Genomic DNA, 67,814 nt, shown 5'->3' on the forward strand with positions numbered 1-67,814 from the left:
AGTCAGACGACTCCGACTCCTACCAGTCGGCCCGGCAGAAGTCAAACGAGGTCTCACCTCAAGCACTCCGAGAAAGAAACTGCTGAGGCTCCTCGGTTGATCATCCGCGGCACCTCACCAGCTTCGGGGACTATTGTTGGGGTAATGGGCCACGGGTAGGCTAACCCGAGGCACAAAACCTTTCAAGACATCGGGGTTGACCGCGCCCCTCAAGACACCAGGATGGAGAGCTGCCTTCCAGAGGCCGGCTAAAGGAACAACTGACTGCCCGCTTGCGGCCGAGTCCTGGAGGCGAGGTCAACACGGGCCGACTCCCGCCTGGCGGCTCCCTGAGAAGCCGGCCACTGGGAGTTGGCCCATGACACAAACAAAGCCCATGCCCTCATAAGGGGGGATGGGACGGGAGTGACAACAGTAAAGCCCACTCCCTCCCCTTTTCATGGGATGGCTAGGCCACAGTGTGTCGTACCAATGGAGATCTCCGTCCGGCGAGGCACTGTTGCCGTGCCATTCTTGACATCAGCAACAGTGGGCGGAGTCCTACACCCACGATGGCCTGTCGGTACGGTCCACGGATGATGGGCCCTACCGGTCAGCGAGAGTCCAGAAGACGGCAAGAGCGCCACCAGTCAGACCCGAAGGGAGACGGCCCCCGAAAGTCGGCCTTCCCCTCCCACGGGTCCCACACGCCATTAACCAGACGAGACGGGGAGTAGCTACAGTAATCGCCCACCAGGTGGCGGAGCTGTAGCCACGACCCCATGACCAAGTCTGCGTCATTAGAGGCACGGCTACAGTAATCGGCAGCCGGCAAGACCCACAAGCGGCGGGTACGGCCTGTCGGCTCCGTACCAGACCAGCCGGCGGGCCCCAGCAGTCGGCAGAAAGGCCGGCAGGCGAAGAGACTGACGGCTGGGCCCTGCGCCCTGTCGGTTTACCATTGTACCCCTGGGGGTAGGCCTATATAAACCCCCAGGGCACCCATGCAAAGGGTTCCGATCCATTAGAACTAGACCAGACCTTAGAGAAGGAGGGGAGCTGGCCTAGTCTCCTCCTGTCCACAGATACAGCTCGAGGAGCATCATTGTACTCACTTTTGCCTTAGTGATCATGGAGACCCCGCAGAGCAGGACTAGGGGTGTTATCTCCTAGGAGAGCCCCGAACCTGGGTAAAGTATGCCAGCGTTCGTGTCTACAACTCATCCCGTTTCCAGGCACCAGCGACGTTCTACTCGCCCCCACCATGATAAGCCATCCATTGGCATATGTTGCACCCAACCCCCGACAGGTTATGTTATGGATGAAGAAACTGCTAGAGACTTTTTAGCTTGCAATGATAGATATGATCTTAAGAAACTGTTACCTAAGCTGAAAGAAAAATCCTTGAATGCTAGAATGAAACATGACCCTACTTTTGCTACTTCACCTATCTGTATCTCTGATAAGGATTATGATTTCTCTGTCGATCTTGAGCTAATTACTTTGGTTGAATCTGATCCTTTTTATGACTATGAATCTAAAACTGTTGTGGCACATCTTACTAAATTAAATGATATAGCTACCATGTTCACTAATGATGAGAAAACTCGCTACTACTTTATCCTTAAGTTATTTCCGTTCTCATTAAAGGGTGATACTAAAGCATGGTTTAATTCTCTTGATCCTGGTTGTGTGCGTAGTCCCCAGGATATGATTTATTACTTCTCTGCTAAATATTTCCCCGCTCATAAGAAACAAGCTGCCTTAATGGAAATATATAATTTTGTGCAAATTGAAGAAGAGAGTCTCCCACAAGCTTGGGGGAGGCTTCTCCGATTACTTAATGCTTTGCCTGATCATCCTCTCAAGAAAAATGAAATACTTGATATCTTTTATAATGGACTAACCGATGCTTCCAGAGACCACCTGGATAGTTTTGCTGATTGTGTTTTCAGGGAAAGAACTGTTGATCAAGCTGAATTGCTATTGAATAATATGTTGAGTAATGAAAATGATTGGACACTTCCTGAACCAACTCCGAAGAAAAGGGGTATTCTATTTCTCAGTCGTGAAGATATGCAAGAGGTAAAGAAATCTATGAAAGAAAAGGGTATTAAAGCTGAAGATGTTAAGAATTTACCACCTATTGAAGAAATACATGGTCTTGATAACCCGACATAGGTAGTAAAGGTAAATTCTCTCTATAGATTTGATAAGGGTGAAATCCCATCTACTAAATTTGCTAGCCAATGCTTGGATGAGTTTAATAATTTTATGGTTAAACAAGATGAATTCAATGCTTATGGTGGTAGACAATTGAAACGTAATGCTTATATGATTGAACACTTGAGTGGTTATATGTCTAGAGTTAAAGGTGAACTTAAACTTATTAGTGAACATGCTTCTATGGTTACCACTCAAGTAGAACAAGTACTTAAAGCTCAGAATGATTTGCTCAATGAATTAGATAATAAGAAAAACGATAATGTTGTTAGAGTTGTGACTAGAGGGGGTAAAATGACTCAGGAACCTTTGTATCCTGAGGGCCACCCTAGGAAAATTGAGCAAGATTCTCAGAGAACTAATGTTGATGCACCTAGTTCTTCTAAGAAGAAGAAAAAGAAAAATGATAGGACTTTTTGCATGCTTCTAGTGAACCTGTTGTTGACACACCTGAGAATCCCAATGATATTTCTATTTCTGATGCTGAAACACAATTTGGTAATGAAGATGAACCTAGTGATAATGTTAATGATGATGTTCATGTTGATGCTCAACCTAGCAATAACAATGGAGTAGAGATTGAACCTGATGTTGATCTTGATAACCCACAATCAAAGAATCAACGTTATGATAAGAGAGACTTCGTTGCTAGGAAGCACGGTAAAGAAAGAAAACCATGGGTTCATAAACCCATGCCTTTTCCTCCTAAACCATCCAAGAAAAGGGATGATGAGGATTTTGAGCGCTTTGCTGAAATGATTAGACCTGTCTTTTTGCGTATGCGTTTGACTAATATGCTTAAGATGAATCCTTATGCTAAGTACATGAAAGATATTGTTACAAATAAAAGAAAGATACCGGAAGCTTAAATTTCCACCATTCTTGCTAACTATACACTTGAGGGTGGAATACCAAAGAAACCTGGAGATCCAGGAATACCAACTATACCATGCTTCATTAAGAGAAACTATGTTAAAACTGCTTTATGTGATCTTGGAGCCGGTGTTAGTGTTATGCCTCTCTCTTTATATCGTAGACTTGATTTGAATAAGCTGACACCTACTGAAATATCTTTGCAAATGGATCATAAATCCACTGCTATACCTGTCTGTATTTGTGAGGATGTACCTGTTGTGGTTGCAAACATTACTATTTTAACGGACTTTGTTATTCTTGATATTCCTGAGGAAGATAGTATGTCTATTATTCTTGGTAGACCATTTTTGAATACTGCAGGGGCTGTTATTGATTGCAACAAAGACAATGTCACTTTTCATGTTAATGGTAATGATCATATGGTACACTTTCCGAGGAAACAACCTCAAGTCCATAGTATCAATTCTATTGGAAAAACTTCAACAATTACTATTGGAGGTTTTAAATTTCCTCTTCCTACTGTCAAGAAGAAATATGATATTATTATTGTTGGGGACATGCATATCCCCGTTGAGGTAACCTAGTGCTATTCGAAAATTCTCCGGTTTCATGCGATTCGGAAAGAGTTTGTTAACAAGACTTGATCAACCTTGTTAGTGGATTCGTTTTGATGAGCATGAGATGGATGAAGTTAGAGAGCACAACTCTCTGTACCCTATTTTTACTTTATGTTATTTAGATTAAATAAAGCAAAAAAATAGTAATTTCTGTCTGTTTTCTCAATTATCCTTGCAATTAAAAATTACCCTGAAAATAAAAGTTCTCCAAATGCCCTGAAAATTTTATATGATTTTTTCTAGAATATTTAAGAATTATTGGCACTAAGAACACACTATGGGGGGCTCACCACCTGGCCAGGAGGGTCCAGGGCGCGCCCACCCCCCTAGAGCGTGCCCACTACCTTGTGGACCCCACGTGGGCCCCTCCACTTATTCTTGCACCCACACATCTCGTCTTCCTCCAGAAAAAAAATCATCCTACATCTCAAACTCGTGCTCTAGCTCATCTTGCTGCCATTTTCGATCTCCTTGCTCGAAGCTCCATTCACAAAACTGCTTTGGGGGATTGTTCTTCGGTATGTGACTCCTCCAATGGTCCAATTAGTTTTTGTTATGGTGCTTTATTTATTGCAATTTTTTCTGCTTAGGTGACCCTGTTCTTGAGCTTGCATGTCAAATTTATGGGGTCAAAAGTAGTTCTATTGCATGATATGGCCTCTAGGAACTTGTGGGAGTAGTTGCTATCAATCTTGTTGAGTTTGGTTCACTTTTATTTTGAGTTACTAAAAATTTCAAAAAAAATCAGAGGAAGAAATATGTTTAGGAAAATGTACCAAGGCGGTTCCTCAAGGAAGCAGGCACCTAGGCTCGTGATACGTGAGCCGAACTATGAACTACCAAGAGAAGCTCAAGTGCGGCCTTGTGAATGGCCGTCAGAAGATTTTATGGTCCAAGAAGGCATTAAGGACGAATTCGACACATATGTGTGTAGCGCTGATCTTGAGGTCTTCGTGTCAGATAAGTGCCGGCAATACCTCTATCTAACTGATTCATTTGTGAGAAGGTTTAAATTTACATCCTCGCGCAATTCTCAAACTTTTTATTTGATCTTTATGATAAATCATATACCATGGACCTAGAAGATTTTAATACTGCTTGTAAACTCCTGCACTGGGGCAATGTTAGTGAACCTCGCAAATCTGAATATAAAGAATTTCTTGCTAGTATTACTGTGGGGGAATCTAGGGAAATCACACAAGCTACCATAGGGTGCATTCATTTCCCTTCCATACATTATTTTGCTCTCTTCATTCGTAGATGCATTAACGGTAAAGATGAGGCTTGTCACATGTGTGTTCTAGATCTTAGTGTCCTCAAGAGTGCGGTATTAGGTGATAAACAATATAACTTGGGGGCTATTGTTGCACGTAGGTTGCATCACAACAGTATAAGTGGAGATTGTTTGGTGGAATTTATGCAACCCGTGTAGCTAACTATCTTGATATACCCATACGTGGAAATGATATTGGGTTACCTCCTGCTTACCTAGATTATAATGCCATGGTTCGCCATCAGTTTGTTGAGAGGAATGAACAATTCCTCCAGTACCGACTAATCTTTGACAGACGACGCACCGTCCATGTTGCTCTCCCTGCTCCTGCTTTCTTTGACTTTCAGGCGAAAAGGAGATATGTTATAACCAGGGAGGAGGCAAACGAGTACGAGAGGAGGACAGAGGTAGCTCGCCTCCAAGCTGCAGCTCGTTAGGCAGTAGCTGCTGCATCTCAGTACGACCCCAGCTACAACTTTGGATTTCCACCAGGCCAGCCGTGGCCATAGACCAACTTAGGCCAAAAGCCTAAGCTTGGGGGAGTATGTATTTCTCACCGACATTACATTCATGTTCACACACTCATTCCAGTTGTCACTGCTCATACTTTTTCATTGTACTATCCATGCTAGTTTATTTCCTTTTTAAGCCTTCTTCTTGTGTGTTTGAAAAACCTTAAGAAAAAACAAAAAAATATTTGTAGCTTTTGGCTAATTTACTTTCCATGCCTGTAGTAGTAATAATTAAAAGAAAACCCAAAAAGATTTCTCATTCTTCTTTTGCTTGTTGGGAGCTTTCCCGTGTAAATAGTTTTGTTTCTTTTCTTTGGGGGTCGAGAGGAGAAGACCATGATGAAAATGTTGAGTAGCTCTCATATGCATTATTGTTGATCCAACAAAGAGACAGTATTACCTTGTCTTCTACCTTGTATTGAATGCTTGCATATTCCAGCTTAGTCCAATGCACGTGCACTATTATTATTATCCACACCATTTGGTCGTGCAAGTCAAAGGCAATAATGACGATATATGATGAAACTGATTGAGATGAGAAAAGCTGGTATGAACTCGACCTATCTTGTTTTTGTAAATATGATTAGTTCATCGTTCCTGAATCAGCCTATTATGAATGAAACATGTTTGCAATGACAATTAGAGATTATAGTTGCTCATGCCATGCTTAAGTAGCTAGGAGTTTATAATGGTTTACCTTGCGTGCCAACATGCTATTAAAATGGTTGTCATGTGGTATGATAGGGTGGTATCCTCCTTTGAACGATTCGAGTGGCTTGACTTGGCACATGTTCACGCATGTAGTTGAAACAAAATCAACATAGCCTCCATGATATTTATGTTCATGGTGAATTATATCCTACTCATGCTTGCACTCAGTGTTGATTAATTTTAATGCATGATCATGACTGCTGTCGCTCTCTAGCTGGTTGCTTCCCAGTCTCTTTCTAGCCTTCACTTGTACTAAGAAGGAATACTTCTTGTGCATCCACTTCTATAAACCCCAAAAGTTATTATATATGAGTCCACCATACCTTCCTATATGCGGTATCTAACTGCCGTTCCAAGTAAATTTGTATGTGCCAAACTCTAAATCTTCAAATGAAATTATGTTTTGTATGCTCGAATAGCTCATGTATAAACTAGGGTTGTCTATATCTTCCATGCTAAGTGGGTTATTCTCAAGAGAAGTGGAGTCCTCTCCTCACTCACGAGAAAATGGCTGGAAACTGGGATGCCCAGTCCCATGCTTAAATTAAAATAGTTGCAAACAAAAATCCCCCAGGATTGTTGTTAGTTGGAGGCACCCGTTGTTTCGGACAAGCCATGGATTGATGTTTGTTGGTGGTCGGGGGAGTATAAACTTTACCATTCTGTTTGGGAACCGCCTATAATGTGCGTATCATGGAAGATATCGAGATCTCTCTATTGTTATGTTGACAATGAAAGTATATCACTCAAAATATTATTTATCTCTATATCAAAATCGAGCTCTGGCACCTCTACAAATCCCTGCTTCCCTCTAAGAAGGACCTATCTATGTACTTTTATGTTGAGTCATCATCCTCTTATTAAAAAGCACCAGTTGGAGAGCACTGCTGTCATTTGCATGTATTACTATTAGTTTGCATTGAGTATAACTGTGACTGGATCTCTTTTACCATGAATTACAATGTTTAGTCAGTCCTTGATGTTCAGAGGTGCTCTGCATTTATGTTTTGCGGTCTCAGAAAGGGCTAGCGAGATACCATCTTGTTATATCATATTATGATTGTTTTGAGAAAGTCTTGTCATCCGAGATTTATTATTATTGCTCGCTAGTTGATTATGCCATTGATATGAGTAAACATGAGACCTAAATGTTATTGTGAATATGGTTAGTTCATAATCTTTGCTGAAAACTTGAATGTTGGCTTTACATATTTACAACAACAAGATCAAACAGACTTTGTAAAAGTTTTTATTTATCACTTTCAGTTTGTCAACTGAATTTCTTGAGGACAAGCAAGGGTTTAAGCTTGGGGGAGTTGATACGTCTCCATTGTATCTACTTTTCCAAACACTTTTGACCTTGTTTTGGACTCTAACTTGCATGATTTGAATGGAACTAATCTGGACTGATGCTGTTTTCAGCAGAATTGCCATGGTGTTATTTTTGTGCGGAAAAAAAAGTTCTTGGAATGACCTGAAACTTCACAGAAAATATTTTTGGAATATATAAAAAATACTGGCTAAAGAATCAACGTCGGGGGGGGCACACCCTGTCCACGAGGGTGGGGGCGCGCCCCCTACCTCGTGGGCCCCCTGAGGCTCCACCGACCTCAACTCCGACTCTATATATTCATGTTTGGGAAGAAAAAATCAAAAAGAAGGATTCACCGTGTTTTACGATACGGAGCCGCCGCCAAGCCCTAATCTCTCTCGGGAGGGCTGATCTGGAGTCCGTTCGGGGCTCCGGAGAGGGGAATCCGTTGCCGTTGTCATCATCAACCATCCTCCATCACCAATTTCATGATGTTCACCGCTGTGCGTGAGTAATTCCATCGTAGGCTTGCTGGACGGTGATGGGTTGGATGAGATTTATCATGTAATCGAGTTAGTTTTGTTAGGGTTTGATCCCTAGTATCCATTATATTCTAAGATTGATGTTGCTATGACTTTGCTATGCTTAATGCTTGTCACTAGGGCCCGAGTGCCATGATTTCAGATCTGAACCTGTTGGGGATATGACTATCAGGCATGACCGGCCCAGGAGGAGCCATGTCAGTCACAATGGCGGGTTACTTAAAAGAAGCCCGAAGAGAATACGAAGTGACAGTTTATAATAAGGCTTGTAGTAGGCCCAAGCCCAGAGTCAGCTTAAGGCCCGTGAGTGTAAACCGTCATGTATGAATAAGACTTGTAGAGTAAGGCATGTAAAAGACGTAACCGGGCCGGACACGTTGCATGAGCCGGCCGGGACTTTGTAGGCCGCAGGGCGTCAACCCATGTATATAAGGGGACGACCTGGCGGCGACTTAGGGCAAGGAACATCAAATCAAGAGTCAGGCTTAGCATATTCGCTCCCTGGTCATCGAAACCTAGCAATACCACATCAACTGGACTAGGCTTTACCTTCACCGTAAGGGGCCGAACCAGTATAAACCTCTCGTGTCCTTTGTCCCGATTAACCCCTTTAAGCTTCCAAGTTGCGATGGATCCACGACTAAGTCCTTTCACTAGGACATCTGTCGTGACAATTATTCCACGATAGTTGGCGCCCACCGTGGGGCCAGCGCACGGTGGATTTGAGTTCTTGAAGTGCAGCTTCGAAGGGCTCAAGGGATACGTTGTGGGTCGGATGACCAAGAGTAGTCGCGGCAAGCTCTACATCGACGACGAAGGCTGGGGCCCCGACGCCGGCTCAATTGAGTACGGATACCGGTTTCCCTTCGGCGGAATCCATGTCTTCATTGGCCGGATCGGCGAGCCGGGCCCTGAGGCGAACATCTGCACCGACCTCATCGAGACGGCTCAGCGTGCGAGACCCGCCCGGACTCAGCCCGCCGTAAAGCATGCCTTCGTGGGTTGCATCCATGGAGGGGAGTTCTCTGAAGGATTTGTGGATGGCGGTGAGACGGCCATCTATTCTGATGGTGAGTCGTCCACATGCGAGACGGATTCATTGTATCAACTACAAGATGGCGGGCTTGGGGGCTGTTCCGATGGCAGTAGTATTCCGGACCCCTTTGAGCCGCCGAACAGAGCGTGGGTCTTCATGACTGGTACACAGCCCGCTCAAAACTCTACGATTGCGGCAGCAATAACCTCCAGGACGGCCGCGACGAGGTCAGGAGACCCTGCGCGCCCGCCGGCTCAGCTGCTGATGGATCTTATGGATAGGATGACGACCCTGTTAACCACCATGGTTGAACCGGCGGATAAGGCTCAGCATGATGCGGAGGTGGCACGGCTCCGTGAGGAGGTAGCACAAGCCAAGGAAAACTTGGCAGCGGAGGACGTCGGGATGGCAGCAGAGCGGACGGCTTTGGACGCCCGGGCTCAACAACTTCAATCAGAGGCTTTTCGACTCACGATGGATCTAAACGCATCAAACGAGGTCATGAGGAGAAGGCACCAGACGGCTCAATCGCGACTGCCTCTGACTTACGATCCTAGGAACCTTTTCCACACACCTGGAGCCGGTCCCAGTAACCCGCCGGAGGCAAACCGGATTACAACACCCGGAGCTGGGGCAAAGGGTCAGCCGCGGGCTATGGAACCCCCTCGTGTGAATACTGCTCTGCCTCGTTATACACCAACGCCACCGGGTCATTTTCCTAGCCCTCTGGAGAATCTAATCGCTACGTCGGCATGTTTGGCGGCTCTCCCCATGGAAGGTGACTCGCCGATGGCGATCGAAACACGAAGGGTCAGAGAACTTCTTCAGACAGCTCTGGCAAAGCAGGAATCATACTCTTATAGTCGGGACAGGATTCATTCAACCCCTCGCCCGAGCCGGAGCCCGAGCTACAGTAGGCATATGGATTCAGCGGCCATGTCCAGCAACGCCCACCACCGTGACCAACCGCGCAGGTATGACCCAGCGCGTGATGGAGCTCTTAACTTGGTTGACCAGGATAGGATCCGCCAAGAGGCCGAGCGGGCGGTTCAACATGCAGCTGAGCAGGCGGCTCACCAAGCTTTTCTGGTTTATCCGACGACCTCTGTTAAAGCAAGCGCAGCGACAAGGACAGGAGGGGTGTTGGAAATATGCCCTAGAGGCAATAATAAATTAGTTATTATTATACTTCCTTGTTCATGATAATCGTTTATTATCCATGCTAGAATTGTATTGATAGGAAACTCAGATACATGTGTGGATACATAGACAACACCATGTCCCTAGTAAGCCTCTAGTTGACTAGCTCGTTGATCAATAGATGGTTACGGTTTCCTGACCATGGACATTGGATGTCGTTGATAACGGGATCACATCATTAGGAGAATCATGTGATGGACAAGACCCAATCCTAAGCCTAGCACAAGATCATGTAGTTCGTATGCTAAAGCTTTTCTAATGTCAAGTATCATTTCCTTAGACCATGAGATTGTGCAACTCCCGGATACCGTAGGAATACTTTGGGTGTGCCAAACGTCACAACGTAACTGGGTGACTATAAAGGTGCACTACGGGTATCTCCGAAAGTGTCTGTTGGTTTGGCACGAATCGAGACTGGGATTTGTCACTCCGTGTGACGGAGAGGTATCTCTGGGCCCACTCGGTAGGACATCATCATAATGTGCACAATGTGATCAAGGAGTTGATCACGGGATGATGTGTTACGGAACGAGTAAAGAGACTTTCCGGTAACGAGATTGAACAAGGTATCGGGATACCGACGATCGAATCTCGGGCAAGTATTGTACCGATAGACAAAGGGAATTGTATACGGGATTGATTAAGTCCTTGACATCGTGGTTCATCCGATGAGATCATCGTGGAACATGTGGGAGCCAACATGGGTATCCAGATCCCGCTGTTGGTTATTGGCCGGAGAGTCGTCTCGGTCATGTCTACGTGTCTCCCGAACCCGTAGGGTCTACACACTTAAGGTTCAGTGACGCTAGGGTTATAGAGATATAAGTATGCGGTAACCCAAAAGTTGTTCGGAGTCCCGGATGAGATCCCGGACGTCACGAGGAGTTCTGGAATGGTCCGGAGGTAAAGAATTATATATAGGAAGTGTTATTTCGGCTATCGGGACAAGTTTTGGGGTCACCGGTATTGTACCGGGACCACCGGAAGGGTCCTGGGGGTCCACCGGGTGGGGCCACCTACCCCGGGGGGCCACATGGGCTGTAGGGGTGTGCGCCTTGGCCTGTATGGGCCAAGAGGCCCATGCGCCAAGAGATGAGGGAAAGGAAGAGTCCTAAAGGGGAAGGCACCTCCTAGGTGCCTTGGGGAGGTGGGACTCCTCCCTGGCCGCACCCTTCCTTGGAGGAAGGGCCAAGGCTGCGCCCCCCCCCTCTCCATTGGCCCTATATATAGTGGGGGGAAGGGAGGGAAACCATACCTAAGCCCTGGCGCCTCCCTCTCCCTCCCATGACACATCTCCCTCCTCCCGCAGCGCTTGGCGAAGCCCTGTTGGAATCCCGCTACTTCCACCACCACGCCGTCGTGCTGCTGGATCTCCATCAACCTCTCCTCCCCCCTTGCTGGATCAAGAAGGAGGAGACGTCGCTGCTCCATACGTGTGTTGAACGCGGAGGTGCCGTCCGTTCGGCGCTAGGATCATCGGTGATTTGGATCACGACGAGTACGACTCCATCAACCCCGTTCTCTTGAACGCTTCCGCGCGCGATCTACAAGGGTATGTAGATCCACTCCTCCCTTGTTGCTAGATGACTCCATATATTGATCTTGGTGACACGTAGGAAAATTTTGAATTATTGCTACGTTCCCCAACAGTGGCATCATGAGCTAGGTCTATGCGTAGTTTCTATGCACGAGTAGAACACAAAGTAGTTGTGGGCGTTGATTTTGTTCAATATGCTTACCGTTACTAGTACAATCTTGATTCGGTGGCATTGTGGGATGAAGCGGCCCGGACCGACCTTACACGTACTCTTACGTGAGACTGGTTCCACCGACTGACATGCACTAGTTGCATAAGGTGGCTAGCGGGTGTCTGTGTCTCCCACTTTAGTCGGATCGGATTCGATGAAAAGGGTCCTTATGAAGGGTAAATAGCAATTGGCATATCACATTGTGGTTTTTGCGTAGGTAAGAAACGTTCTTGCTAGAAACCCATAGCAGCCACGTAAAACATGCAAACAACAATTAGAGAACGTCTAACTTGTTTTTGCAGGGTATGCTATGTGATGTGATATGGCCAAAGGATGTGATGAATGATATATGTGATGTATGATATGATCATGTTCTTGTAATAGGAATCACGACTTGCATGTCGATGAGTATGACAACAGGCAGGAGCCATAGGAGTTGTCTTAATTTATTTATGACCTGCGTGTCAACATAAACGTCATGTAATTACTTTACTTTATTGCTAACCGTTAGCTGTAGAAGTAGAAGTAATAGTTGGAGAGACAACTTCATGAAGACACGATGATGGAGATCATGATGATGGAGATCATGGTGTCATGCCGGTGACGATGATGATCATGGAGCCCCGAAGATGGAGATCAAAAGGAGCAATATGATATTGGCCATATCATGTCACTGTTTGATTGCATGTGATGTTTATCATGTTTATACATCTTATTTGCTTAGAACGACGGTAGTAAATAAGATGGTCCCTCACTAAAATTTCAAGAAGGTGTTCCCCCTAACTGTGCACCGTTGTGAAAGTTCGTCGTTTCGAAGCACCACGTGATGATCGGGTGTATAGATTCTTACGTTCGAATACAACGGGTGTTGACGAGTCTATCATGTACAGACATGGCCTCGGAACACATGCGAAACACTTAGGTTAACTTGACGAGCCTAGCATGTACAGACATGGCCTCGGAACACAAGAGACCGAAAGGTCGAGCATGAGTCGTATGGTAGATACGATCAACATGAAGATGTTCACTGATGTTGACTAGTCCGTCTCACGTGATGATCGGACACGGCCTAGTTGACTCGGATCATGTAATCACTTAGATGACTAGAGGGATGTTTATCTAAGTGGGAGTTCATAAGATGAACTTAATTATCCTGAACATAGTCAAAAGGTCTTTGCAAATTATGTCATAGCTCGCGCTTTAGTTCCACTGTTTAGATATGTTGATAGAGAAAATTTAGTTGAAAGTTGGTAGTAGAAATTATGCGGACTAGGTCCGTAAACTGAGGATTGTCCTCATTGCTTCATAGAAGGCTTATGTCCTTAATGCACCGCTCAGTGTGCTGAACCTCGAACGTTGTTTGTGGATGTTGCGAACATCTGACATACACATTTTGATAACTACGTGATAGTTCAGTTAAACGGTTTAGAGTTGAGGCACCGAAGACATTTTGAAACGTCGCGAAACATATGAGATGTTTCGAGGGCTGAAATCGGGATTTCAGGCTCGTACCCACGTCAAGAGGTATAAGACCTCCGACGATTTTCTTAGCCTGCAAACTAAGGGAGAAAAGCTCAATTGTTGAGCTTGTGCTCAGATTGTCTGAGTACAACAATCGCTTCAATCGAGTGGGAGTTGATCTTCCAGATGAAATAGTGATGGTTCTCCAAAGTCATTACCACCAAGCTGCTTGAGCTTCGTGATGAACTATAATATATCAGGGACATATATGATGATCCTTGAGATATTCGCGATGTTTGACACCACAAAAGTAGAGATCAAGAAGGAGCATCAATTGTTGATGGTTTGTGAAACCACTAGTTTCAAGAAGGGCAAGGGCAAAAAAAAGGGATGCTTCATGAAATGGCAAATCAGCTGCTGCTCTAGTGAAGAAACCCAAGGTTGAACCCAAACCCGAGACTAAGTGCTTCTGTAATAAGGGGAACAGCCACTGGAGCAGAATTACCCTAGATACTTGGTAGATGAGAAGGCTGTCGATAGAAGTATATTGGATATACATTATGTTAATGTGTACTTTACTAGTACTCCTAGTAGCACCAGGGTATTAGATACCGGTTCGGTTACTAAGTGTTAGTAACTCGAAACAAAAGCTACGGAATAAACGAAGACTAGCTAAAGGTGAGATGACGATATGTGTTGGAAGTATTTCCAAGGTTGATCAAATATCGTACGCTCCCTCTACCATCGAGATTGGTGTTTGCGTTGAGCATAGACATGATTGGATTATGTCTATCGCAATACGGTTATTCATTTAAGGAGAATAATGGTTACTCTGTTTATTTGAATAATACCTTCAATGGTCTTACACCTAAAACGAATGGTTTATTGAATCTCGATCGTAGTGATACACATGTTCATGCCAAAAGATAGTAATGATAGTACCACCTACTTGTGGCACTGCCATGTAAGTCATATCGGTATAAAACACATGAAGAAGCTCCATGTTGATGGATCTTTGGGCTCACTCGTTTTTGAAAAGTTTGAGACATGCGAACCATGTCTATTGGTGTATATGCATGAAGAAACTCCATGCAAATGGACCGTTTTGACTCACTTGATTTTGAATCACTTGGGACATGCATATCATACCACATGGGCAAGATGACTGAAAGCCTCATTTTCAGTAAAATGGAACTAGAAAACAACTTGTTGGAAGTAATACATTTTGATGTGTGCAGTCCAATGAGTGCTGAGGCATGTAGTGGATATCGTTATGTTCTTACTTCACAGATGATTTGAGTAGATGTTGAGTATATTTACTTGATGAATCACGAGTCTGAATTATTGAAAGGTTCAAGTAATTTCAGGGTGAAGTTGAAAGATCGTCGTGACAAGAGGATAAAATATCTATGATATGATCATAGAGATGAATATCTGAATTACGAGTTTGGCACAGAATTAAGACATTGTGGAAATTGTTTCACAACTAATACATCCTGGAACACCATAGTGTGATGGTGTGTCCAAATATCATAACTGCACCCTATTGGATATGATGCATACCATGATGTCTCTTATCGAATTACCACGATAGTTTATGGGTTAGGCATTAAAGACAACCACATTCACTTTAAATAGGGCACCACACAATTCCGTTGAGACGACACCGTATGAACTATGGTTTAGAGAAACCTAAGCTGTCGTTTCTTAAAAAGTTTGGGGCTGTGACGCTTATGTGAAAAGTTTCAGGCTGATAAGCTCAAAACCCAAAGCGGATAAATGCATCTTCATAGAATACCCAAAACAGTTGGGTATACCTCCTATTTCATATCTGGAAGCAAAAGTGATTGTTTCTGGAAACAGGTCCTTTCTCGAGGAAAAGTTTCTCTCGAAAGAATTGAGTGGGAGGATGGTGGAGACTTGATGAGGTTATTGAACCATCTCTTCAACTGGCGTGTGGTAGGGCACAGGGAGTTGTTCCTGTGGCACCTACACCAATTGAAGTGGAAGCATATGATAGTGATCATGAAACTTCAGATCAAGTCACTATCAAATCTCGTGGGATGACAAGGATGCGTACTACTTCAGAGTGGTACGTAATCCTGTCTTGGAAGTCATGTTGCTAGATAACAATGAACCTACGAACTATGGAGAAGCGATGGTGGACCTGGATTCCAAAATGGCTCAAGGCCATATAATCCGAGAGAGGATCCATATATGAAAACAAAGTGTAGACTTTGGGAGAACTACTTGACAGGTGTAAGGCTGTTAGGTACATATGGATTTTAAAAGGAAGACGGACAATGATGGTAAATGTCACCATTAAGAAAGCTCGACTTGTCGTTAAGATGTTTACCGGCAACTTCAAGGAGTTGACTGCGATGAGACTTTCTCACTCATAGCGATGCTAAGAGTCTGTTGGAATTATATTAGCGATTACTGCATTATTTATGAAATCTTGCAGATAGGATGTCAAAACATTGTTTCCTCGACGATTTTCTTGAGGAAAGGTTGTATGTGATACAACCGGAAGGTTTTGTCAATCCTGAAAGATGCTAATAAGTATGCAAAGCTCCAGCAATCCTTCTGAGGACTGGAGTAAGCATCTCGGAGTTGGAATGTACGCTTTGATGAGATGATCAAAGATTTTGGGTTTATACAAAGTTTATGAGAAACTTGTATTTCCAAAGAAGTGAGTGGGAGCACTATAGAATTTCTGATAAATATATGTTGTTGACATATTGTTGATCAGAAATAACGTAGAATTTTTGGAAAGCATATAGGGTTATTTGGAAAGTGTTTTTCAATGGAAAGCCTGGTTCAAGCTACTTGAACATTGAGCATCAAGAACTATAAGGATAGATCAAAACGCTTAATGGCACTTTCAAATGAGCACATACATTGACATGATCTTGAAGGTGTTCAAGATGGATCAGTCAAAGAAGGAGTTCTTGCCTGAGTTGTAAGGTATGAAGTTAAGACTTAAAGCTCGACCACGGCAGAATAGAGAGAAAGGACGAAGGTCGTCCCCTATGCTTAAGACATAGGCTCTACAGTATGCTATGTTGTGTACCGCACCTGAAATGTGCCTTGCCATGAGTCAGTCAAGGGGTACAAGAGTGATCCAAGAATGGATCACAGGACAGCGGTCAAAGTTATCCTTAGTAACTAGTGGACTAAGGAATTTTCTCGATTATGGAGGTGATAAAAGAGTTCGTCGTAAAGGGTAACGCCGATGCAAACTTTGACACTAATCCAGATTATTCTGAGTAGTAAACTGGATTCGTATAGTAGAACAGTTATTTGGAATAGCTCCAAATAGAACGTGGTAGCTGCATCTGGAAGATGACATAAGAAATTTGCGAAGTACATACGGATCTGAAAGATCCAGACCCGTTGACTATAACATCTCTCACAAGCATAACATGATCAAACCCAGAACTCATCGAGTGTTAATCACATGGTAATGTGAACTAGATTATTGACTCTAGTAAACTCTTTGGGTGTTAGTCACATGGGGATGTGACCTTGACTGTTAATCACATATCGATGTGAACTGGATTATTGACTCTAGTGCAAGTGGGAGACTGTTGGAAATATGCCCTAGAGGCAATAATAAATTAGTTATTATTATATTTCCTTGTACATGATAATCGTTTATTATCCATGCTAGAATTGTATTGATAGGAAACTCAGATACATGTGTGGATACATAGACAACACCATGTCCCTAGTAAGCCTCTAGTTGACTAGCTCGTTGATCAATAGATGGTTACGGTTTCCTGACCATGGACATTGGATGTCGTTGATAACGGGATCACATCATTAGGAGAATCATGTGATGGACAAGACCCAATCCTAAGCCTAGCACAAGATCATGTAGTTCGTATGCTAAAGCTTTTCTAATGTCAAGTATCATTTCCTTAGACCATGAGATTGTGCAACTCCCGGATACCGTAGGAATACTTTGGGTGTGCCAAACGTCACAACGTAACTGGGTGACTATAAAGGTGCACTACGGGTATCTCCGAAAGTGTCTGTTGGGTTGGCACGAATCGAGACTGGGATTTGTCACTCCGTGTGACGGAAAGGTATCTCTGGGCCCACTCGGTAGGACATCATCATAATGTGCACAATGTGATCAAGGAGTTGATCACGGGATGATGTGTTACGGAACGAGTAAAGAGACTTGCCGGTAACGAGATTGAACAAGGTATCGGGATACCGACGATCGAATCTCGGGCAAGTATTGTACCGATAGACAAAGGGAATTGTATACGGGATTGATTAAGTCCTTGACATCGGGGTTCATCCGATGAGATCATCGTGGAACATGTGGGAGCCAACATGGGTATCCAGATCCCGCTATTGGTTATTGGCCGGAGAGTCATCTCGGTCATGTCTACGTGTCTCCTGAACCCGTAGGGTCTACACACTTAAGGTTCAGTGACGCTAGGGTTATAGAGATATAAGTATGCGGTAACCCGAAAGTTGTTCGGAGTCCCGGATGAGATCCCGGACGTCACGAGGAGTTCCGTAATGGTCCGGAGGTAAAGAATTATATATAGGAAGTGCTATTTCGTCTATCAGGACAAGTTTCAGGGTCACCGGTATTGTACCGGGACCACCGGAAGGGTCCTGGGGGTCCACCGGGTGGGGCCACCTACCCCGGGGGGCACATGGGCTGTAGGGGTGTGCGCCTTGGCCTGTATGGGCCAAGGGCACCAGCCTCAAGAGGCCCATGCGCCAAGAGATGAGGGAAAGGAAGAGTCCTAAAGGGGAAGGCACCTCCTAGGTGCCTCCCTGGCCGCACCCTTCCTAGGAGGAAGGGCCAAGGCTGCGCCCCCCCCCCCCCCCCGCCCCTCTCCCTTGGCCCTATATATAGTGGGGGGAAGGGAGGGCAACCATACCTAAGCCCTGGCGCCTCCCTCTCCCTCCCATGACACATCTCCCTCCTCCCGCAGCGCTTGGCGAAGCCCTGTTGGAATCCCGCTACTTCCACCATCACGCCGTCGTGCTGTTGGATCTCCATCAACCTCTCCTCCCCCCTTGCTGGATCAAGAAGGAGGATATGTCGCTGCTCCGTACGTGTGTTGAACGCGGAGGTGCCGTCCATTCGGCGCTAGGATCATCGGTGATTTGGATCACGACGAGTACGACTCCATCAACCCCGTTCTCTTGAACGCTTCCGCGCGTGATCTACAAGGGTATGTAGATCCACTCCTCCCTTGTTGCTAGATGACTCCATAGATTGATCTTGGTGACACGTAGGAAAATTTTGAATTATTGCTATGTTCCCCAACAAGGGGTCCCTTGCTTGGTGCCGGCTCTACGTAATGAGCGTTTACCAAAGGATTTCAAGGGGCCTCGGAAGGTGCCTAATTACACAGCTGACTTATAACCCGGAGCGTGGATCAAAAGTTATGAGATGGCCATGGAATTGCTGGAGGCCAGTGACGCAACGATGGCCAAGTACTTTACCATGATGTTGGATGGAACAGCTCGCACTTGGTTGAAGGGGTTGCCACCCAACTCCATCGGCTCATGGGCTGAGTTAAAGGCCCGGTTTCTTTAGAACTTCAAAGATACATGCAAGCAACCCATGTCGATTGTGGACTTGACTAATTGCAAGCAAGAGGAAGGCGAGTCCACGACCCATTGGGTGTGCCGGGTGAAGGAAATAATAGATTCATTTGATAAGATGGATGCCCGCTCCGCGGTTTTTAATGTTGGAGAAAAATTGCCGTTTTGAACCTCTGAAACAGAAGCTGGGGCGGCTCAAGTGTGATTGCAATGACATGGGCCAGCTGATGGTGGCTCTGGTCAAATACGCCGACTCGGATAGTACCAAAGATCCCGCGTCTGACGAAGAGAAGACAGAGAAGGGAAAGAAGAACGGCAACGACAAAGGTCACCAGCATAACCCAGCAAGTCAAGGAGGTAATAATAAATGTAAGGCTGACGGTAGTCTGGAGTTTGTGGCTAACACCAACGCACAGGGCAACAATCAACGGCGTAAGGGGAGGCCACCTCCTCGGTCAGGCAGGTCGAGTCCCACCCTCGAGCAGTTGCTGAATGAACCCTGTCCAAGACACGGCACCCGGGAGAAGCTAGCCACCCATCTATGGAAAGACTGTACGATCATGAAGGCTTTCAAGAATTCCAACATGTTTGATGGTGATCATGGACCTGGCAGCGACTCAGGCAGTGGCAGTTTTCATGGCCCTCAAGGCAATCAAGGCAGCTATAATCAGCAATCTGGCCAAGGTAGTCAGCAGCAGCAATCCGGGTATCAGAGTAACCCAAAGCAGCTAAACAGTGGGCAGTATCACGTATTCACCACCAGTTTATGCAAAAGAGACCAGAAACTTCAAGGATAGTAGCCTGAGAATGAATTCCCCTCACACAAGCAGCAAAATCATCTTGATCAAATGGGGTCCCATCTTCCTTAAGGCTGGGATACCCCTTGGCTACATCTGCCAGGTCGAGTTCCAGCACCCAGGCTTTGGAGCGGCTTAGCGCGGTTAGGGCTCCGGCTCTTGCACAAGAACGCTTGACCTCTTGGGAATCTGGCGGGTAAGATAGACAATTTCTTCAAGACGTCACTCAAGAGGTTTGGTCCTTGGTTGGCTAGGGAAATAATGGCAAGCGCCCGTTGAGCTCCAGAGTACAGCTGCTCCACCAGGTTGTAAACCGCCTTGAGTTTTATCAAGTTGTTTTGGCTCAGATTGCTGCTCTGGGGACCTATGAGTATTTTAAGAGGTTAAGTAGGCGGTTTATATATATAGCAAAAATAAAGTTTCAGTAAGTAATGCAATGACTCACCGAAGATTGCAGAGACCATCTGAGACACACGGTTTTTTAAACCGATGAGCTCGGTGGTAACCTCCTTGAGAGCCGCCTCGGCTGTCTCGGCACGCTGTACTAGCAAGTTTTTCTCATTAGCCCAAGATTTTTTTTCTCCACATCGAAACCGGTCTTCAGTTTCTCTGCTTCAGATAGGCTCAATTGGAGTTTGGAGTTGGCATTCTTCGTTTCAACCTCTTGAGCCACCAACCGGGTCTTTGCATCAGTCAGTTGGGACCAAATTCATTGATGGCGGTCTACAAGACATGCACAGGTGTGTCAAAAATTTATTCCAATAAAGGTCATAATTATTAAAAGTCCCAAGTACTTTGCAATGCAACACCACTCGGCACTTGGGGGCTAATGTCTGCCAAAGCAATTTTTTAACTACAAAAATGACTCTTCTATGATTAAAGTCCCAAGTGTGTTACAAGTAACAACGCTTGGCACTTGGGGGCTAATGCATGATATTAAGAAAGTATTTTCCTCTTGAGCCGGATAACACCATTTGTTTGGCCTAATTCAAGTCAGTTATGAAGTCAAATACCGGCTCATTCATGATGAATTAAACCGGCCCTTGGGGACTACATGTGACATTTATGCTAATCCACTGGATTTAGGGGAAATCTAAGACAAAGCATCAACCTATATCATAAAGTCTACAGATCATTCAGGTTCATCATAATCCGAAGACTTGGGGGCTGGCAGAGTATATGTAAACTAATGGAAGCCGGGGAGCGTACCTCATATTTCAGTTGCAGCTGTTTGACCATTTCGATTTCAGAGTCACGGCTGGAATGCACATGACTGAGGTATCCAGATAGCACGTCACTAATGCTTAGGTGAGAATAGTGAGAAATGTCAAACCGTACCTTCTGCCTTTCCAAAGCTTCTTGCTTGGCAGAGTGCCTGGCCAGTACAGTTGGGTTGCCCGGCTCAATGAATCTGCTACCAGTAATTAGAACGTCATTGTGAGAAGGCGATGGCGGGTTAGCTGAGCTGGACGGCCCAACGGTGGATGGATTGAGAATGGTTTCATCAGCTGACGGCTCAGGAAGGTCTGATTGAATGTTGACAGCAGGGTCTTCTGGTGCTTCGGATTGTTCAGGAGCAGTTGGTATTGCCGGTTCAGGAGCAGGGTCTTTAGGGTCTTCTGCCGGCTAAGCCACCCTGGTTTTTTTGGGCTCTGCTTGACCGCTAAGAAGAATTTCATGAGTCAGTATAATGATACAGACCTAAAGATGCAGAAGAAAGATAATTTTCTTTACCCGGGGCAGTCTTGAAAGCCAGAAATTGAGTTTGTGAAGAATCACCGGACGAACGAGAAACCTCCTGCAATAGTAAAATCACAGTTAAGAGAGCAAGGAAATGGATTCATTGATAAAAGCAAGAGACAAAGGTGAAAGAAACCTCATTCTGGCGTTTTCCGAGGAGCTTTTTGTAAGCCGGAGGGTAGTTCATTATCATCACTGGTCCGGGCCTGATGGCGGCTCTCATGTTGCTTCTTTTTCAAAAGAAAATGAGGATCCAAATAAGCCAAAGGGTGTGAAAACCTTACTTTCCGGGTTACCAGTCGAGGTTTCTGTCTTGGCAAAGGTTCTAAGTCGGTGGAAATAGTTACCTCTTCTTCCACTGCCTGGCTGGCCTCTGTGTCGTCCTGGCAATAGTCAGTGTCAATAAGGTTATTAAAAAATAGGCCAAGAGAGTCAAGGGCTACCTCCGACTCAAAAACATCATCCAGCTTGAACATATCAAAAGCAGTTCTTTTCTTCTTGGACTTTCGGGTTGTCTTCTTGGCAGCTATGGTGGTGGCTCTAGCCTTCTTGGCCGCTTCATGATCGTATTTTGCCTTCCAAAAGTCAGATTTGGCATGTAGGAAAATAACAGGTTAAAAGTCATGCAAGTACTTAACTAATGAAGGAAAAAAGGGGACAAGGGGATTTACCTCTGGGGCCGGATTAAGTTTGCAGAAAGGATTCAATCCAAATTTACTGTAGTCCTCGTATTTACTGTTGACGAGGGTGGTTGACATTTCAACAATGGCTTCTTCAGTCAATTGCTGAGAGCTATGACGCGGAGGGTCATCTGGTCCTTTGTCATAGGTATACATCAAGGCAGAGCGGCGGCTCAGAGGGATGACCCGCCATGCGATCCAACAACGGATTAGATCAACTCCAGTTAGGCTGTTTCCCAATAAGGCTTGAATCCTTTTGATGGATGGGACAAGCTTCTTGCGTTCAGCGGCAGTAAGCTTGTCAGGGAGCACAAACTTAGAGTCAAGACGCTCCGCACGATAACCCAACATTGGTTTTTTGTCAGCTGGCGATGTGTCTCTGCAATAAAACCAAGTTTGGTTCCAATCCTTGGGATGGCTTGGTAAGACTACTAAGGGAAAGACAGCACCCTGTCAGCGCTGAATCGAGATTCCACCAAGTTCTAAGATGAGGCCGTTGGTGCATTCATTCTGGCGGTTCAAATAGAAATACTCTCTAAACAGTTCAACAGTAGGTTCTTCTTGAAGATAAACCTCGCAGAGAACTTAGAAATTGCAAAAGTTGGATATGGAGTTGCGTCCAAGATCTTGTGGATGAAGCTTGAAAAAGTGCAGAACATCTCTGAAGAACTTTGAACCGGGTGGTGAAAAACCCCGGTTCATGTGATCAGTAAAGATGATGACTTCACCGTCTTTGGGCTGAGGTCGTTCTTCGGCCGGGTCAGGAGCACGATAGGACATAATATTTTTCTCCCGCAAGTATCCGATGGTGATAAAGTCTTTCAAAGTGTCATCAGTGACTGTGGAAGGGACCCAGTTGCAGTATGTTGGCGCTTTTGACGGCATAATGAAAAAGGACAAGCTGAAAAGAAAGTAATTTGCCGGTTCAAGTTAATTGGTGGAATTATAAGTTAAAAGATTATAGTACAGATGAGTAATGGCGGCTTAAGTAAGGGCTAATGATATATGAAGGAAAAATGAGCCTGCATGATAAGCCGCCATGACTAAAGATATTCAAAGGTGGCCTAAGATAGAATTGACTAAGTACTGAGATAAACAAGTTTCATAGGCTGCTGCTACTATTTTGGATCAAGATTGTTCAAAAAAGGAAATTAAATCTAGACCTAAAAACTAGTGCAGAGGAGTTCATCAGTTCTAAGGAGGCCTTTGTACAAGAAAAAGGGATCTGCTAGCATCTGAAATGGACGCAAAAGAACTACCGCATGAGTTCTATACTTCTTTTGGATCAAAGGAGGATGCGGTGGAGAAACTACAAAGAATCCACGATGAACAGCGAAGAACACAGAAAGAACTCGCAAACCCTAATGCAGATCTAAGGTATGAGAAAGCAACGACTTACGGATGCAGATTACTGCGGAGGTTCGCCGCCGTTTTCTCTGGACAAACTCAGGTTGATGCAGCGGCCGAGGTTGAGGACGACGGTGAGCGCTGCGGCGGCGGCGGAGTTCGAGTGTTGGAAGTTGCGAGAGGAAGAAGATAATGGAAAAGGGAGAGAATGAGAAGAAGACCGGTCGCGGCTATTTATAAGGAAAGACTGATAAGTGAGCGCGGAAAACAAGGAGGCCGAAGCATGGTTATCCAGCTACCCAGGTGCCTCGATTTTTGGAAAGGCATTAAAGATAAAGATCCGTTAAGGATGACGTGGCGGTGGGTTTTCAAAAAATCCGAAGATGACGTCATGGCGGATTACAAGGCTTTCGCAGCAGTGATAGATGGATTTTTTCTAAGTGTCGGAGATTGACAAGACAAAGTTCAAATCAACCTAGGGCCTAATGTTGGGGATATGACTATTAGGCATGACCCGCCCAGGAGGGGTCGGGTCAATCACAATGGCAGGTTACTTAAAATAAGCCCGAAGAGAATACGAAGTGACGGATTATAATAAGGATTGTAGTAGGCCCAAGCCCAGAGGCGGCTTAAGGCCCGTGAGTGTAAACTGTCATGTATGAATAAGACTTGTAGAGTAAGGCATGTAAAAGACGTCACCGAGCCGGACACGTTGTATGAGCCGGCCGAGACTTTGTAGGCCGCAGGGCGTCAACCCGTGTATATAAGGGGACGACCCGGCGGCGGCTTAGGGCAAGGAACATCAAATCGAGAGCCAGGCTTAGCGTATTCGCTCCCTGGTCATCGAAACCTAGCAATACCACATCAATTGGACTAGGCTTTACCTTCACCGTAAGGGGCCGAACCAGTATAAACCTCTCGTGTCCTTTGTCCCAATTAACCCCTTTAAGCTTCCTAGTTACGATGGCTCCACGACTAAGTCCTTTCACTAGGACATCTGCCGTGACAATTCCACGACAGAACCTATTATGTTTTCATGAATATATGTGAGTTCTTGATCCTATTTTGCAAGTCAATAGTCACCTACTATGTGTTATGATCCGGTAACCCCGAAGTGACAATAATCGGGACCACTCCCGGTGATGACTATAGTTTAAGGAGTTCATGTATTCACTAAGTGTTAATGCTTTGGTCCGGTACTCTATTAAAAAGAGGCAATAATATCCCTTAATTTCCAACAGGACCCTGCTGCCACAGGAGGGTAGGACAAAAGATGTCATGCAAGTTCTTTTCCATAAGCACGTATGACTATATTCGGAATACATGTCTACATTACATTGATGAACTGGAGCTAGTTCTGTGTCACCCTATGTTATAACTATTGCATGAGGAATCGCATCCGACATAATTATCCATCACTGATCCAATGCCTACGAGCTTTTCACATACTTTGATTAGTTACTTTTCCATTGTCACTGTTACAATCACTACAAAACCAATATTGTTACTTTTGCCACCGTTACCGTCACTTTCATATTACTTTGCTACTAAATACTTTGTTGCAGATATTAAGTCTTTCAGGTGCGGTTGAATTAACAACTCAACTATTAATACTTGAGAATATTCTTTGACTCCCATTGTGTTGAATCAATAAATTTGGGTTGAATATTCTATCCTCAAAAACTATTGCGATCCCCTATACTTGTGGGTTATCACAGTGCAATTTTGACGGAGACGCGGAGCAGCGGCAGACCAGCTTTGCGAAATAGAGTAGCGGGAGTCGGTTGAAATTGCATGAAATGCCCTTCCGAAGTGAACCTTGTGTACCGTTTCGATCACTTCAAGATGGCCCTCGACACATGGAAGGAAGGAGTTGACTGAAATTACATTCCACTACCGTTCCGGAGTGAGCCTCACGTACCATTTCGGTCGCTCGAACCTGCTTCCTCCACTGAACTGGGCCAATATGACCTGGCCCAAACAACGGTCGAACTGGCCTTAGCCTGATTTCCTGGGCTACCAGTCCATGCGTATGTGAGGAACTGAGCACGTACAGCTGAACGAGTCGCTGCTCCACCGAGAAGCTAGAAGCCAGGTAGAAGCGGGGAAGCCAGCTATTTCAGGAAGCGGAGATCCGAACAGGGCCTAAGTAGAAAAATTATAAAAAATGATCATAAATTAGGTAGACAAATGTGATAATTGGAAGAAGAAAAAAATACATGAACAAAGCAATGGAAACACAAAATATTTTTCAAATACATATTGATTGTATGTTCCCCACCTAGTCACTAGAACCATTTGACTTGGAACCAGTCCCCAAAAACAAGCGGTGCCAAAGACAATGAACCGAAATAAAAACATGAATCTAGGACCATATTCACACTAGGACTATCTAGTGAGTTGCCCATATAATTAGGAAATTTCTACCAAGATACTTCTTAGAACTGTATGCTCTAGAACGTTGTACAAGGACGCTTCTTAATTGTATGATCTAGAACATTGTACCAAGATACTTAAGAATACCGCGATGAAGACATACGCGTCTAAACACACTATACATATCTAAGTGCTAAACATTAACATACAACATACAGAATAATGTGAGCTTATCTTTTATAATTTGCAATGTATTATTGTTTGACAAAGGTTATCTCAAATGTCATGCACTAAAAACTAACATAAATTCTCTTTCTTACATCATAGTTTCTTTGTCTAACTAAATGATCCCTCTGTAAACTAATATAAGACTCTAAATGGTCTTATATTAGTTTACAGAGGGAGTATTATCTAAAAGTCTCAAATTAGAATCACAACAAACAATAATGACTTTCTATCTTACTTAACCTTTTAAACCAAGTGCGGCGAACTCAATCCGCAATCTGAACTCACGTTAAATGTTAATGTGGTGAAGAGTTCTAAAAAATGAATTACCTTGCGAGGACAAGATTGGAGAAATGTGGTTTTAGTGTTTTACAACTTAAAAGCTTTAGTTTGACTGGACAATGTAGAAAAGATGTGGTTTTAGTTTTTTACAACTTAAAAGCATTAATAACCAAAAATTGCAGATCAAACCTGCATCGAATCCAGCTGATAATAGAACAATATAAAAATTGCAAAGCTTAGCAATTACATAATCTACACAATTATATAATTAATATCACCTATGTCTTTTTTTATCTAAACATGTACAAATAAGTAACCCCTACAACTATGTTGAGCGTATATATAAGCGATGCATTTATAATATATATTTTATTATCTTAGTTGTCAAGGAGGGTCTCAAGACACAATTGGTGTTACCCTAGGGAGAGAACCATTAGTTGACGCAACCCCCCAGCACACAGGGCCCATTGTAGTCCTAGTGTTCCTACTGTTAGTGTCGTCTTGGCACATTACCTTGCCTATTTTTCACCACCGATGGCCCTTCCCGGCAACGTCAATCCGCACCACCTTGATACCCTAAAGTTTTGTTCCACTCCATCCCACCCTCATAGACATACCTCAGAGTCTTGGATCAGGACGATTCCATTAAGGCCACCATGCCATGACGATCCCCTCGTGTTAGCTTCTCTTGTGCATCCTCGATGTAGCAATGAAGAATCAACTATAATTGGAGGGCATGATAGACAAACGCATAAAAAACCCGCTTGACTAACGAACTCGTCATTGTCTGGACTGGCTACAATAACAAAATGTTGTCAGAAATGATGGGGCCAAGAGCATCTTCAATAGATTACATAAACTCATTTGCTATACCGAAAAACAGAAAATATTCCCAAAAATGTGCTCCAACAGATAATCTAAACGGTTTACTATCCCAAAAAAAATTAGGTAAAGCATTAAATTTATGTCTTCTCTCCAAATAACAAATGAACTAGTGAACTGGTAAAAGTCTAGAAGGTGTAGGGGAGGAAGCGGCATGGACGGGGAAATTTCCATGCCGCCAAATCATTTGTCGTCACCACCCAGTCCAACCACCATCCAACACCCATGCCCTAACATCAGCTCCCTAGCCCCCCACCCCCCCACCCCACCCCCACACACACACTGCCTCACTCCACCTTCTTCATCCTCGTGCCACCCCTAAAACTACCCCATTCATCTCTTCCATTGCAGTCGGCCAGTGCACCCACATCCTCCAATTTTCTTCCCAGCACCTCATGTTGTGTCATCGTGTACATGTCGTGCACCTCCCATCTCACGCCATGTGCCGCTGTGCCCTGGAAGTCATTGACGAGTGGGTTCCATACAGTAGTGTGTACGGAAAGTTCATAGGTAATGAGATTTAGGTAATCTACTTGAGGAGATGCAAAAAAGGATTCTCCACTTTTTCTCTCTGCTATACCCGAACAATTTTAGAGAAGATAATTTAACAATTCTGTTGGACTTGCTTGATACCCACAAGTATGAATAAAACCTGAAAATTAAAACATTTCACCAACAAAACATGAAGCATCAACTACTAAACAACAATTAACATTGAGAGGTGATTGTAGAGATTAATCTACATCAATTGCACATGGATGCAGTCGGAGATGGAGATGAGGGTTGGTGTTGTAGATGGAATTGGTGTAGATGAAGTTGATGAAGAAGCTCCAATGATATGCCTTGGTTTTGTGAGAATTCCCGGCCCCAGACGTCCGAGAAAAATACTTGGGTTCTTTGTTTTGCCCTGATGGTGAAAGTCCATGAAAAATAAAGGTGTATTTTTAGAGTGGATGACGGTGATATGTTAAAGGAGAAGAAATGTGTCATGGAAGAGTAGAGAAAGAAGATGAACAATACATGGGGAAAGACGGTTGGAGAAAGAAGACGACAATTTGATCGTTAATTTTCGATCCAACACCTTAGACCCCTTCGTTCTAAACGGACTGATTTAATATTAAGAAAACATTTAATTGATGAATTGTTTTTTTCTCTTCTGAGGCTGGCCTGCTCAGAATATATTCTTTTCATTCAATTTTCCTAAATCTCAGTCGGTTGAGACTTGATTATGTCTCAGTCGATACTATATTTATAGGATATTACATTTAGATCTGTGTAATTTCTTTCTTTCTTTTTTATACATGTTATGTCATTTGACTGAGATTTGGTTAAGTTTCAGTCGATTGAGAATTCACACCCTTCTTTGTACTACGTAAATAGTAGTTCTGTGTTCAGTTTGGTCCTGAACTCCTGATGCGCGCTACGTTGGCTCAAGAGAGGTCCTCAAGTTATTTCGGAAAAAAAAAAAAGAGGTCCTCAAGTTTTTTGACCGAGTCCTATAATCGGCTGGTCCTATAATACTCCAGTGGACAGTGAAAACATGCATACATCCGTCTTGTTCCATGTGTGTGCAGCATTGTTCGTTTCCGATCGATGAGAGCGGCACGCAGGCAGGCGATATCATTATGAGCGTCAGGTGCTTGTCAGCACGCATGGAGCCATACATACAAAATCAAACACAGAAACCACTAAACAAAACGATCTCGTCAGAACCGAACAACGTAACGGTACTACTGTTACGTGCATCTTCTACGTGGGTCTGCTAGGACAGTACACATCCCAACGCATGCGTGCATGACCGATGGAGAAGAGAAGTGAAGGCACAACCACTCCCTCTGTCCGTCGCGAGGAGAAGTGAACGTGGACATCACGATTCAGAAACTTCACAGTGGTAAGATCCGATCGATTGCAGTACGTGCATCAGTGTATACATGCTCTGTGCCGTTTACCTCAACCCATTCTTTTATACGTATGGTTATTTACATGGGTGTGGCCTCCAAGTTCCAACGCTTGACGAGTAGTAGGAGTAGACGACTGCCATTAATGGAGTCACCGAGTCATGCACGGATGGGCATGCCGGCCGGCGCGTACGCTGACATGCATGCATGCATGACAAGGTTGACATTCTGACAAGAACCATAACGGTGCCTTGGCTCCGTTGAGTGCAAAACAAGTCAAGCCTGCCGGCCGGCGCCGCACCCGTCGTTCGACCGAGTCCACCGTCGACGCAGTGCCGGTGCCATGCATGCGAGTACGCGCGCTGATCTAGCCCACGCCGTAGCCCACATCGATCGCCATCTCGGCTCCGTGCAGCGGCGCAGGAACACGCCCATGTGCATGGACGCTGCCGGCCCTCCTGCTGTCGAGGGGAGGGTCGGTCTCGCCCTGGCCTCGCCGGAAAGCTACGGCGCGTCCGTCGCGCGCGACAGTAACGCGTGCCAGGTCCGGCCATGCATCGACCATGCATGGTGGATCCACATCCACAGTACCGGCGCGGCGCCACTGCATGCACTAAACACGCGCCCATTACGCAGCTGCGACAACGTTAACCACCAGGACGGCCCGCCTAATTCATGCACACGCAGTAGAGGACAGGTCGCACACACTGGACATTGCATGTGACGAACCTCTCCTGGCCGGCCGTGTCCCTCACCCATCGACCAGCTCTTAACTAATTTGTCAAACCAGCTAGCTCGTTAAGTGGAACATACTCCATTAAAAATCTAGTATCTCCCACCGACCATCTCGTAACGCAAACGGTCTAGCTAGGAGTAGCTCGTTAAGTGGAACATACTCCAGTAATATTAATCAATCTGTTCTATGTGTCACATGCACATAAATGTAATAGGCGTCGATCTCACATATTCTCACGGCAAAGTCACGGAGTAGTAATATATTACTAGAGGTCAAAACGGCGGTGCTATTTTACATACACCGATACACGGGCATGCATGCATGTTACTACAATCGCGGGAAACTCGAGAGGGAAACGCCAAGCTTTGGTGTGTACTGCCAGTAGGACGATCGTCTCCAGTCTTCACAAAAGGCGCAGCGATTCCGGCGACGCTGTCTCTGTCCCGTAGCATCATAGTATCGTAGTATCAGTCTACCACTTGATCAATTAGCTGTACCGCACTATTCTATTCCATCCATCAGGATCCATAAGCTAATAGCTAGGCCAAACTAGTAAATAAACCAGCAGCCGCGTACTGGTATTAGTGCTACTATAATAATCTACGTACTCAGCTCCAATATGTGGATCGATCCGTGTGCGCGCGCGCTGGATTCAGTTGTGGATGGGAGGCTTTCTGGCGGCCGGCGAGTAGTCCATCCCGGCGATGTCGATCAGGTCCGGGTACGTCCTCGCCTCCTGCTGCTCTGGCCGCCGCGGCAGCGCCCGGCGCGACCATGTCTTCTCCTCCTGGCCGCCACCGTGGCTAGTGACCTGCGCGTCGCCGTCGTTCCTCTTCGGGGCTATCTGAAAACACACGCATTAGCCATTCCGGTCAGAGCCTGAAAACCTGGGGGAAAAGAAGATGTGCGCTGCGACTGCACTGACCTGATGCTTGGCTGCTGATGCGTCGTCCGGTTCGGCGTGAGCCTGCGGCGACGGTGGCTTTTTCGCCTTTCCTGCACGCACCAAAGAGACCCCTCCCTGTTAGATTAAGGCTGCTGCCACAACTCAAGGAAGGTAAAATACTGCAAAAGCTGCACTGTTAACCTACTCGCTTTTAACTTGTATGTATACACGAAGTCTAGCTATGATTTACAGCGTCGTGTGTACTGTTGAAGGTCCGAAATGTCAGTGCGTGGCAGGCCATTAAGCGTGGTTTTAGTTATGAGTAGCATCTTCTAGTGTTTTCGTTTTTACTATCCTGACATGCATGTGACATGTGCGTGCTATAGTAGTACCGTTGCTGCTCAGAACCAGAAATGGAACTATGGGCCACGCACATATGCCAATGCATGCAAATGCATCCACAGAAAGAGAGGAACATGCTGGGAACTTGGGATCACAACAGCAGCCGGTGAAAAAAAAAGAGTAGCGGGTGAAAAGAAAACCAAACTGACGATGCAGAGAGCTAAAAACTCAGGGTTTCAGGTCGTACACAACATTAGCTACCAGTAGCACTAGTACTAATCATAGGGAATTGGAGCAGAACTGCTTAGTGCTTCTCCTTTTACATCACCCAAGCTCCAAACCAAGACGGACGCAGCACTAAGTCGACAGTTTTACTGCTGAACCAGGTAATTAGGGCTGCTAGCTGCGGCCTGCAAAGGGGGGAGGTGGTGGATATGCATCTGTGATTAGTGGTGATTAGGTTCATGGCCGCCCGGCCCGTAGTAATCTTCGTGGAACTTTGGCACGGCGGACCGCGCGTACGCACTAGCCACCACTTGGGTGTGGTCTCTATCCTTCACAACAATGGCAGTATGAGGCGTCTGCTCCATTGCTGTACCTGAGCAATTCCCATTGGACGTGCAGTGCTTGCTGGTGCCGGTCGAATCAGCGGCGCCATTGGGTTTGGGTGGCTGCCCGGCCAGTTGTTCCTGCTGGATGCACAAGAGATGCACAGAGGAAATCAGCAAAACTTTACCAAAAATTGTTCCAGTTTCAGGAAGGGAGAACTTCCTGGATCAGGAATTCAAGATCATTGATCATATACAGTACACGGCACTGACCTTGTTGCTGAGTGCTTCATGCAGGTCCTTGTCCAGCCGAATCCCTGCATTTCCAGAGAAAGGAGTTCCCAGTGAGCACTGATCCAGGATATAGGGTACCCCCAAAGAGCCACCAAATGCAAGAGCAAAATTGACAAGAGTGGGTCGCCAGCCATGCATGGAGATGGAGCATACCATGTGCTGTTGTAGCCAGAACCAGGAGGAGGAGAAGAGAAGCCAAGACCATCAATGAAGACCTCATGATCTGTATGTTGACCCAAATGAGCTGGGTTTCCTGAGGTAGTAGCAAGTGATGGCCTGGTGGGAGATGCTAGTGCTGATGCTAAATATATGGGAGGTGGAGCAGGTGAAGGAGAATGGAAGCAAAGACTAAGAAGAACTGGCCTCAGGCACTTGTATTTATAGACAGGCAGGGGCCTGAGGGTCTCCTCGCCGAGATCCACTCACTGGCCACACTGTACTGGCATGTCAAACTCCCAAATTAATTAAGGGGGAGCTTAAAAACAATTAGAAATGCTACATACCTTGGTGTTGGTGATTGTTCTTTAAGCCGCTTTTGTATCATGTGCTCTGGTTGGGCTGTCACTTTTTAAGGAAGGCTGTTCCCGAAAAACTTGGTACCTGTTTAATTTACCTCTTGTGCTTGTCCTGACATGATTCGGTTATAATTTATACAGGAATGCCCTTTTTAAGTGCTTCAAGCCTTCAAACTCCCATGCAACAACTGCTGAGACTTAGAGCATGGTTAATAATACAGCCAATGGTCGGCTATAAGGAGTTGTCGTGTCATCTAGAGTCAATCTCATAGTCGGCATGTACAATAGTAAGTTTTAAATTTATAATACTTTATTAATAGTTGGCCTTCCTTACATCCTCACAAAGCGTCTTGGATCTCGTGTTGTAGCTGGCTACTAACCAAGAACCCGTTTCTCTTCTCTCTCCTCCAACTAAGTAAAGATATAATATTATATTCCTTATAGCCTGTTTATGTCACCTTATTGGACTTGCTCTTACCAGGAGTGGCAGCATGGTCCCTACTTTCTTGCAAATTTGGTTGCATTATCATCTATTAATAATTGGACTGAGAAGCAGTCAAGGTGCTACTGCTCTAATATTCTTTGAACTTTTGGCTTTTTCTCTCCAAAAGATTGTGACTTTCTCCTACTTTTGCTCTGGATTTACTTTGTGGATTGTTCAATCGAGATTAATTGATGTTACCACAGGGGGCATGAACTTCAATACATGTCAAATTTTATGCCCAATCGGGTCAAGGCATGATGAATATGAAAACTGAAGTAGATGGATCTTGTTGATGCAGCATAAATAATGACAAAGTATTGTAAAACAAAATCAAAACAAGACAATTGCAACTATAGAAGGGTAAAAGATGTTGCTAAGCGGCATATTTTCTATAGGCGAAGCTTTGCCTATTTATGGCAACCTCCTTCCATGTTTAGGGCACTCTCAATGCATTGGCTCTTAGCATGTCATCCTACTTGGTGGAAAGAATTTAGAGACAACCACCCCAATACACTGTTTCTTAGGTGTCGTACGTAAGTGATACTACATTTAATCAATTTAGAGATCATGTTTGCATCTAAACATTGTGGCCTAATTGTGGAGAGAAGGGAAAGAGAGGAGCATAGAGAGAGAGGTGATATTGGATATGAGCATTAATTGCACTGCATACTGAAAAGAGGTAATAACCGTATCTCCACTAACATATAACTCTCTCATCCCCCTTCTTTCATTATTGTACCACGTTAGCATTTTACATATGAAATTGTCCTAAGACATGTTAGCATTTTACAAAACGCACATTCAAGGCCTCGTAAGACCCTGCTTTCCCAAAACTTCATTATTTCATGTTAAACTATCTTTAATTAGCGCGTTGGCGGCTCAATGTATCCAACAACCAATAAAGTAAGGCATTGGAATGGAAATAAAATTTGCCAAAATTTAACAGATTTTTGCTTGAATGTTGATTTCTTTTCAGCCGAACAGAAGGTGCAACTCTCAGAGAATGAAAACCTGGAGCCATCCTTTACTAATTAAAGTTGAGATTAAGAAGGATGGTTTTGATTCCTATTCTAATGGGACGTTGGCCCGGATGGTATCCCTTTTTTATTCTACCAGTTTTTTGGGAATTGATCAAAAAATCTTATAGCTATGTTTGGGGATTTCTATAATGAACATTTAGACATCTATAGGCTCAACGTTGCTATGCTTACTCTCATTCCTAAGGAGGTTGAGATTTTCACCAAAATTCTTACAAATAGACTCTCTATTATTATGTGAAGTTAATAGCTAGCAATCAATCTGCCTTCCTTAAAGGAAAGTGTATTTTAGAGAGTGTAGTCACTGCCCACGAAGTTCTCCACTATGTCCATTCTAGTAAAAAATCATGGGATAATCCTTAAGTTAAACTATGGCAAAGCTTTTGATAAAATAAGTTTTGACTTCCTAGTCGAGCTCCTTAGAATTATAGGTTTTTGTAACAAATGGCTTCCATGGATTAACCAAATAACCCATGGAGGTTTAGTTGGGGTCAAGATTAACAATGTAGAAGGAGATTTCTTTAAAACTGGGAAGGGCGTGAGGCAAGGGGGCCCCCTCTCACCTCTTTTTTAACCTAGTAGTGGATGTTCTTACCAAGATGCTCTCTAAGGCTGTTGTTCATAACTTGATTAAAGAGCTTTATCTTGGGGTTTGTCCCGAGGGTATTATTTGCTTCCAATATGCAGATGGTACCATTTTATTTATAGGTAAAAATTCCAACCATGCCCAAAACTTGAAAACTCTACTGAACTATTTTGATCAGGTTTCCTGGCATGAGAAGCAACTATAATAAAAGTAACTTATTCCCATTAATATGGATGGTGATGAACTTGAGCCTTTCATAGAGCTGTTGGGTGATGTCGCCTGAAACTGTGTCGGTATTTCCCCAAAGAGGAAGGGATGATGTAGTACGGCTACGGTAGGTATTTCCCTCGGTTATGAAATCAAGGTATAAATCCAGTAGGTGAACCAAGCAACACTACGTAAACGGTACCAGGGCACAAAGAACAAATACTTGCAACCCAACGCGTATGAGGGCCGGGGTTGTCAATCCCTCTTCGGGTAACGACACTAGAAATTGTCAAGTTGACGGGGTAAAATTGTGGTAGATTGGATAAATAGATCTCGATAAAATGCGAAATAAAATATGTAAATAAAAAGTGCAGCAAAGTATTTTGGGTTTTTGGAATAACTGATCTGAAAATAAAAGCAAATAAAAATAGATCTCAAAGGAAAATAATAGATCGGAAAGCAAATATGATAAAGAATAGACCCGGAGGTTGTAGATTTCACTAGTGGCTTCTCTCAAGAAATAGCACACGGTGGGTAAACAAATTACTGTCGGGCAATTGATAAAAAATCGAATAGTTATGACGATATCCAAGGCAATGATCAATATATAAGCATCACTTCCAAGATTAGTAGACCGACTCCTGCCTGCATCTACTACTATTACTCCACACATCGACCGCTATCCAGCATGCATCTAGTGTATTAAGTTCATGGAGCAACAGAGTAATGCAATAAGAACGATGACATGATGTAGACGAGATGTATTCATGTAGGAATAGCCCCCATCTTTTTATCCTTAATAGCAATGATACATGCATGTCTTGCTGCCCCTTCTATCATTGGGAAAACGCAAGATCGAACCCATCACAAAGCACCTCTTCCCATGGCAAAAAAATGATCTAGTTGGCCTAATTAAACCAAAGATTCGAAAAAGAAATATGAGGCTATAAATAATCATGCATATAAAAGATCAAAGAAAACTCAAATAATATTCATGGATATAGATCTGATCATAAACTCAAAGTTCATCGGATCCTAACAAACACACCGCAAAAAGAGTTACATCAAATAGATCTCCAAGAGACCATTGTATTGAGAATCAAGAGAGGGAGAGAGAGAGAGAGGAAGCCATCTAGCTACTGCCTACGGACCCATAGGTCTATGGTGAACTACTCATGCATCATCGGAGAGGCACCAATGAGGATGAAGAACCCCTCCGTGATGGTGTTTAGATTGGATCTCGTGGTTCTGAAACTTGCGGCGGTGATAACCCGTAAGTATAGGGGGTCGCAACAGTTTTCGAGGGTAGAGTATTCAACCCAAGTTTATTGATTCGACACAAGGGGAGCCAAAGAATATTTTCAAGTATTAGCAGTTGAGTTGTCAATTCAACCACACCTAAAAAACTTAATATCTGCAGCAAAGTATTTAGTAGCAAAGTAGTATGGAAGTAACGGTAATGGTGGCAAAGGTAACAGTAGCAGTTTTGTAGTGATTGTAACAGTGGCAATGGAAAAGTAAATAAGCGAAGATCAATATGTGAAAAGCTCGTAGGCAATGAATCAGTGATGGATAATTATGTCGGATGCGATTCCTCATACAACAGTTATAACATAGGGTGACATAGAACTAGCTCTAGTTCATCAATGCAATGTAGGCATGTATTCCGAATATAGTCATACGTGCTTATGGAAAAGAACTTGCATGACATCTTTTGTCCTACCCTCCTGTGGCAGCGGGGTCCTATTGGAAACTAAGGGATATTAAGGCCTCCTTTTAATAGAGTACCGGACCAAAGCATTAACACTTAATGAATACATGAACTCCTCAAACTACGGTCATCACCGGTAAGTATCCCGATTATTGTCACTTCGGGGTTAACGGATTTTTTCTGGAGGAAGACGAAGTGTGTGGGTGCAAGAATAAGTGGAGGGGGCCCACGTGGGGTCCACAAGGCAGGGGGCGCGCCCCAGGGGGGTGGGCGCGCCCTGGACCCTCGTGGCCAGGTGGTGGATCCCCCTAGTGTGTTCTCAGTGCCAATAATTCTTAAATATTCTAGAAAAAATCATATAAAAATTTTATGACATCTGGAGAACTTTTATTTTCGGGGTATTTTTTATTGCATGGATAATTCAGAAAACAGACAGAAAATACTATTTTTGCTTTATTTAATCTAAATAACATAAAGTAAAAAAAGAGGGTACAGGGAATTGTGCTTTCTAACTTCATCCATCTCATCCTCCTCAAAAGGAATCCACTAATAAGGTTGATCAAGTCTTATTAACAAACTCTTTCTGAATTGCATGAAACCGAAATTTTTTCGAATAACACTTGGTTACCTCAACGGGGATATGCATGTCCCCAACAATAAGAATATCATATTTCTTCTTGACAGTAGGAAGAGGAAATTCAAAACCTCCAATAATAATTGTTGAAGTTTTTCCAATAGAATTAATATTGTGGACTTGAGGTTGTTTCCTTGGAAAATGTACCGTATGCTCATTACCATTAACATGAAAAGTGACATTACCTTTGTTGCAATCAATAATAGCCCCTGCAGTATTCAAAAAGGGTCTACCAAGGATAATCGACATACTATCGTCCTTAGGAATATCAAGAATAACAAAGTCCGTTAAAATAGTAACGTTTGCAACCACAACACACACATCCTCACAAATACCGACAGGTATAGCAGTTGATTTATCACCCATTTGCAAAGATATTTCAGTAGGTGTCAACTTATTCAAATCAAGTCTACGATATTAAGAGAGAGGCATAACACTAACACCGGCTTCAAGATCACATAAAACAGTTTTAACATAGTTTCTCTTAATAGAGCATGGTATAGTTGGTACTCCTGAATCTCCTAGTTTCTTTGGTATTCCACCCTTAAAATTATAATTGGCAAGCATGGTGGAAATTTCAGCTTCCGGTATCTCTCTTTTATTTGTAACAATATCTTTCATGTACTTAGCATAAGGATTCATTTTAAGCATATCAGTCAAACGCATACGCAAAAAGATAGGTCTAATCATTTCAGCAAAGCGCTCAAAATCCTCATCATCCTTTTTCTTGGATGGTTTAGGAGGAAAAGGCATGGGTTTCTAAACCCATGGTTCTCTTTCTTTACCGTGCTTCCTAGCAACAAAGTCTCTCTTATCATAACGTTGATTCTTTGATTGTGGGTTATCAAGATCAACAGCAGGTTCAATCTCTACATCATTGTCATTGCTAGGTTGAGCATCAACATGAACATCATCATTAACATTATCACTAGGTTTATCTTCATTACCAGATTGTGTTTCAGCATCAGAAATAGAAATATCATTGGGATTCTCAGGTGTGTCAACAGCAGGTTCACTGGAAGCATGCAAAGTCCTATCATTTTTCCTTTTCTTCTTCTTAGAAGAGCTAGGTGCATCAACATTAGTTCTCTAAGAATCTTGCTCAATTCTCTTAGGGTGGCCTTCAGGATACAAAGGTTCCTGAGTCATTTTACCCCCTCTAGTCACAACTCTAACAGCATTATCATTTTTCTTATTATTTAATTCATTAAGCAAATCATTCTGAGCTTTAAGTACTTGTTCTACTTGAGTGGTAACCATAGAAGCATGTTTACTAATAAGTTTAAGTTCACCTTTAACTCTAGACATATAATCACTCAAGTGTTCCATCATATAAGCATTACGTTTTAATTGTCTACCAACATAAGCATTGAAGTTTTCTTGCTTAACAATAAAATTATCAAACTCGTGTAAGCATTGGCTAGCAGACTTATAACGAGGGATATCACCTTCATCAAATCTATAGAGAGAATTTATCTTTACTACCTGTGTCGAGTTATCAAGATCGTGTATTTCGTCAATAGGTGGTAAATTCTTAACATCTTCAGCTTTAATACCCTTTTCTTTCATAGATTTATTTGCCTCTTGCATATCTTCAGGACTGAGAAATAGAATACCCCTTTTCTTCGGAGTTGGCTTAGGAGTTGGTTCAGGAAGTGTTCAATCATTTCATTACTCAACATATTATTCAATAGCAATTCAGCTTGATCAACAATTCTTTCCCTGAAAACACAACCAGCACAACTATCCATGTGGCCTCTAGAAGCATCAGTTAGTCCATTATAAAAGATATCAAGTATTTCATTTTTTTTGAGAGGATGATCAGGAAAAGCATTAAGTAATCGGAAAAGCCTCCCCAAGCTTGTGGGAGACTCTCTTCTTCAATTTGCACAAAATTATATATTTCCCTTAATGTAGCTTGTTTCTTATGAGCGGGTTAATATTTAGCAGAGAAGTAATAAATCATATCCTGGTGACTACGCACACAACCAGGATCAAGAGAATTAAACCATGTTTTAGCATCACCCTTTAATGAGAACGGAAATAACTCAAGGATAAAGTAATAATGAGTTTTCTCATCATTAGTGAATAGGGTGGCTATATCATTTAATTTAGTAAGATGTGCCACAACAGTTTCAGATTCATAGCCATAAAAAGGATTAGATTCAACCAAAGTAATTAACTCAGGATCGATAGAGAAATCATAATCCTTATCGGAAATACAGATAGGTGAAATAGCAAAAGCAGGGTCATATTTTATTCTAGCATTCAAAGATTTTTCTTTAAGCTTAGCTAATAATTTCTTAAGATCATATCTATCATTGCAAGCTAAAAAGTCTCTAGCAGTTTCTTCATCCATAACATAACCCTCAGGCACAATAGGCAACTCATATCTAGGGAGAGAATCTTCATCATCACTTTCATCAATATTATCAGTTTCAATAATTTCATTTTCTCTAACCCTAGCAAGTTGTTCATTAAGAAATTCACCTAGTGGCACAGTATTATCAAGCATAGAAGTAGTTTCATCATAAGTATCATGCAAAGCAGACGTGGCATCATCAATAACATGCGACATATCAGAATGAATAGCAGGAGTAGGTGTCGCAAGTTTACTCAAAACAGAAGGTGAATCAAGTATAGAGCTAGATGGCAGTTCCTTACCTCGCCTCGTAGTTGAGGGAAAAATCTTGGTTCTTTCATCTTTCAAGTTTTTCATAGTGATCAGCAGATATAAATCCCAAGTGACCCGGGTTCGATCCCCGGCAACGGCGCCAGAAAATAATCTTGATAACCCGCAAGTATAGGGGATCGCAACAGTTTTCAAGGGTAGAGTATTCAACCCAAATTTATTGATTCGACACAAGGGGAGCAAAGAATATTCTCAAGTATTAGCAGTTGAGTTGTCAATTCAACCACACCTGGAAAACTTAATATCTGCAGCAATGTATTTAGTAGCAAAGTAGTATGGAAGTAACGGTAATGGTGGCAAAGGTAACAGTAGAAGTTTTGTAGTGATTGTAGCAGTTGCAACGGAAAAGTAAATAAGCGAAGATCAATATGTGAAAAGCTCGTAGGCAATGGATCAGTGATGGATAATTATGTCAGATGTGATTCCTCATGCAACAGTTATAACATAGGGTGACACAGAACTAGTTCCAGTTCATCAATGTAATGTAGGCATGTATTCCGAATATAGTCATACGTGCTTATGGAAAAGAACTTGCATGACATCTTTTGTCCTACCCTCCCGTGGCAGCGGGGTCCTATTGGAAACTAAGGGATATTAAGGCCTCCTTTTAATAGAGTACCGGACCAAAGCATTAACACTTAGTGAATACATGAACTCCTCAAACTACGGTCATCACCAGTAAGTATCCCGATTATTGTCACTTCGGGGTTAATGGATCATAACACATAATAGGTGACTATTGACTTGCAAGATAGGATCAAGAACTCACATATATTCATGAAAACTTAATAGGTTCAGATCTGAAATCATGGCACTCGGGCCCTAGTGACAAGCATTAAGCATAGCAAAGTCATAGCAACATCAAAATCAGAACATAATGGATACTAGGGATCAAACCCTAACAAAACTAACTCAGATTACATGATAAATCTCATCCAACCCATCACTGTACAGCAAGCTTACGATAGAATTACTCACGCACGGCGGTGAACGTCATCAAATTGGTGATGGAGGAAGGTTGATGATGATGATGGCGACGGATTCCCCTCTCCGGAGCCCCAAACGGACTCCAGATCAGCCCTCCCGAGAGAGATTAGGGCTTGGCGGCGGCTCTGTATCGTAAAACACGGTGAATCCTTCTTTCTGATTTTTTTTCTCCTCTAACGTGAATATATAGAGTTGGAGTTGAGGTCGGTGGAGCATCAGGGGGCCCACGAGGCAGGGGGCGCCCCCCCCCCCCACCCTCGTGGATAGGGTGTGGGCCCCCTGGCCTTGATTCTTTCGCCATTATTTTTTATATATTCCAAAAATATTCTCTGTGACGTTTCAGGTCATTCCGAGAACTTTTATTTCTGCACAAAAATAACATCATGGCAATTCTGCTGAAAACAGCGTTAGTCCAGGTTAGTTCCATTCAAATCATGCAAGTTAGAGTCCAAAACAGGGGCAAAAGTGTTTGGAAAAGTAGATGCGTTGGAGATGTATCAGGTGGTTGGAATTTTGTTGCGTCGACTCCCCTAGGGTTTCTGGAATATTTGGATATTTATAGGGCGAAGAGGCGGCGCGGGAGGTCACTGAGGGGGGCACGACCCCCCTTGGCGCGCCCTGGTGGGTTGTGCCCACCTCGGGCCTCCCCTCTGGTACTTCTTTGGCCCACTGGGTGTCTTCTGGTCCAGAACAATTCTCCAAAAAGTTTCGTTGTGTTTGGACTCTGTTTGGTACTGATATTCTGTGAACTAAAAAACAAGCAAAAAAACAGCAACTGACACTGGGAACTATGTCAGTAGGTTAGTCCCTAAAAATGATATAAAGTTGCTATAAAATGATTGTAAAACATCCAAGAATGATAATATAACAATATAGAACAATCAAAAATTATAAATATGTTGGAGACTATCATTGGATGTAGTGCGGGCAGTTTCCCTATTAAATATCTGGGGATTCCTCTCCATCATGATTAAATTTGGAAAAAAGGATACTCAACCTCTAATAGATAAGATTTTGAAAAGGATTGTTGGCTGGAGAGGAAAGCTTCTCTCCTATAATGGTAGACTCATCCTTATTCAAGCATGCCTTGCAAGCATTCCTATTTACCTTTTGTCCTTCTTTAAATTCCCTTGGTGGGCCATTGAGATTATTAATTTCCAAATGTCTCACTATGCCTGGAATGACTTTCAAGGTCATAGGAAGCTTGCTAACTGGAAGCTTGTTCGCATGAAAAAATAATTTGGGGTCTACATATTCCAAACCCACAGGAAGTTGAGCTCTTCCTTCTAGGATCTTGGATCAAAAGATACTCTCAAGGAGAGGGCAAGCTTCGAAACAAATTATAGATCATAAATATATGACTAACAAGTCTAACTTGTTTGCCCCAAGCTTTTATGCCAACATCTCTAGGTTTTGGAAAGGGGTTAGATCCATCATCTAGCCTCTTAAGTTTGGGTATAGGTGGACAGTTGCCGATGGGAGGAAAATCAGGATCTAGGGGGCTACTTGGTTTGGCACCTCACCTCTGACTATTCAATTTTGGCCTATATATACTATTTGTAATGAGCATTCCAAATGCATTAATGAAGTTTGGGATGGCCACCAGCTTAAGTTGTCTTTTAGGAGAACTTTTAGTTATAAATGTATGAATCAATGGTTTCCAGTTGGTAGAAATTGTCAAAAGTGTTGTTTTCACAAATGACATTGTTGTTCTGCTTTGGCAACTAGAAAACAAGGGACAATATGCCACCAGTTCTCTTTATCATGTGATCAACTTCTATTGGATTCAACCAGTTTTCATTCAGGTAGTCTGGAAACTTAGAGTTCCACCAAAGATTCGTGTATTTCTCTAGTTGCTTTCTCATAAAAAAATAATTACTAGGGACAACTTAAGGAACATACATATTATAAAACCCCTAGACTTAGTTTTTGTACTAATGATGACTCAATCTCCCACTTATTCTTTGATTGTGTGGTATCTAAATGTATATGGTCTTTCACTAGTGATCAATTTAAAGTTCCCACGGGACATGGTTATGAATCATATGCTAGATACTGGATTTCGAACAATAAAAATTCGGTGTTAAATATTGTCTACCTTATGGTGTTTGTGGAAATATAGGGACTCTGTGTTTAAAAAAAAATCAAATGGCTTTCCATTGCTCAGTTTTGCAGAATGATCCTAAAAACCATCAGATATTGGGCAACCATGACCCCGGAGCAATACAAATCGAATCTGATGCAATTTGTGACCTCCTTGATGAATTCCGTCCAAAAACCTATGATGATCCTGAGTGTGGCTGGCCAAGATGTTGCACGACGACCCTGGGTTGCCTCTTCCTGGAGATTTTTAGCACAAATTCAAGATCTCTAAATCTGAAGGTGTTCGCTTCGAATCTCAGGTCAAGAAGCGAGGTACCAGTGGAAAAGTTACCTCATCCATGCTAGTGTCCACCCTTGATGGATGTTGGTCACCCCAGTCGACTTTGACGCCCCGTTGAAGACTAGGAGGACAGAGCATGAGATCTGTTGACCGTGTATGTATCGTTGCAGTCCCTTCTCTATATTCAGTGTCTAAGTCTGGTTGTGCTCAATTTATCCATCTTTCAAGTCTAGTTGTCTTCTGTTTATTCTGTTTTACTTCCGAACCACTCCTTTGTGAGTTGATATATGAACTTTGGCTTTGTTATGATAATGGCGCTAGAGAGAGCCTCCATGTTTGTCTATAAAAAAATAAAAATATGGGCCTCAGAGTAACTAAATAAAGTCAATTTTATGTGACTAAACAGAAAATCATGGATGCGTTTGGTATATATATTTTAATGCATATATAAGTCGTAAACCCCAAAGGAGGAAGTAATAATGCAAAAGTTTGGCATATTTTCATGGATAGCTGATAGGCTATCGGAAAAAGACCTAGGACCTTCAAGGTTTTCATAAGTCTAGGTTGATGCTGCTAGCCATCCGACCTGATCTCGATTCACTGCACACACAAGAAAATCTCAGCATGGAGCATTGCTTAGACAAGAAAATCTCAGACGACTTAATCAGATCTTGAAAAGCCATAATTAGTACAGAAAGTATCATTAATAAATTCATTGGGAACCTTTTAATTAACTTGAATAGTTATTGAAATTTATATATACTCCTTGCAACTATTGCAAACTTACATCAACTACATTCACTTCAGGGTGAGAACCCAAGATCTAGCATTCGGTGTTGGATCTGGCAACAACAGCGCTCGCGTGTCGTTCTTTTCTTGAAGGCATTGTTGTTGAAGCACTTTCTCCATGGTCGAGTGTTGTTATCAGTCGTGGTTGACGTTGATGGTTGTTGCGGCATTGTAGTTGACTTCGACGGGACTTTTTGGTCACGTTATTTTTTTATTTTTGCTTATTTTTTATATTTATGTTGGTTGTGTGCATCATTAATCATGCAGAGGCCGGGCGTGTGTGCTTTGGATGATTGTATTCTTTTTTATGCGACTTTATGAGTCGATAAAAACACTGTTTATATTTTAAAAAAACTACAGCTACTCTAAATTTAGATCGGCTACCCGGTCAATAAGAATAGGATCCAACCACTTGCTATGATAGTTCCATGCTTCTCTCCATGCATTTGCCCCCCATACTCGATCGACAAATGGGTTTTTGTCCACATAAACTGCAACAGGATGCTGGTCTTGTGGTACGGCATTGTACTGAACGTACCCGAAAAGGTTGAAAAACTTTGTGACGGCGAATGTACGTAGGTTTGAACGAATTTGTCTTGTCCCCGGGAGAAATCTCCCGAGTTCCAACGGAGTCAATGCCGTGGATACGCCGAACATATGCCTGCTACGTACCGATCCCACCACTGTACGTACCACCCGGCCCGTGGTTATCAGTCGGCACCATCCCATGTCTCTCGGGCAAGACCATGCAATGTCTTTCAAAAAATCAAAGAGCATGCATGCAAGGGAAAGGGATCAATCAATTTCCACTACGTGCTAACCTAGGAGTAGCAATTTAAAACCAGCTAAACCCACCTAGTAGTGGCATCAAAAGCTTTCACCAGTAGAATATTAGGCACACTAGATCTTGTTCCTGTGGCCGGGCATACATCGGAGATCATGTATCCTTTTGAGGCCAGGCTTAGTTCGACCGCCGTAACGCACAAGGAGGAGGGAATAATGTTGGCCCTGAACTGTACACGGCCGTACGAACAGTGGCTAGCTCGCACTAGTTTTAGCTTTTGGCGTGTACAAGGCCCCCCTGTCCCCTCCCTGGTGTTGATGATCATACCGTGCTGCTTATCTTAAGACATGTTGGGGCGTACTGTGAGAGTAGAAGCCAGTCCAGATAATTGGGAGGTAGGGTAGGTGCATGGCCAGGTGCCCGGGTGCAGGTGGGCGTGGGAGTTTGGGGGGGCGTTGGAACTTGGCCACGGGGCCGGCCGGGCCATGCACCATGTACGTAGGCGTAGTGTATCATATAGCTAGGCTCATCAAAGCTCTCCTGCGCCAGGGGGGCGCGGCTGAGTGGGGGATCTCGCCGCGCGGCGCCAGCTTTGACCAGATGCCCTGTGTTCAAAGCCCAGGCCCCAGGCTCGCACGCACCAAAGGTGGCGCAGTGCGTGTGAACTCAGACGCAGCACGTACTACAACATGCCGTCACCTTTTTTTTTCTCAAAAGAGATTATAATCTATTCTATACAAGTTCATCAGAGATACAAAGTATCTTATAAATGTTAATAAATTACATCCAGCTTTCTAGACCGTCGAACGACCATTATATAATTCTGATATTTCTGATAGATGTTCATGTTAGTGTAGCAAGTGTGCTTGCCAAATGTGATACACTATGGCATTGCTTCGTTGGTGCAAAGTTAAATAAAAGTAAGTGTATCATTTGGACGTAACATTTGACGTTATACTTGTTTATTTGTTTGTTTTGCATGGGCGAAAATGCTTAAGTTTTTCCCTTGAAAATTTATGGGTGCCACTTGGGCGTGACAATGAACATATACATTTGTTTTCAATGTTTTTTGACATTTGTACAATACATTTGGCACGCGGGAGCATGTGCTCTCTAGAGCCAAAATGGATTTCCGAACGAGTAAAATACTTTATTTGTTACTGTCCAATTCGGGACGGAAGGTGTGCATGCATGCAGTCAATAAGGTCCATCCATCAAATCTGAAGAGAGAATATAGTATATACTTGCCATGTCGACAGGGCTAGAAAAGGAATGGCCTGGGAGGGAGATGCATGCATGGATGGTGCAACGCCGGACGAGGGAGGAAGAAAGCGTCATTGCTTTTCACGGTCGTTGCACTGTGCCACTTGGCTCAAGGCGTCGGGACACGTACGACCCGCGCCGCTCGTCTTTTTTACGCGCGCCGGATTGGACGTCAGATCCAGGGGCCTCGTGCCCGTGGGGCAGCACATGATCGATCCTGCACTATACCAATTATATCCTAAACTTCCATATCAAAAAAAAAGTTATCCAACTTGACTAATCAACGTGATATCAAAGCAGACAAGGAACAGTCGCAGATAAGAAACGGTTTAGGGCATTTTCAAAGCTGGCCCGCAAATGTCTCTGGTGTATGTCCGTTTTTATGCCTGGACGTGGTATGTGGACATGATGCAGAAGGAAGTCATTCGAAGTTATTCACAAATTAATCAGGTTGAGAGGCGAGAGAATAGAGGGGGAACATGCATACGATGGGATTTGTGGTGTGGTGTCCGGTTGGGAGAAGAGAGAGAGGAGAGGAGGATCATGCATGTGAAAAGAGAGAAAAGAGAGAAGATCATACGGAGTCTTTGTGTTGGTCAAGTGCATGTCTAGACTTCGGCAAAATTCCCCCACGTTTGTTTCTAGGATACCGAAATCTGTATGTCTGAACTGTTCATAAGGGAGCATTTGAGTTCGGGAACAGAATATGACTTTTGCGAAGGAAGTATGTTCCTTCGGTAAACAAACCATGTTGTCTTTCTTTTTCTTCCTAAAATCAAAGTTGACTTTTTATCATCATCTTTTGCTCAGTCAATCTATCCCTTTACCTTGTCTTCTCAGTTATCTCACTCGCCCACAGTCTACAACAGTTCCGCCTTGCCTCTCGTGCCTTACTCAACCACCATTTTTGTCGGTCCTACTGTTGCCTCAAGCCATCGATCCCTCCACCCCGCCCCCCTAGAGTCACAAGTTTCTTCTCCGGTGTAGTTTCGCACCCCAACCCTATTCCGCACCACGGACACAAAACTACATCATTGCCACTGCTCCCTGTCCTTGCAGTCTCAAACTCAACACAAGCCCTCTGGCATCACATCATTGTTGCTCATGCTTCAGGCCATGCCCGCCCGCCCGCCCGTTGTCGCTGCCCCCCTCATCGCCTTATTCACCCAGATACTCATTTGTTGCTTCAAGCTTATTGCGCTTTAGAAGAAAAAAAGTGCCTACCGCCTAGAAAATGCACATAAAAAATTGGAAGTGTATATTATGGAGGTGGTTAATCATATCGTGTACTCCATTTCAAATAAGTTTGTCCAAGTTCATAGAGAGAAAAAAATCTACATCTACAATGTCAAACACACATCATTACTTCATTAGACGCATCATGATGCGTATTTCATATTACATTTTTTTTTGTAATGTAGATAAAGATAATTTTTCTATGCATTTAGACAAAAATTATGAAGCCTGACTTTTGGGAAAATATTTGCAACTGAGGTTTTGTTGCAGTTTTTATTTTGGCAACATAGGCTTTGTTGTAGAATTTCTTTTTCCGTCTTTATCTTTTGCAACATAACTAATGTTACAGAAGAAACTTGTGCAACATTGTCGATGTTGCAGAAAAAAATCATCGGGAGCCCGCGGCATGTCACGTGGGCCACGTGTTGTGCGAGCGAGGTGGCGGATGGGATCCAAGAAATCAGCCGGTTGAGGGGAATCATTTCCCTTATAATTTGCCGACATGGAATTTTGGGCACGAAGTCCCTCCAGAGTCTCCCTTCTTTTTCATGACGATTCCTCTGTTGACAATTCAAACGTGACACGATCACCGGATCACATGAGAACGTGAGAAGTACGACCCATTTGATCAGCCCAACATTGATGGATGATGTTAGTGAAGCGGTTAGCTCGGTCCTTGACGGGTCGCCAGCTCGGGGAGCCCAGGTGTCGGACCCTGTTGCGGCAGCGGCACGTACGTACGCACAAGGCGTCGTGGTCGAGCGCGTGAGCCTGTCGTTGCCCGGTCGCCACGCGCGCCATCGAACCGGAACAGCGACCGTTCGTGACCGATCGCAACCGCAGCTCGATCCGTTGCGATCCCCGGCGGGTCCCCGTTGCCGGCCGGCCGCGATCGACGACTTGGGCACGCACGGCGCAACAAACGACCCACGGCGATGGATGGATGGATGCGCGGCGCCGATCGGTTGCCATCGCTCACCGGCCGGCGGCTAAAGCTGTGCGCGCCAGCAGCCAGCTGCTGCTGCAGAAGGACACGGCGGCCCCTTTCGGCGGGGACGGGTGGCCGGAGGCGTCGCCACCACGTCTGCCGCCGCGCCGACCGCCAGAGAGAAGGTGTCGGGAGGGAGTGCGTGGGGCCGTGCCGGGCACCGTTCCGTTGGGTGTCGACGCGGGCTTTCACATCTGCCCGTGTGCCGCCCCGGCCCTGCCCGGGTTGCCTGCCTGGAAATGGCACGCCTGGACCATACGTACGGGCGGCGACGGCGACGGCGACGCGATCGGTCTGGCGACGTACGTACGGCCTCGATCGCGGCCGGCCCACGGTGCTGGCGCCCCGCGGTTGCGATCGGCAGCGACGGGGCCGGGCTCGGCCTGTCGTCGACATGTCCCCGGCCTGCGACGTGCCGCCATTACCTTCTTGCTCGCTCCACCTCCACATCAGTACGTACGTACGGTCCCCGATCGACTCCACCACGGACGTCCCAGCTGGAGCGATGGGCCGAGGCGGACGGCACGGCACGTACGGCTCCAGACGCCGCAATCACGCACGTATGCACGCCCCGCGGCCGCCTGCGCCCTGGCCTGACGTACCGTACGTGCATGCAGCTGGGGTCTGGTCGATCTGGTTTTTCCTTGCAGTCACACCAACCGCCTGCACGACGCGGTCAGACCGGCCGTGCCCATCACCCACCGGTGCTATTGCTAACTGTCGCGTACAGTATGTCAGTATGCAGTAGCAGCAACGTTTACATCGGTGCGTACATGCATGCACGTCGTCCGTAGATATCTGTTCCGTCCCGTCTCACGGCAATGTCGCTGTACCAGGCCGGCCAACGGAGACAAAAGAAACCAGCAGGCAGCAGTGTGTTGCTGCCGGCCGGTGTGTACGTGTCTGCAGACAGGCGCGTACACGGCGTGTAACAATGTAGCGTACGGGGGGACGTGGGAGACGGCAGGAATGGCCATGCAGGTGAGGCTGTCGGCAGTCGGCAGTCGGCTACCACCACCAGCCTCTCCTGTAGCTGTATGGATGGATAAGTGGAACATACGGGACGGTGCATGGACTACAGGTGAGCAGACTGTCTACCGAGATCAACGACGCTTACTAACTGTCACGGCCCCGCCTGATCATGCTTTAATTCTTATGGATCGTTGTCTGCCGTTGATCATCATGTGGATTATCATTGTCTCAGGTTCACATTGTAAGGTAGGTGCAGCCGTACATGCATCACAGTTTGAGAGTAGACGTGTAAACAAACAAGAGCTATAGACAGGCCATGCAAGGGTCCGCTCACAGTTTTGAACAGGTAGGTGGAAAACATGCATATATTATCTTCCCACGAAGGCTGCAGCTTCTTATTACTTGAGAATCATCACTGATCCCTCCGTTTACAAGTGCAACTTCACTGACTCACTGACCCAACTCCGACACAGGGAATTGCCACATAAGATAGGAAACATGTATTTCTGTTATATACACAAGTATAAAAACACAAGAGAAATCGTAACCCGCACTGAGAAAAATGTTGCAGCCGTGCAGGTGATACCAAACTCCAGTCACAGGTTTTCCGAGGTTTAAATAAGTCTAGTTTTTTCTTCTTCTGAAAACGTAAAGGGACAAGTGCTCTAGCAATTCATAAGAGAATGGATCGAGTTCATAAGAAAAACGGGTCGATAACCTCGCAAACATCTATCAGGCCATCCAAAACTCTAATCAAGGTGATAAATTACTGGGCAACAGTTTAATTGACCCTGAGGGCTGAGGCCAACAGCATGTACAACCCATAATTAGTCAAAACGATTGACAAGTTCTTTCTTGCACGAGCTTGAGCCATTTTAACGCAGTCAATTACAAATCAATGCTTTGGGTGAAATGCTACAGCTAAAGATAAAAAATTAGTTCAAGGTATCTTCATAATCTACAAGATCCACATCGTCCCAAACAAGTCAGTGGTGCTTGTGCAATCCATGTGACATTTTGAACTTACACTGAGGTTACATGGACAATCCTGGCTGAATCACTCATATCTGTGGTTCCATACAAAATTTAACTGGGAGTAGCAAGCTCTGACACCAGTGTCAAATACTCAAATTCCACCGTCTCCCTAGATAAACATGATGGTCACAAACTGCAAACATGTTCAAATACTCAAATTCCACCGTCTCCCTAGATAAACATGATGGTCACAAACTGCAAACATGTTCGAGCACATGCTGATCTATGGATCAATAAGGACTCTTGTGAAATTTAGTTGACAACTTGGCAATGCATTTTTATCATGTTGAGGAAGAACATCTAGTATTCGGTGTTCGGCTATTCTGCTGTTTGCTAGCCAAAGAATTAATCTGTATTTTTATACAACAGTCGTCCCTTGCCCACACTGAGGAAATTCCCAACAGCCAACCACTGCTATGTGGACCCCCTAAGGACTAGCTTCATCTAACTAGTTTCAGGCAAGCTCCCCTCAGGTTGGGACAGTTACACCTGGTAGAATTTACAACAGATTATCACCGATTCCAACAGTTTGGGGATTGTTTTAGAGTAAGCATAAATTTTCAAATACCTGAGAAAGCGTTTGCAGCTTAATAATCTGGACACCTTTTGTTACCTAGCTGATTTGTCCTAGTTCTAGGCAAGCAAGTTCAACAAGGTGTATTGTTGGCCAAAGCCTATATCAGAAATATATATAGAAACCAGTGACCCTGAGATATGGGTACAACGCAGGGTTTCAAACATCTGCCCCTATACCAGTAAATTCAGAGGAATGAGATAATGCATTTCAAGCCCAATGGATATCAGAGATATAATATGGAGAAGCAATTGATGCCCTGGATTGAGATGTACTTGCAGGGAACACACCCCTCTCAAGCCGTCCATTATACCATCCATTCGTCAAACCTAATGGTTAGCTTACAGTCTATTGAGACCTGAAAGTAAACTCCAGAAAGGTTTAAGATGATTTCTATTACAAGTTAAAATTAAGAGAGGAACGGATTTTCCCCAGCTTGGTCTCACAATAATTTTAATTATGCTTAAGGTTATATGCCTAAAGATGATAGGTACTAGAATATTAGATAAAAGTACAACCTGCACCAGAGAAAGGATGTTTAAGAAGCTATATATATGACCATTTCATTTCGTATCAAGCTGGGTGAGAAGTCAATTTGAAAACATTGCCACATCAAGGACTAATAGAAAGGATATTGAATGAATTAGGAACTGGACACTTTGTCTGTAATGCAACAGTAATACAAGCATAGCATGGTACTAGAATCAAAATTCAAAGGAATGGAAACTTCATTGCAATAGCAGAACTGCCGAGTACATTTACCTGTAATTTGTATAAACAGCTCATGAACCTTCCGGGTATGGTATGCTGCTATTTAAGATTTGGCCGTGACATTAGATTTCCTGCCCATGCTTCCATGGTTTCCTCAGAGAACAGCCCAGTGAAAATATGAGAAAGACCACTATAACTGGTTTCATTTCACTGTAGAACTATAACTGAATGTCCATTCAAGACAAGGTTGTTTGCCTTTAAAGGCATCAATGCTTTAGGTAGTCGGAATGACCATATGGTAAAACCATGGAGTAAAGGGTCATCTAAACCTGTATTATTAATCTTCCTGCCCAGCTCTCAGAAATACATCATTCAGTGTAGAAGCAGGCTAACAGCCTAACTCAGCACTCAGGTCCATCATCAACTCGGCCAACAGCCCAATAGGGTTTTGAGCAACACATCAGCAAGTGCATTGCGTGCAAAACATCCCTTCACTTTCACATGTTGTTTCGGGGAATAACTGCATGAAAGTTGGCAGAAAATTCAACACTACCCATTCTATTTTCCTCCAGTGCCAAAGGCACAAACTAACATTAGATCCCCAACAACGCAGAGCATCATCATTGTTTCAATCACCTTCTGATCCAATGACAACCAGTGGGTAGATGAACATGTTAGTATCAGTTTTTCTGTCTGGCTGCCAGAATTCAGATCACACCACTTAATGCATTATCACAGTCAGAATCTGCTCCTGGCAATTGAGTACCTAGCTCTTTCCTTGGCTTGGGCGAGAGGCCCTTCGCGAGCATCTCCTCGTCGTATTTCCTAGCCAAATCCACCATACCCTTTTCCAGCAATGCATCAATGAGTGTGTTGTATGCAAATGCATCCGGGGTGAGCCCTTGCTCTTCCATTGTCTTCCACACAAAGAACACAGGGCGAAGGAAACCCCAGCGCCCAAACCTCTTTATGAGCATGACATATGTGTCCATCCTCGGCCGGCAGCCCCTCTGGAGCATTTTCTCAAACAGCGCAAGGACCTCCTGCGGGCGGCTCAGGTACTGGAAGAAGCAATGGTAGGTGAGCTCATTGGGCTCGCACCCGGCCTTGTGCATCTGCTGCACAAACGCATAGCCTTCCTTGAACCTCCCTTCCTTGCACAACAGCTTGACGATCGTGTTGAAAGTGGCGGTGTTCGGCCTGCAACCACCATCAATCATCTGCCTGTACATCCGAACGGCGAAATCGACGCCCTCTGCGAGCCCGACGGCGTGGATCGCAGTGTTGTACGCGACGATGTCCACCGGGAGACGCTTCTGCTTCATCTCCTTGAACAGCTTGACGGCCTTCCAGGGCTTCCCTGACTTGGCGAGGGCGTCCATGTAGATGGAGTAGGAGTGGAGGTCCTTGGCGACGCCGCGGGCGTCCATGTCAAGCCAGTGCTGGCGGAGGCGCGCCCAGGCGCGCGCCTTGGCCCAGCCGCGGAGGAGCAGGTTGTGGGTCTTGGTCCCCGGCGGGAAGGGCGGCGGGGCCGCCCGGCCGAGGCAGAGGTGGTGGGCCTCGTCGACGCGGCGGTGGTCGCAGAGCGCGTCGACGAGGAGGTGGAAGGAGGCCTCGTCCCGCAGGCCGACGGAGGCGGCGGTGGACTCGAAGGCCCGCACGGCGTCGTCGACGAGGTTGGCGGCGGCGAGGCGGTTGAGGAGCGCGCGGAGGGCGGGGCGGAGGAAGGCGGGGTCCGAGGGGTCGTGGTGGGCGAGGAGCAGGGCGGTGGCCTGCGGGAACTCGAAGTGCTTGCCGAGGATGTCGACGGCGCGGGAGAGGGTCGACGGGGTCGGCGGCAGGTTGCCGCCGCCCGGGGAGGCGGACCAGTGGAAGAAGTCGAGCGCGCGGCGCCAGTCGTTGGTGTAGAGCGTGAGCGTCTCCTGCACCGCGGCCGCGTCGAGAGGGGCGGGCGGCGCGGCCTCCGGCAGCGTGGAGAAGCGGGCGGCGAGGAGCCGGCGGCGCACCAGGGAGAGCATCCCGCAATCGAGTGTGGTGCGAGTGGACCGACCCTGAATCCTGAAACCTCTTTCCCCCCTTGACCTGACCTGAAACTTCTTCAAATCTCAGCCAAAATCTGAGTCAAACTGATTAAATTCAAATCATATTTCCAGAATTTCAACAAATTTCTGTTAATGGAAATCGGAGAGAGAAGCTCTCTTTTATCAAAAAAAAATCATCTATTTTGATGTCGTCACAGTCTTGCAGATTTTCGGCACAGCGATTTTTGGGCTCAGTGATGTGCAACTCTAGGTGGCAGAGGCATCAAAATTTTCAGGCAACCAGCAAGTAGCAAAACTGAAACATTATACATTTGCATCTTCTATACTCCTTGGAGCAGTAAAACTTTTACAATCATCATCACAATGTTGTGTGCCGCTGCTGTCTTTTGAATTTTGTACACAATCTACATGCCTGAAGTATCAGCTTAATTAATTAGCACAGGTAATTCCCAGTATGGTCTGTTTTTGTTAGTCCGCGTCGTCGACGTCGACGCCAAAATCTGGCTCGGAGGGCTTCGGCACTCTCACAATGGGGAGAGCAGCAGCCTTGCTCCGAAGCCGGTGGACTCCCCGGAGAGCGTTGGCCGCGAACCGGGACGCGTAGATGGTCGCTCCCAGGCTCGGGCCGCTGCTGCTGCTCTGCCGGTTCGCAGCCTCCTCTTCCCTCCGGCGCTGCTCGGCCATTTTCCGCTTGTAGTAGCGGCGCCAGGCCGCCTGGATGAAGCAGGCTCCCCATGTCCTCCACTGCTGCGAGTAAAACCGGAATGTGTGCTGAACTTGCCTGCTGTGCAGCCTCCTGAACTGACTGGCCACAAATTTCAGCTCGTCGGCACGCAGGGAGAATGCCTCGACCTCGCTAAGAGCCTTTACTGTCCTGGACGAAACCGGGAAGTTAGCACCAGACTTGGGATCCAATGCCCAAGTGAGCAGCTCGTCGCCACAGAAAGAACCCTCCTTTAGCTGGACCTTGTTGAAGAATCCACTTCGGCCTCCATCAGTAGTCATACTCTCCAAGGAACCATGGAGAATAAATTGCATCTCATCCACTGGATCACCTTCCCTCAAAATGTATTCATGTTCAGTGTAGAGTGCAGGTCTTAATCGCTCGCATATTGCATCTAGTAGTCTTTCATCCATATTCTCAAACAAAGGTACCTATTCGGCAGCAAAACAGGAGGAAATCAGTGTAGTTCGCTACAAGAATTTCAAAGATACCTGACCAAATATATATCCTACCCTTTTCACTAAACCCAAACAGAGATGGCGTTTGATGTCCCTCCTAAGGTCTTTTGGAAGGGTTTGAACCAAATTTTCTTCATCTACTCCTCTGGTCTCCAACCACCTATACCGTTCATACCGCCTTACTCGTTCTCTGATATCCGGCGGCAGCGATCGGTGATGCATCCACTGCTCAGCATCACGCTTCTTAACTCTCATCTCTTCAAGGCGTATAGCAACTGATTGAAGGTAGGTCTAAAAAGACAATGTTACAACTTAGAATCCGGCAAAACAGGGTGAAAAGATAGTTTGCGATGCATTATCATTCTACCTGCATGTTACCGATGAGGAGCGCAAAGAGAATCAGTCCAAGGATGCATATTGCAATGGAGAATAACACCTCCCAGGGATATGTACTTGTTACAAACCCTTGGCCAAGGGTACTGTTAAATGTAAAGGAAGTTAAACATATCAAGCACAATGAACCACAAATATAAGATATGGAAAAATAATGTACGCTCTAGTCACAAAAAATAGTCATTGTGAAGACAAACAATTACCACGTTAGCTGCTATTTTTTATCATAATATTTTTTAAGGTCGCAAAAAATAATCTATTTTTGAAACTCACAAAAGATCTAGTAAAACGAATTCCATGCTGCCAATACAAAAATTCTATACACTGAAGGTCCATTAGTCTTCAAAAATGTTTGACCAATACAGTCTCTAGGACACTATATCTGAAATCGGAAGAAGTATCCAAACAATGATAGCTGCTCATATAAACCTGCAACAATTAGAATGCAAAGTTGACACCCCAAGCAGAAGGACCCAGGTCAGGGTTCAGAAAATAGCTTTTGCTAGATTTCATGACCTAAGCCAGAAAAATGTGAACAGGCTGGTTTTTGCCTCTTTCCTGGTATGCCATTTTTGCTGCAAGGAACTTAAGATCTTGTGTTCTCTCCATCTTGGATGACTAGTACTCCCTCCATTCCTAAATATAAGCCTTTTTAGAGATTCCAATACGGACTACATACGGAGTAAAATGAGTGAATCTACACTATAAAATATGTCTATATACATCCCTATGTATTCCGTAGTGATTGAAATATCTAAAAGGGCTTATATTTAGAAACGGAAAGAGCAGTATATGCATTCTGTTAAAGGCAGCATATGAAATACAACCACCCTATTTTCAAGTGTATTGAGCTAGGCAGCTAGCACAACAGGAAACCCAGAACCTGCAGCGGCCAGTTCCCTTTAGTTCTCTGTAAACCCCGATAATCAAAAAGTGTACAGCTGGAAAGAAGGCCAGTTTAAGGGGCTGTTTGGTTCTATGCCTTGCATTGCCACACTTTGCCATACACTTTCTGCCAAGCTTGCCTAAGGTTAGTTCAATAAAATGAGAGCCACAAGTTGGCAATCCTAAGGGAATCATGCCACACTTTTTGTGAGTATGTAATGTAGGGCCCTAGTGTGGCTTGAACCAAACACCCACCTAAGTTGGTCAAACTTGCCTAACCTTAGGTGTGGCAACCTTTGGCAAACTTAGTCTCAAACCAAACAAACCCTAAATAGCTAGAAAGTTGGGTGCAACTTTTTGACGCCACGGCAATCATATTTGAATTGGTAAGTTATGTTATAATATTGCTATTTCCAAACAAAATCTAATCTAACACCAGTAAGTCCAGGTTATACTAACAGGATAACACATCATATACAATATCTTATATTCTCACTAGCAATATGGCACACGTTGGCTTTTCAGACCATTAGTATAACCAATATTAACTGGCATGCTATTTCAAATCATACAAAAATAATCTCTGCAAGTTATATGTATGCCACAGCATACAAAGTTAGGAAAGTAGGCAGTTCCTTTACGGGTCTCTAAGATCCACTCCATTTGTTGCTTCCAAGCTCCAATAGTCCAGTTTGTCTGGAGTGGTCATCATGCAGATCCAGGTATCTAACAAAATTTATTTTGCGAGACAGGGAGTGAAATGGACTTTACACACTCCTGCCACGAGAGAAATTCCGTTCCGGTAAAAAATGACTCATTTCGTGGGAACTGTTTAAATCAGAGTTTTTCAAATATATTTTCTTGTGCACAATGAAAGACTTCCTATAGAATAATGAACAGATGTACGGAGTATTGTTTTTTTCTATTACCTTAAATTTTGTAATCCCCACCAGAAGCAATAACAACTTTTAGAGACAAAATTTCCTGGACCAAGTATTCCAGACACCAATGCTTGCTGATAGATACCAAAATTGAAAGAATCATTAGTGCCATTGCACTGATTAAATATTGGGGTACTCGTACTCCAATTTTTGTACTTGTCACTGCTAGCATGATTCTCACTACAATACAAGTAGCTGGGTTCACAACCATCTGTGGCATGACAGTTGACAAGCCAGCAACTATCTTTGCGCTCTATGGATAAGAAGTACCACAGAGTACCAACATTCTGCAACAAACAGCGTATAGAAAAATTACAGGGTTAATCAAGGAAAACATGAGCACCTACGACAAACTATGTTCAGAGAATTATGCTTAACATGATGTAAGACAATAACTATATGTGAGGAGAAAAGGATACCATCAAAAGTTAACTAACAAAAATCATCTAACCATAACTGTAGTCAATTAGTTGACATATTAGCAATGCCTGCAATGTAGAGTATTATGCACAATCTCCAAGTGCTACGAAATCTTTAAACTATCATATCTGACGGGATAACTGAAGAGTTCAGATAGCAAAGATGGTAAATTTTGAAAAGCTACCAGGTATGCAAGGAACCTCAGTGTATCAACAATGTTTCTACTCGAGGCACTAATCATAGTGTAAAAACGCACAGATAATTGTGTGATAATGCTCTCTAGATGAAGATGCACATGGCATGGATAAACAATACATAGCATAGCAATCACTTACATGGCCAGCAAGCATAAACCAGAGAAGATAGTAACCAGCACCAGCCCATGCAGTCTCAATAAAAACACCAGCTGTCCTTTTCAAATCTTTGGTCACAGGGAATATCCTTAGCAACCTTGGAATGTATTGGCACAGGACAACCCAAACCAGTGCATCTTTTGTAGCCAGCACATCTGGACCATCAGAACTGTGGAGATATCTCCAAACAACAATCTGTCGATAACCAACGAGATCATTCAAGGAAAATATGAAAATTGTCTTGAAGTATGCAGTAATCATAGTTCAGGATAGTCGAATACGAATATCAAATTAATGGGACAAATTTAATGCAGCAAAACTGTGCATAGAGCCGGGCTATTGAAATGACAAATAAAAATATCTAACGCTAAAGTGTAAAAGCACTTAAAAGGTTTATCATTTTCATGTAAAAGAAAAGGCTTATTGTTTCAGATAGACCAAGTGACAGTAAAATAACCTTCATACTATTGAAGAGCATGAATGCAGAGAAGTACCTGTGGAAGTGGTAACAGTGCAAAGAAGTCCATTAGAAAGTAACTCTTAATGTAACGCATCGCAATTAGCGTTGGATCAATCACAAGCTCGCCACTTCCAAACACTCGAGAAGATGGAGCAACATAAGCGGTGCGGAATTGAAGAAACACACGGATAAGATAGACAGAGTCAATAATAGTCCGTACTACTGTTGATGTCACTGCCAATTTCTTATCTATACCGATGCAATTTGAGTTGTCGATGATGGGTAGGAAGAAGAAGAGTGGATCAACTGCAACAGCGAAAATACATGACAGGAAGAAAAATCTATTCATTCGCAGCAGGAACTTTTGCTGGGGATCAAATATATTCTTCTTAAAAGATTTAAGATCTTCCGCAAAAGCTGTCTTAGGAGCACCAGATGGATTGGGGTGCCTAAGTGATTTCAGTCTTCCAGAACTCTTTCTCAGCCCTGACATGAATGATCTTAGTGGATTAAACGAATCATAACCGAACCCAGGCATGCTGAACCTCAGGCTGCTCCTCCCACCAATTTCAGATTGTACAGATGATCTAGGGCTAAACTCATCCAGCCTGCATAGAGTATTGATATATAATTAAAACAAATTCAAAAGAGCCCACGGTTAAACAAAAGTAACATAAATATGTGTACGTACAGTGCACAGTGATAAGTTAAATCATATAATGCGTCTGATAGAGTGCTATGATTGAGATTTCTCCCTTATATTTTCTACATCATCACTCCAGCATTAAGGAAAATGTAAAAACAAATACTGGCTGCTTCTCTGTTTATTCTAGGAATAAACATGATGCAACTCTTACAGCAAAATGGGTAAAAGTAAAACCCAGTTTATCTGTTCAACATGACGGAAAAATGTAAAACGAATGACTGGCTTTATCGATTTCTTCCAAAAATTAACATGACATAACTCTTACAGGTAAAACCAGAAGGTAAAAAAAAAAGACCTATTGAAGCTAAGAAAGACAGTGAGAAAGATGCCAGGTATCGGACGAGGGGGTACCATAGGAAGAACTCATGAATATTTGTTGTGGACATGGACTATACAGCAAAAGTGTATGTTTCGGCAACAGGAATACCACTATATACAGGAGAGAACCAAAGCTACAGGAAGGTGTCCAGAGAGAAATTCGTGACAGGAAGGTGTTGAGTACTACAAATGTTCAGGCTTAAGAATTGACAGTCATGACATGTGAAAGAGGAAAAAGGAAAACATTGTCACTTCAAAGTAAATGACCTTTAATACTAGTTATGAAAGCGCATAGCAGGAGTGCCTTTTTAAGCAAAAATGACCAACCTCTTAAAGTCCTCTCTGTGTCTGTCCATGTATTGAGCTTTCTAACCACAATCAAACATACGGCTATGTCAAAGGAAGAGCAAAGCTGGCGAGAGACCCTCCACAGCTCCAATAACTGCCATCAATCAGCCGACCCTTTAGCTGATGTTGTCAAAAGCCGTCCACAGTCCGTCCTTGCACAAAATGCTCTGATCTGTTTGATCAATCACACTGAATGAACACAAAAAACAAGCGTAAGTACAAAAAGGAAGTTGCAAGGTAAGCCTCATCATATACATATAGATGTAGCACAAATGCGGTAGTGGCACACAGAAAAGGAACTGGGGCACTCAAATTGGGAAGCCTGATACATTTAAGGAACGGGTATGGTAGAATCCTGATACAGTAAGTAAAGTGGAGCGGCCTACTATTATTAGCAAGCAAAAAAAGAGGCTGAGCGCTGAAACTCTGCGGCCTCCGCCCGAATTAGGCGCCGCGCCAGCGGAGACCACGCCTCCATTTCCCGATAGGGTACTATGCTGGCAGAGGAACGGAAGTGGTGCCCCCGTGCTGTCTGACTGAATCCGTCCACCGGCCTTCGTCCCTCCCGCGCTGGCTGGGCTGATCCAGATCTACGAGCCGGCAGGGAGCAGCACCAAGCGGCTCCCGGAACGCGGCGATCGAATCGAGGGAACTGCCATGGCAGCATCAAATTCGCTACGCGGCGGCAGCAGCGGCCGAAAGGGAAAAAAAGAGCAGCGAGGAATCGAGGGAGGAGGAGACGGCTGCGGCTCACCTGCGGGCCTCGCGGGGGGGAGAGGCCGGGGGGAGGAGCCGGCCGGCGGCGAGGTCTGGAGGGGAGCGGAGGCGGAGCGGGGCGAGTTGGGGGAAGGGGAGGCGGAAGGCGGAAGCACGGGTTCGGGGAAGGCGAGGAGGGAGGGTGGTAGGCAAGACGAGGCGAAGCGGTCAACGAGGCTTCGCTTCGCTGCGCTGCGGCTGCGGCTTGGGTTGCTGCTGCTGGGTCTGGGTCTGGGTCTGGCTGCTGCTGGGTCTGGGTCTGGGTCTGGCTGCTGCTGGGTTTAGGGTCTGGGTCTGGCTGCTGCTGGGTCCGGGTGGGGAGAGGAGGAAAGGAAACGGACGGGGCGGACGGCGGAGGGACAAGGGGAGCAGGCGCGCACGCGGATTGGCCGGGTTGGCGTTTGGCCCGAGAGCGAGTGAGTGGGGTGGCGGGTTGGCGGAGAGCCAGCGATGGGCCGATAACCGTGCTGCCGACGGTGGCCGGCGCGTGCTGTACCCAGCACACACATCCTGTCGCGCACATAGAACGTCCGTGAATTCAGAAAATGCTCGCTAATTCAAAATATATATTCGCCTCTAATTTTTTGTTAATTTTAAATCGTATTGGATTTCATAAAATGTTTGCGTATTCAAAAAAAATCATGAACTTAGAAATATTTGCGCGTTTGAACAATGTCCACGAGTTCAACACATGTTCCAATTTTCAAAAAAAAAATCAGTATTTTCACAAATTTTAAAATAACATGAATTTGAAAAAATGCTAGTGAATTAAAAAACTATTTACAGATTTAGAAATATGTTCCTGAATTTAAAAATGGGAAAAGGAAAGCGAAAATGGCCAGCCCATGTAGGAGCATAGGAAAACTATTTGACGCATTTTGCATGAAATTGTCGAGGGCTCGCACAGCCTAATGACCGAGCTTCCAAGAGATGCGCCGGCCATTTAGCATCTACGTGCTCTACAGATTCCCGGTTCTAGGAACTCTTCAGTAGGTTCTTGTCCGTTTTTATCTGTTGGGAACTTTCAGTCTAGTTTTATGTTGTTTCCTTTTCTGGATGTTATATTTTTTTTTAAATGTTTGGAAATTTCTAAAATGTTGAAATATTTTAAAATTATTTAGTTTTTCTAAATATCATTTTTAATAAATGTTTAGGATTTTTATTAGAAAACATGGTTGAAACAATGTTTGGAATTTAAAAGACATTTTTAAATCCTGTTTTCCAAAAAAAACTTGTTGTAAAAAATTACTCATTACTGATAAATTTCATGAAATTTTTGAAAGAAATCATAAAATAAGTTGTTCACAATTTAAAAAAAAGTTCACTTAAATGTATTTTTTTGAAAAAAAACTAGTGTTCTTTTTGGAAACCGACCGTTGATTTTTTTTTTACTACAGTGCTCGCTTGCTATGATTGTGCATCACTAGGTCGGCCTAGTCGGGGAGCAGACAGGTTGAAGCACATAACATTATATGGGAACCTCCCCCTCCAGTGCAATATGAGATTAGGGAATTGTTGTGCGACGCTATGCAAATGCGTACGCCTTTGAGTTTAGTGACACTAGTTGGGCTGGCCCATTTTCCATTTTGTTAGAGTTCCACTATTTCAATCTTTCATGTACGTTCTTGAATTTAAAAATATGTTTGCGAATTTTTTAAAATGTCCACAAATAGAAAAAATATTCGTGAAGAAGAAGGAACCAGAGGAGGAAGTGGGAGGAGAAGGAGGAGAAACGAGTAGGGTATCAGCCAAGATGATCGAGAGATTCGAGGACACCATGGCGAAGAAGGAGAGGCATGCGTCAAGCCAATAATATGGAGGAAAAGAAGACCAAGAGGTTTGAAAACTTCATGGTGGTTCAAGAGAATATGATCAAGCTTCAAGAGAAGATGGTTGAGCTCGCGACCGCTTCGGGGGAGATGAATATCTTGACCATGAAGATGTTGGACTTGGATCCCGATGCGACGAAGATCATGCAAGCCTACCATGCTAAGATATTGAAGCGCTTGGTGGCCAATTTGGAGGAGCTGGCTGGTGACGAGGACATGGCGGCACAGTGAAGAACTTGGCATGGACCGCCGGTCTAGGCGGCAAAAAAGTAAGTTGTGTTTTTTTCATGAATAACATGACTGGCAACTTTGGGATCGCCCCATATAAAAACCTTATGAACACCCGACTTTTTTTTGTTTGTGGTTGCATATGTTTGCACTATATTTACATATGCTTAAATTGCCATTGATCTACATATGGCATGTCAAATGGACGTGGCCGGACCCTAGGCAAGCATTTGATGCATACGGTTAGAGCAAGTATAATAAGCTTATGTAAGCAGGCTGTAAGAATTAAAATATTGTTTTTCTGTTGACGTGGAGGGAAGAAAAGAGGAGAGAGAAGATGAGCCGGCTACAGAATAAGAGCTAGCTACAGCACGTGCTCCTAGGCACTATGTAAGAGTGGGAGTATTATACTTGAAGGCTACAAGGTTGGTTATAGATGACATGGCAATGTCATATAGCCATCAGCTGGTTGTACTATTAACCATGCTCTTAGATGTTAGCCCCCTATCTGCTATCTGTGGACATGTCCGAACATGTCCATAGACGTATTACATGTTTCAAGACATTGAAATGGGGGAGGCGTCAAACCCCAACATTGGTCACAGTCCTCACCATCCGTGCCATGCGACTTCAACTTCCAATGAGCAATAATTCAATGAAAGATCCACCCAAGGGCGCTGCCCTGGCTTTTAGAGCCCCTCACGCCAGCGCGAGGTAGCAGATCCTCATCGTCACCTTCAACGGAAGATGTGCAAAAGCCGGCGGCCTCATCGGGTGGCGGCTAGGGTTTGGGGCCGCTCCCGTGTCACCCAAGAGGGGCGGCGCGAGGGAGGGGGGGGATTTAACGAGTACTACTCTACTTTGACTTCTCAAGCTTTCTTCCTTTGGTAGTGGTCATTTTTCATCTTTCGATCTTTCTTGACGACTCTACTTCGGCTTCCCAAGCTTTCTTCCTTTTTTAGTTTTGCTTGGGATTGTAGTAGTACGTAGTACAAAAGACATTGAAATGTGGAAGGTGTGTTTGTGGTATTGCCTCGGTCTGTTTGTTGCCATGGAGTCGAAGTTGCGGCGGCAGGCCCCTATGGTATACGATGACTGCCTACAAGTGGCTCGTTCGGCGATCTCCCGTGGCTCTAGCTGTGCCTGATTCTGTCCTTCATAGTTCTCCGTCAGAGTCAGAGCTACGTTGTCTGGCCGCAAATGGCTGAGTTTTGGCACAGATCTTCATGCAACTTCACGCATCCACTATGGTGTGGATTGAGTCGACGATCGCTTATGGCGAAGTCGAAGTCGTTTCTCATAGTGTAAGGATGGCGATGCTGCCTCTACGGGAGGAGTAATGACGATGACGTTTATGTGCTGTCTTGTCGAGGTCCTCTTTGAAGTGGTGTGCGTGGGGTTTTTTTATGTATGCCGCTCAGCGATTGTGATGGTTTTTGCCCGTTTTTTATAATTATCTGGGCAACTTGGTTTTTGCTTTGTTTTCTCTAATTAATCGAGTAACTTTTTTTATCTTAATGAATGCAGGATAACTATCTCTACTACCTAAAAGAAACGTAGTGTTCCATTTCCCCTCTTACGTTCGCCCCTCTTCGTCCAACCTCTCGTACGATCCCTTCCACCCCGTAGCGATTTTCTTCCCCCCACCTCCCACCGGTTTTCTATCTCCCGGTTTTCTAGCGAACGTTTCGTCCAGATCCCTCCACCTGTATGTTTCGTCCGGATCCCCTCGCTCCACCGCGACGTACTCTTCCTCCCCTCCGGTTTTCTATCGCTCCCACAAGAAAAGAAAATAAAACTTAGGCCCAGCGGTCTCCCTCCCGCACCGTAGATTCTGCCGAATTAGGTTAATCTGTATCACCATCGTTTTCCATCATGCTGCAACCGCCGCCGCCGCCTCTACCCCTCTGATGGGCACCACCTCCCGCACTACTGGGCGTCGCTGCAGGTCGCCGCCTTGCTGCCCGTGCCCGCTGACGACGGGGAGAAGGAGGTGGGTAGGGAGGGGAGAACCAGGGCAAAACCAACGAGGAGCAGCAACGTATCGTGGATTACATCAGGTGAGAGAGACTTCCTGGTTCTCGTCGTGGGCCTCGTGGCATGTTTTGAGTTTCACATATGTGAGAGAGACTTGCTGTTTCTTGTGGACAGCGAGATGTATGCTATTCAAATAGGTTGCTCTAGACGCTGCATATCTTGTACTTTTGTGGCAAACTAATTCTACGACTCTGGCAGGCTGTGGCATTTTGTGCATGCGGTATTAATACATGATCAGGTTGTTTCTGCCAATTGAAGTCTTATATGGCTCGGTCCCTGGATTCTGGTGTGAGTAAAAGAATTAGAGCAATACCAATTTCAACGCCTGCTCCTTCTTCACCTTTTTGAGCTTTCTCTCAGCTTTTAGTACTGTAGTCGTTTGCCACCAGTGTGGGACAATAATAGAACAAATTTATTCACACTAAAATTGCCCATAATAGAATTTAAAACTATTACATAAGTGGATAACAGAACAAAAGGCCTATGATGAGTTAACCTGACGGAGTACATAATTTATAGTCCGCAAGGCAGAGTTCGTTGTCTCAGCAGTTCATGATTTTTCACTCCTCTGATTGTAATAACTTTTAGTAAGATGTATGACATTCCTCAAAACTGAAAGTGACAAATCATGCACACATTTGATGAATTTAACTTCAAGCTGATAAGTAATCACTTGGTACAAACAAAGAACAAGCTATATAATAGGTAGCCAACACTTGATTGGCGGTTACTATATATGTGTTGTGGCATGAAAAAGATATATGGCGTGATCTGTCTCGAGTTTCGAGTTCTCAATTTGATTCAGAGAATCTCATGCATGGGAGCGAGAAGCATGATCCTTGTGCATATTTTACATATCTCCTGGGAGTTATGGCTTACTATATTTCCTAGAACTGTGTGTATCATAATATATTTTTCAGTTGTTCATCAATGTTGGTGATATATTCATAGTTACTGGTTTTGGTTGGGCTAAGGTTTTGCTCGGGATCCTTCATACGAGAATGTAATTCTATTGTGGATCGGAGGAGCTTCGGGGAAGATTGGCACCTTGAAGTGCCCCTCAATATGGTAGAACGGATATGATGTGAAAGGTGCTCAAGGAGGCGGTAAGTTTAGTCGCCATTTTTTGAAGCATGATCTTCTATTTTTCAAGTTACTTTATCTCTGTAGTGTCGACTATACTAACTTTTATGACACATGTTCATGTGTAGTATGCTAATTGCACTTTTGATGGCCAATCATTGCAAAAAAAGGAAGTAATGCAAACATGTAAATAAAAACTATGGGCATAAAACTTCGGATTGGGATGGTCTTACTGGAGTCGGAGGAAGAAGAAAGGGAATGTTGGGAGAGAGTGGCGACATGTAAGTGGGTATAAGAGGAGGAGGAGCACAAGGAGGAGGCTTGTCGGTAAAAAAGAAATCGACAATTTTGCCTGCTATGCATGAGAATCCTAATGACATAAGTAAGTCATCATTGATACCGAACCACTAAAATTGACTTGCCAGGAAAAAAGAAATCGATAATTCCACCTGATGTGCATGAGAATCCTAACAATATATGTTAGACATGATTGGTATTGAACTACTAGAATATGCCCCGTTGCAACGCACGGGCAATTTCCTAGTCATTTTAAAAAAAATGTGGGAGGCGTGGAGGTCAAAAAAGGGTCAAACGCCAACGCCAGCTATTCTGAACGAGCTAAGCTAGCCATGACCTCAAGGTAGGGGACCTCGCAGACGCATGCAGTAAAGCCTTCCGTGCCATGAGGACTGCAACTTCCGATGAGCAATAATTCAACGAGGCTTTTAACATCTTCCTTCTGGGAAATGTAAAGCCCCTTCAGATTCCACCCCTACCATTTATTGACTCCGCCGTTATCAATACTGGGCGCCGCAGCGAAGCCATTGGTACTCCGCCGTTATGCAGCACCTCATCTCGTCTTCTTCTTCACCACTTCCTTCCTAGTAAGAAGTTGGAAGTCACCACACCCCACCTACGAACACGTCCTCGCTGAGCATGTCGAGCGACGGCGGACCAACCGTCGCCGTGAAGCTGTTCATCGACAAGGCGAAGAGAAGGGTGCTGTTTGCGGAATCCGACACTACCGGAACAGGGCCATACCCCGATGGCCAGAACAATGCCGACGGCCCCCGTCGGCTTCTTCGGAGATATGCCGACAGCCTGGTTCTGGCCGTCGGCGTACAAAGGCCGTTGGGTTACGCAGAGATAAGCCGACGGCACCCGTTGGCATAGAACGGCCGTCGGCCTAGCTACATATACGCCGACAGCTCCCGTCGGCTTACGAAGGCCGTCGGCATACACGTGGGGCCCGGTCACCCCCTGGCAAACGGCGTCAGAGCTATGCCGACGGCCTAGACGGGGGGCCGTCGGCATAGGTCCGCAGGCCACGTCATTGATCCAGGCCGCACCATGCAAAGGCTATGCCGACGGCTGCCGTCGGCATATCTGCCACGTCAGTGATCCGCGGCACGCTGGTCGGATACGGCTAGGCCGTCGGCATAGTTAGATTTTTTTCCGTACATATTTTTTAATGCTTTTTTGTGTATTATTATATCAACTAACATGTAGCATGTTAAATATAAACATACATATGAATATATATGTAGTTTGTATTTTTTTTCATATATTATGAATATATATATATATATAGTTTGTATTTTTTCGAGCACGTTAATAATGTGCGGTCATGTTCTTTTAAATATAGATCCTTATATTTTATTAAAATCAAAAACAGCTATGCCGACAGAAGTTTTGTGGCAGTTGCAAACGCCCGACACCCGTCTCTAGAGAGTGACCCCCCTCACATCCGCGGTGTGCCCCCCCTCATGGACGGCGCCGCCGCCGGCACCTGGAGGGGGGAAACGGACGCGTCGGGTCTACACGGAGTGGATGTAGCTGTGGTTTTGGCCCGGATGTTGCTCCCGGGTGTCCCTCTGGGCCGACCTAACACAACCGGGTGGAGAGGTCCACTGGTCAAAGCCTGTCCGTGGGAAGTCAAAAGGCTAGATCTCGTGGTCAACCGCTCCAGGGTTAGGCGGGACGGGGGCCCTGGGGGGTAGCAATGCCACCGGAGCGTCGTAGCGGGCCCTCATACATGCGGGGTGGTGTTGTGGCATGTCCGAAGAGGCGGCACGCGTCTCCGGTGCGTGCCCCCCCCCCACGGACAGCGCCGCCGCCGGCACCTGGAAGGGGGAAACG

General features: G+C 44.5%; 3 protein-coding genes across 4 annotated transcripts; all 3 read right to left on the reverse strand.

Annotated features, from left to right (window-relative positions):
* Nucleotides 1-30,290: 30,290 nt before the first annotated feature.
* On the reverse strand, nucleotides 30,291-32,448 carry LOC123186386 (uncharacterized). 2 transcript variants are annotated; one of them, XM_044598164.1, is made up of 5 exons: nucleotides 32,260-32,448; nucleotides 32,086-32,129; nucleotides 31,863-31,953; nucleotides 30,962-31,032; nucleotides 30,291-30,880 (listed from the first exon to the last, which is right to left on the reverse strand). In XM_044598164.1, exons 1-5 carry the CDS (start codon nucleotides 32,324-32,326, stop codon nucleotides 30,689-30,691), a joined length of 465 nt encoding a protein of 154 aa, XP_044454099.1. In that variant the 5' UTR covers nucleotides 32,327-32,448; the 3' UTR covers nucleotides 30,291-30,688. The 2 variants fall into 2 exon arrangements, with proteins under 2 accessions (XP_044454099.1, XP_044454098.1); XM_044598163.1 differs by having other exon boundaries at nucleotides 31,863-31,956; nucleotides 32,260-32,442.
* A 19,155-nt stretch (nucleotides 32,449-51,603) lies between these two features.
* Nucleotides 51,604-53,813, reverse strand: LOC123190814 (pentatricopeptide repeat-containing protein At1g80550, mitochondrial-like). Its single transcript, XM_044603543.1, has one exon. It carries the CDS (start codon nucleotides 53,710-53,712, stop codon nucleotides 52,402-52,404), a length of 1,311 nt encoding a protein of 436 aa, XP_044459478.1. The 5' UTR covers nucleotides 53,713-53,813; the 3' UTR covers nucleotides 51,604-52,401.
* Nucleotides 53,814-54,023: 210 nt separating this feature from the next.
* Nucleotides 54,024-60,745, reverse strand: LOC123190813 (probable cyclic nucleotide-gated ion channel 5). Its single transcript, XM_044603541.1, has 8 exons — nucleotides 60,497-60,745; nucleotides 59,722-59,931; nucleotides 58,405-58,978; nucleotides 57,893-58,105; nucleotides 57,126-57,424; nucleotides 55,286-55,397; nucleotides 54,973-55,209; nucleotides 54,024-54,891 (listed from the first exon to the last, which is right to left on the reverse strand). Exons 2-8 carry the CDS (start codon nucleotides 59,748-59,750, stop codon nucleotides 54,205-54,207), a joined length of 2,151 nt encoding a protein of 716 aa, XP_044459476.1. The 5' UTR covers nucleotides 59,751-59,931; nucleotides 60,497-60,745; the 3' UTR covers nucleotides 54,024-54,204.
* Nucleotides 60,746-67,814: the final 7,069 nt, after the last annotated feature.

This window comes from Triticum aestivum, chromosome 2A (assembly GCF_018294505.1).
Source record: "Triticum aestivum cultivar Chinese Spring chromosome 2A, IWGSC CS RefSeq v2.1, whole genome shotgun sequence".
Taxonomy (NCBI): Eukaryota; Viridiplantae; Streptophyta; class Magnoliopsida; order Poales; family Poaceae; genus Triticum; species Triticum aestivum.

Bases quoted from the DNA above. Each gene is read 5' to 3' on its own strand.
- LOC123186386 (XM_044598163.1), bottom strand. From the start codon at position 32,326: ATGAGGTCTTCATTGATGGTCTTGGCTTCTCTTCTCCTCCTCCTGGTT. The intron at 31,033-31,862 runs GTACAGCAATGG...TGGTGCGTGCAG, and splicing joins GTCCAATGGGAATTGCTCAG to GAAAGGCGAAAAAGCCACCG. The intron at 30,881-30,961 runs GTCAGTGCAGTC...GTGTGTTTTCAG, and splicing joins CATCAGCAGCCAAGCATCAG to ATAGCCCCGAAGAGGAACGA.
- LOC123190814 (XM_044603543.1), bottom strand. From the start codon at position 53,712: ATGCTCTCCCTGGTGCGCCGCCGGCTCCTCGCCGCCCGCTTCTCCACG.
- LOC123190813 (XM_044603541.1), bottom strand. From the start codon at position 59,750: ATGGACAGACACAGAGAGGACTTTAAGAG. The intron at 55,210-55,285 runs GTAGAATGATAA...TTGTCTTTTTAG, and splicing joins TCCTCATCGGTAACATGCAG to ACCTACCTTCAATCAGTTGC. The intron at 54,892-54,972 runs GTAGGATATATA...GCTGCCGAATAG, and splicing joins GTTTGGGTTTAGTGAAAAGG to GTACCTTTGTTTGAGAATAT.